The 72089-nt window shown below is 38.5% G+C and overlaps 1 long non-coding RNA gene across 1 annotated transcript; it reads left to right on the plus strand.

Moving 5' to 3' along the window:
* Window positions 1–12300: 12300 nt before the first annotated feature.
* Window positions 12301–46946, plus strand: LOC129620698 (uncharacterized). Its single transcript, XR_008698677.1, has 4 exons — window positions 12301–12422; window positions 12952–13005; window positions 16938–17084; window positions 46876–46946. It is a non-coding gene; the product is annotated as an uncharacterized LOC129620698 (long non-coding RNA).
* The last annotated feature ends 25143 nt before the right edge of the window (window positions 46947–72089 follow it).

Consider the following 72089-nt stretch of genomic DNA (forward strand, 5'->3'; position numbering starts at 1 on the left):
TACAACTGATTTTTGGTACAGGCACCTTACTTTCTGTCACCTCAGTAGTTCCAGTTGGAAATTCTTCATGTCATTAATGTATAGATAGAGCACTCCTTCTTTCTTTCTAATCTCTATTATTTAGTTTTTCTTTTTCTTTTTTTAAATCTCATTTCACTGGTAGGATCTCTGAATAGAGGTGGTCAGAACATTTGTTTCCTGTATAAAATATTAATAGTCTAATGAGGATTACCTTTAAAGGTTAAAGCCCTCCCCTTTTCTTCCTCATCATTGAATGTTATTATTATAAATTGATACTGAATTTTCTCAAATGTTTCTTTTGTATCCATTGAGTAATCATAGTGAATTTTATTTTTTATCAACTAATGTGTATTAAATTTATTTTTAAAAGAATCCTTGCATTCCTAGGATAAATCCCATTTGTGCATGGCATATTATTCTTCTAAAATAATACTGCACTTAATTATTAATAACTATTATCTTTTAAAAAATTTTGTTCATGAAGGATGTTAATTTCTTGTTTGCTTTTCCTAAAATAGTTTTATGATTTGATGCCAGGGTAATACTGGCAGTTCAGTTCAGTTCAGTTCACTCACTCAGTCTTGTCTGACTCTTTGTGACCCCATGGACTGCAGCATGCCAGGCTTCCTTGTCCATCACCAACTCCCGGAGTTTACTCAAACTCATGTCCATTGAGTCAGTGATTCCATCCAACTATCTCATCCTTTGTTGTCCCCTTCTCCTCCTAACTTCAATCTTTCCCAGCATCTGGGTCTTTTCCGATGAGTCTATTCTTCCCATCTGATGGCAAAAATATTGGAGTTTCAGCTTCAGTATTAGTCCTTCCAATGAATATTCAGAACTGATTTCCTTTAGGATTGACTGGGTTGATCTCCTTGCAGTCCAAGGGACTCTCAAGGGTCTTTTCCAACACCATAGTTCAAAATCTTCAGTGCTCAGCTTTCTTTATGGTCCAACTCTCACATCCATATATGACTACTGGAAAACCATAGCTTTGACTAGACGGGTCTCTGTGGCAAAGTAATGTCTCTGCTTTTTAATATGCTGTGTAGGTTGGTCATAGCTTTTCTTCCAAGGAGCAAGCTTCTTTTAATTTCATGGCTGCAGTCACCATCTGCAGTGATTTTGGGGCCCAAGAAAACAAAGTCTCCCACTGTTTCCATTGTTTCCCCATCTATTTGTCGTGAAGTGATGGGACTAGATGCCATGATATTAGTTTTCTGATAGTTGAGTTTTAAGCCAACATTTTCACTCTCCTCTTTCACTTTCATCAAGAGGCTCTTTAGTTCTTCTTCACTTTCTGCCATAAGGGTGGTGTCATCTGCCTTAAGGGTGGTGAGGTTATTGGTATTTCTCTTGGCAGTCTTGATTCCAGCTTGTACTTTACAAGCCAGGCATTTCTTTACTGACAGTTAGGAGATTTCATAAAAGAATTGGTGTAGGGATGGAAATTTTCTCTTTGTTAAATGTTTCAGAGAATTGACAAGAGAGTTATCCAGTACTGGAGCTTATTGATATAGATAGCTGCCAAGTTGCTGTGAAAGGTCAGGGAGAGTATCCAGGCATTATTAATGTGGCCAGGGATACAGAGGGCAATTTCATTTCTGTGACAAGGCAGGAAGCAGAGAAATTTAGCAACATCGACACATATCACCACCACAGGCAGTGCCTGTTTGACACGTGGGAAACTCAGAGTAGTTACTTTTTATGGGCAGGATTATGCAGCCTGTAGAGAGGCTTGGCTCAGTGTGTGTTGGGGGGTGGGGGGGTGGGGGTGGGGGAGGATCTCCCCCGGGGGAAATGCAACCCTGCAAATCTGTAAAGGAGATGTTACAAATTCCTAGGGAGTTGGGAATGAGATAGCCATCCACAATCTGATTTTGAAGGCCCTAATTGCACTGCATTCACTATGGGAATGAGAACCATGAAACTCCAGTACAGCTTCACCACAAGGTAGGGGGCACTGACATCTATGCTGAGTCCAGCCGTGGGACAAAACATTATGATGTTGTGTAGTCTAGTCTTGATCTGGGGGAAACTGACAAATCCCTGGATTGGTATAGGCTGTGGGAAAGACCTGAGACAGAGATGAAGCCCCCAAAGGCAGAAGACTATCCTTATTGGCTGTGAAGGGTCCGATAAATGTAATACAGAGACAAAATTGGCTTAACCTCTTTCTTGCTGAGAGCCCCACCTGAAAAGATAGATTGACAAGCAGTGGTGTGTTGGTCACTGACTAATAGCCTTAAAGCCTGAACCACAGTTCAGGCTAGTAACCACCTGACCATCCTTGATGTCCCGCTGTTCCAGCAGAGGCCTCAGGGTAGTCCTGTTCTATGTGGATATCTCCCGTACCTTGGAGATCGGATGCAGGTCAAGACTGCCCCCAGACGGGGATCAGTTTGGAGGCGATCTGAGGCCTTCTATTGAGCTCATTATTCACCGCTTTCTCAAAGATAAGCAAAAGGTAACAGCTTTGGTTAATACTGGAGTCAAATGTACTCTGGTACTTTGTCACTCTTGGAAGTATTTTGGCCCCTCTGCCATCAGTGGTTACAAAGGGCAAAAGATTGTGGTTGGGAAGATCCCTTTAATACTGTAGACTGGCTCCTGGTGGATGAGTGTGGAATACCGAGAATAAAGCAAGGTAGTGCCTCCCTTCCTCGTGGCTGGACCCAGCATGGCCACCACCTTAGTTACCTTGCTCATGGTCCTAGGAGGGCACCATGCTGTACTCCTTGGCAATCAGGAAGCTGATGCCCTAGGCCAGGTATGAGCCCAGCAACTGACTCTTAGCAGATAGGGCAGACTGACTTCATAAAAAGGGTGGCCACTATATCACCCAAGTGGACTGACATGTTGCCAAGGGTGCCAGATTGCCCTCGAAATATAGTGATTTGTTTAATACAGTAACAGCATCTTATAAATTCTAAACAAGGCAACTACCAAAGGAGTCTGGGGCCGTCCAGTGGAGTTTCCAACAGTAGTGGATGGATAAATGGATTTTATTGTCCTTCTCTCTCCAAGTGATGGTTTTTTTAAAGATATAATACTGGTGTACACTTAATAGATTGCATTATAGTGTAAACATAATGTTTGCACATGTACTGGGAAACCAAAAGATTCATGTGACTTTATTTATTTTGATATTTTCTTTATTGCAGCAATCTGGAACCAAATCTATGATATCTCCAGGGTATTCTTGCACTTCCTTCTGACATTAGTCTAATGTTATTATAAGAATTATAGTTCTCATATGCTTAGAGTTTGCATGCATTATTTTCTCTGTCCTCTTATTCTCTCTGTGTCATTATATTTAAAGTGAATTTCTCATAGGCAGCATATAGTTGGGTTGTGCATTACATACTATGCCAATCTTTGTATTTTGAGAATGTAGGACATTTATATTTAATATACTTATTGATAAGTTTTTATTTAAAAGTATCATGTTGCTAATTGTCTTCCTTTTGCTCCATCCATCTTTAAATTTCTTTTTCCGTTTTCCTGTCTTCCTTTGGAATAGGTAAGTATATTTTGCCATTCAGTGTTATTTCCACCTTTTAATTCTTAGCACTATCTCTGTATTTTCTCATGGTTGGTCTCAAGTTTATAGTATTATAATTTACATTATTTCAGTCCATTATATTTTATATCACAATTTCATCTAAAGAAAATTTCAAGCAGAATACTGTAATATTCCCTCTCATTCTCTCTTTCATTGTCATAACTCTACTTCTATGCATATGTGAGAGCCTCTAAATACATTATTGTTATTACTTTTGCTTTAAACAATAAATTGTCTTTGCGGAAAACTTTAAAATAAGAGAGAACTTTTCAGTTCTACCACATGCTTGGCATTCTGCTCTTCTTCATCCCATTGTGTGTGCAAATTCCACCTGTGATGTTTATCAATCACCCATAGAACCTCTTTCACATTTTTCATACGGTCAGTCTGTTGGTGATAAATTCTCTCAGTCTTTGTTTCTCTGAAAAATTATCACATTTATCTTTGTGAATATTTTCACTTAGTAAATTCAGTTTCATAGTATTACATGCTTTATCACTTTAAATTTTTCATAGTATTTATTCTAGTTTGCATTGCTTCTGATAAGAAATTTTTATTATTCTTATCTTTCTATATGAAGTTATCATTTCTCCTTATTGCCTAATGCTTTTTGAGTTCATTATATATTTTCTGTAATTTGATTTTGATGTACTTTGAAATGTGTTTATTTGTGTCTGCACATATCCTGCTTTGGGTTCTTTGAGCTTTGACATGTGAGGCTGTGTGTGTGTGTGTGTGTGTGTGTGTTGAAAAATGTTTTTTAATTTCTTTAGCTTTATTGGGATATTTTGCTGTTATTTGTTTGTTATTGCCACTATTATGTCTGGTTTTGCCCTTCATCTTTTTTTTTTTTGAAACTCAAATATACATATTTTAGACTATATTTTCCCACTTATCTTTTAGGCTCTGTAAATTTTCTTTGCTTATTTTCTTTACTGTGCCTCATTATAAATCAATTCTATTGCTATATCTTTAATATCAGTGGAACTTTCTTCAGGTATTCTCATCCAGTGAAATTTTAATCTCAAGTTGTTTACTTCCCATGGCTAGAAGTTCTGCCTGATTATTGTTTATATTTTCTATGTCTATCTTTACTATGTTCATATTTTGTTTTTAATACTCAAATGCAGTTAAAATAGCTGTTTTCACACTCTTGTTGGCTAATTCTCTCATCTCATTTCTGTGTTACCACCAATTTCTATGGTGATGCTCAGCTGTAAAGAATCTGCCTGCCAATGTAGGAGTTGTGGGTTTGAAAGGTCCCCTGGGGAAGGAAATGGCAACCCACTCTAGTATTCTTGCCTGAGAAATCTCATGGACAGAGGATCCTGGAGGGCTACAGTCCATGGGGGTCACAAGAGAGTTGGACACAACTTAGCGACTAAACAACAAAGAAAAATCTAGAGATGTAAAAGGCAAACAAAATGAAAACTTCTGCTGTAGATGTTTCAGGGAAAGAAATTCTAAAAAAAACCAAAAAAGTAGCTAAAGTCAAATTACAATGTTGAATGTGGCTATCAGCTTTATTCTACACTTTGATTTTTAACATTAATCAGTCAGGTTCCACATTAATAAAAGTTAACTACAGTCATTCCCAAATAAAAGGAAACTAACTTAAAAAGAGGCCTGACATATTTTTCCCAGTCATAGGTAACATTTTCCTTTCTTTTTGAAAATCTACTAATTTTGGGGCACTTGTTAGACATTTTTGGCATTATGTTGTTGAGAGACTGGATTTTGTTTTCTTTCTTTAAAGATCGCTGAGTTTTATTTTGGCACACAGCTGTGTTATTAGCAGATGAGTTTGATCTCTTCAATCCTGTTTTGAAAATCTGCTAGGGCCTGACTAGAAGAGCTTTTTACCTAGAGAGAGATCCTTTTAGTTTTTCTACTCTGGCTTGAAGGAACTAAAATATTTTCCCTTCTGATGTGAGTTCAGGGAATTGCTCAGCTAATGACTTTCTTCTCCTTCTTTGCTTGCCTTTTGAAGTTTTACTTTTCACATCTGTGATCACTTTGTGATGTGCCAAGTTTTCTAGACTAAACAAGATTCCTCAGAATGTTTCAGGTTAGAATGAGCTACAAGGGAGACAGCAGCCATTTTGTAGTGTGCACACATCTCCCAGTTTATCAATCAAGTATTCATCTGGGTTTGGCTGTGAGGGACATTTTCTGATGGAATTAAAGTCATAGTCATTTAACTTTGAACTAATCAAAGTAGTTATCCTGAGTGGGCTTGATTTTAGTCAGGCTCTCTCCTTAAAAGGGAGCTTAGGTGCTCCCTGAGGATGGAGACTAAGCCGTAGACACGGCTGCCCCTTTCCTCTGGGTCTCCCTCCCTCACCTGTGGAGCCAAGCTTCAACTTCAGCTCAGAGGATTCCAGTCTATCCATGATCTTCTCTTCTTAACTGGTTGCCTTGCTTCAGGGTTAACTTTATCAACCTTCTCAAATTTTATAAGCCAATTCCTTATAATAATTATGCATAGTTTATACATAATAAATAGATGTATAATTTCTTTCTACTGATTCTGCCTCTCTAGTTTCATCCTGACCTAAATAAGGTCTATGGTATAATATATATATCAATACTAAATGGGATGTCCTTGCAAATTTCTTGAGCTCATTTCATGTGTAGCTTCCTTTTTTCATGGAAGGCTGATACATGAATTTTACCTGTTTTATCATCCTTATCCTCTGACCTTGGTCTCCTGAACTCAGCAAGGCTACAGGAATCTGTTTGGACTCCTCCTTTCTGCTAATAAATGATTCCAGTCAAAACACCAGGACTGTTATAGGTTCACCTCATTTTCCCCCTGTTATGAAGCATGATGCCCTGCATAGGTTTTTCTTTAGTGTCTGAAAAACACCTCTAGTGATTTAAGGTTGGGAGACAAATTTATAAATGATTAGTCCAACATGACTGAGAAGAGAAATCCTTGGTCTAGACTTTCAAATTAAAAAAAAAAAAAAAAGAAAAAAACTGTGAGGATTCCCTGGCAGTCCCGTGATTAGGACCCAGCACTTTCACTGCCATGGCCCAGGTTCAATCCCTGGTTGGGGAACTAAGATCCTTCAAGCTTCAAGGCATAGCTAATTTTTTTTTTTTAAAGAACTTTATTTTTAGAGTACTTCTAGGTTTGCAGCAAAATTGAGAGAGATGTACAGAAATTCCCCATATAGTCATGATCCAACACATACATGGCCTTCTCCATCATGAACTTCCCCTACAAGAGTGGTATATTTATTTATGATATATATATATATCATATATATATATATATATATATATATATATATATATATATGAGTGAGTTGAGTGAAGTCGCTCAGTCGTGTCTGACTCTTTGCGACCCCATGGACTGTAGCCCACCAGGCTCCTCCATCCATGGCATTTTCTAGGCAAGAGTACTGGAGTAGGTTGCCATTTCCTTCTCCAGGGGATCTTCCTGACCCAGGGATCGAACCTGGGTCTCCCACATTGTGGGCAGATGCTTTAACATCTGAGCCATCAGGGAAGTTTATATATGTGTATATATATATACACACACACACACACACACATATATATATGTTTCTTTCAAGAACAAATCTTGACATTCCATAATCTGCCCAAATTCAAATGTGTTTTAGAGTTTTTTCTTGGTGTTGTATGTTCTGTGGGTTTAGATGATCTAGAGTTTTTAATACCTGAAGCTCTACTATTCTTAGACCTGACATTTACCATAATCTCCCTTACTGTAACCCAGTAATAGAGTGGAAATATATTTCAGACTGCACTTGAACTCACTAGTGAGGAAATGAATATCTCCTGATTGTGCCTTTTCAAGTCCATCTGACAAATTCTCTAATTGTATATATCACTTGGTATATAATGTACTCTGAAAAAATTTTGTTGGACTATTTGGACTATATGGAATTGTGGCTCCAGTATCTCTTTAACACAGAACTTGATAACATAATTAGTTTAAAGCAGCAGAGATAACTTCTTAAGACCTAGAAAAATGCTGGAATTCCACTTTCTCTTTTACTAATTATATAGCTTAAATACAAGCATATTAATTTCTAGTAGTCTGATTTTCTTCATCTGAAATAGGGGGTAGTTATAATTCTAACTTAAGGGGTTTCTATAAAATTAAATAAAATAATATCTGCTAATTTTTAACACTGTTGTTGACACACTGTAAGCACTTGATTTATTTTTCATGATTCTTGATATTATATATATTTAATTTGATAAATGTTTAAGTAAAACTAACATGTTAAAACTCTTTTCTCTCCTTTTGAAGACAGAGAGAAGGGGTCCCAAATTGTTTGGAGTTTAGATGAGATATTGTTAAGTCATTGAGATGAACTCCTTGTCAGATGCTAAAAAGGAATTCAGCAGATAGTTGAGCTCAAACTGAGTTATGCAATACAGATAACTTATCGATTCACATAACTTATACATCCAGAGGTAAGCAGCTCTCAAGTGCATGATCAACTCCATTTCTAAGGATTCTCTAAAACCCACTCAACTCATGTTGGTTTCATCTTAGGCTTACCTCATTCAAGGTAACTGAATGGCTGCAGGCAGTCCTAAGCTTTCAATTAACTAAAATAGAGACTTTCTTGCCACTCAAATATGAAACAAATATTTCCTCCTTTCCTCAGATGGTACCACCAGAGATCACATATCCTGATTGACTCAGTTCAGTTCAGTTCAGTCGCTCAGTCGTGTCTGACTCTGCAACCACATGGACTGCCACACCCCAGGCCTCCCTGTCCATCACCAACTCCTGGAGCTTACTCAAACTCATGACCATTGAGTCGGTGATGCCATCCAATCATCTTATCCTCTGTTATCCCCTTCTCCTCCCGCCCTCAATCTTTCCCAGCATCAGGGACTTTTCAAATGAGTCAACTCTTCGCATCAGGTGGCCAAAGTATTGGAGTTTCAGCTTCAGCATAAGTCTTTCCAGTGAATATTCAGGACTGATTTCCTTTAGGATTGACTGGTTGGATCTTTGACTAATTGGGAAACTTGCACTAATTTGATCTATCTATCTATCTACTTATTCATCTACCATCTATAAAATCTACCTCTTTTGCTAGGAATGCAATGTAGGGGGAAGTATAATAACCACTCTCAAAAGTTTTGGTCTCTTATATTTAATATGATGCATATGCACAACATACATTTATGTATTTTCAAATCATTCACTTGTTTTTAGTCACTAAAAGTTTACTACCATTTCATGCATCCTTAGATACTGGACTAGTTCCTTGGAATATAGAGATTTAAGACAATTTTCCTGCTCTTAAGGAGGACAAAATGCTGCCTCTTAAACCAATTTTTTTTTTTAATTGTAGATCATGAGTCATCAATTAAATTTTTAAAAAATGAATTTAAAATGTCAAGATCTTTATAAGTGGTAAATGTGTTATATATCTTATGTGTTTAAGTGTAATATATTCTATGAGTACTGGTTTATGGTATAAACTATGGTTCTTATGTTTCTTATTTTGACCATGTAAGGCATGTTCCAAAATATTCTAGAATGACTGTATTAGAATCTAGTCAAACAAATCTTTACACCTATCCCAAGCAATTCGAAAGCAGTTCAGAAGCATTTGCTATCACATCAATAACTCTTGTTCTCTAACCTTATGAAAGATTTGTTTTGTCAATATTGAGGTAAAATGGCTTTAAATAGTATTGTTAAACCTTAAGCTAAGCAATAGCCTTACCATCGAACTTTATGCTTTGTGGTTATTGCACTTTATGGATTTATTCTCCTGGCTGTTAGCCTAAAAAAGACCAGCTGGGAAAGGCTACATTAACTGAAGACCACAACATTTTGACCCATGCAGATGACCCAGCTTTATGGAATACGTGTTGGAAATTTCATGTATGTGGAACAATTTCATTGCAGGTCTCATACTTCTTACCACCTCTTTCTCTTTACCTCTTGAATTTATGGAGGCACATAAAGATATGGAATGACTTCTACCATTTTCTTTGAACTAAAAGCATTCTCTGGCATGAAATTCTTTTCAGAAAATATGGGAAGAAGTAATCAAAGCAAATAATTTGTTCTTTGTACATTTAAGAAAATGTAGTAGAATAGCCTTTATAGGAGGTTCAGGACTTTTCCACAAAGAATGCCTGTGTAACTATTGTTTACCTACTCATTCTTAATATAATTTCATTTTTAAAAAACTTGTTGATAGTCATCTGGAAAAACAATTCTTTAAAGGTCTTATTTATCTTATAGAACTCTCCTTAGCTTACTTACACTGGCTTAAAATGGGACTTTAAAATTGATCTATCTATCCGTCTACTTATTTATCATTTATCTATCTATGTAATCCATTCATTCATTCACTGTTTTAAGCACAGCTAAAGAAAGAAGAAAATCCTAAGATGTTAAAAGATAGTAATAGCACTCCTCTATGCTTAATTAAATATTTCACAAAATATTCTGAGTAGATACTTATATAAGCATTTTTTCCTTGGTAACATTGCATAATTATAAACTGATACAAAAGATAAATCTGCACAAGCATCTTTTCAGGAGAACTATTAGAAATCACCTGAAAACATTAAAAGATAGCTCATAGTGTGGATGTCTTATTGTTATATTTTGAAATCACTTATTAATAAACTAAATTAAGTTAACATTGGAAAAAGAACTTGGAAATTCATTACTTTATTTAAATAAATATTTCTAGGGTTTTGGGGAATAATTTTGGTCATTATCATTTGTTTTTGATATAAGTGTGTTTAGAGTGAGGTATGTAAATGTATCTATAAATATTGCTTTAGATTAGAAGGAATGTTCCTACTTGTCTTTGTAATATTAGGTTTTGGGAGATTGTGTTCCACTTATTGACATTATACATCAGGAGCCAAGTTAGACCCAATGGTATTTAAGGAAATAACCTTTCTGAGCCCTACCTAGACAAACAGTGGAATGTTTTAAATATGTTTAAGCTTTTGAAAACATGAAATGTGTTTCAGTTCATGTCTACATTTAGCCCAGAATCTGGGTCAGTGCAGCACGCTTGTGAGTACTTCTCTCACATGCGAGTGGAGCAGGATAGGGTATCTGAGTCCACTAATCCAGGGTGTTGAGCTAAACCCTTGCATTAATGTTTTAACCATCAGGACTGCCACGTCTTTCTAAAATGACCCTTTAGGTACTAATCTAAACTCCACCTTGCTTGATCACAAGATTTTTAGTCGTTTGCCAGTCTTTTCTCAGACTTTTTTCTCCTCCTCATGGATTTCTGGGTGATTCTGAATAATATTTATATGTTTCATAAATCCAACCTGGTTGTCATTTGTCCCAGTTTTTATGCCTAAAGGACATAACATCCCTGAAGTAATTCTAACTGACCATCTGTCTTCTTATGTCCTGGCCTTCCAGCCAAGATGTTGTAGGGACCACCTTATCTTCCATCAGTGGAGGTGCCTCTGAGCTTGCCTTTCCTACCCAAAATCTGTCTATCCTTCTCAATCTTCTTTGAAACCGAACAAATGTAAGGAAAATGAAACATATCCATTCATCTCTTGTTCCTAATTGTCAGCTCATTTTTTCATCAATAATAATAGTTAGCAGAGATACAGCATGATTCTTCATGAAGATATTTTACATTTTTATTTTGTAAATTGTTAGCATACAATAGTTAGAGTTATGAGATTTAGCAAATAAAAGTGCTTAAATAAAAATAATTCCTTTTTGACCAGAAATTCAAATTTAGCAAGGTGTCCTATATTTTATCTGGCAACTCTAACTAACACAGAGAGTCTTTCTGCTAATACAGGTTACTAAAAAACAAAACAAAGCTATTTTTCATAAGCAATAATAACCAAATTAAAAATAAACCTAGAAAAAAGTAAAAAAAGAATAAACCTAGCCTAAGGAATTTAAGCCTTTCCCTAAAGAAACAGAGAAATTGTTTGATCCTTAAAAATAATGGCAGATTCAAGTCAATGTATGGCAAAACCAATACAATATTTAAAGTAAAATAAATAAATAAATAACACTAAAAAAAAAAAAATAGCAGCTTCCCATCCTCATTTAGGTATCAGTAGTTCAAGGATATTGGAGTTAAGTTTCAAGGCATCCTGCAAACGCTGTTTTCTCTTTGCAACTCGTTGTTGTGATGCTTTGTGAGAACGTTTTCTTCATGGCAGTGCTCTGACTTTGGGGATATTTTCTTCAAGGTTGCTTAACAGGATGACTTCCTCGGATTCTCATTTCCAGAAGTCCAAAGGAGGAAAGGAGGATAATCCCCTCCCCATGTTCCAGTTTTTGCCATTGCCAATTCAATGACTAAGAATATATAAAGTGTTCAGAAAGTTACATTTGCAGTATCTTCAAATGGGAGGAGAATGCCCTGGGGAAAATCAGGTTTGCCCCTGTTTAAAACTGATTTCCGGTCTAATCTAAAAGAAGGAACTTCCCAAATACTGAAGCTTGTTGTGTGTCCATGCTCAGCCCTGTCCAGCTCTTTGTGACTCCATGCACTGTAGCCCACCAAACTCCTCTGGCCTTGGGATTCTCCCACTAAGAATACTGGAGTGGGTTGTCATTTTCTTCTCCAGGGGATTTTCCCCACCCAGGGATCGAACCCATGTCTCCTGCCTCTCCTGCATTGTCAGGCAGATGCTTTACCACTGAGCCACCTGGGCATTGCACTGGTGATGCTGGGGAAGGGGAGAAAGGTCACTTTCTGAGGTTCAGCTATAAAATGTTCTGCCATGATTGTACTTGGTGTATTCAGATTAATTCCCCATTGATACAACTGGGATTCTGCTCTGACACGGAAGGCAAAAATCTGCTGACTCAGTTAGCATAACCTATTTACTGTCAGATTTCTATCAGAGTTGAAATGCTTTAGCAATCAAATTAATTCAAATCTGCCTTAGTATCTCTTTACCCCAAGATTAAAAATACTCACGATATGGGGTTACAGAATGTTTTTGCATGTTTTCCTACAGGCAGCTTACCTAGTTTCAATTCTGTTAATACCACCTTTTGATCGGCTAACAACTGAAACATTAGTTCTATTATCTGTTGCCTCAAAAATTGGTACCAGAATCTGAACCTTTGACCCCATCCTAGCAAAGTAGTAATTAATGTCAGATTCATTTTGATAACACTATTAAAATCGTTTTCAACACTTGAGCAGCTAATTAGAGAGAGTAGATTCCTGTATTACTTTACCAAACTTTCTTCCAGGATGAATATTATCTTCCTGATTAAACACAATGAACTAGCTAACATTTTAGGAAAATAATAAAATAAAGCATATTCTGATATAGAGTGTGTTTATATAGGGAACATATCTAACAAAATGGCAATTCCTCCTCCTCAGTCATTGAGAGAATGAAATGGTACTTTGACCCAGCACATTCTTTACATGATGATGGTACTGCTTGTGTTTTGAGAAGTTATGAAGCTCAGCTAAGGTCTTTGTTGGGTCTTGCAGTCTTGTACAAGATTAATTTTCCCAATATATTTTGTGGGTATAGAAAGGATCAGAGGAGGCGTGTAGGTCATGCTAGTGTCTGATGAAATTCTCCTTTGACACCTGCTGCCCATCCCACAATTTTTTATGAGGAAATGTTGTTTCAGCTTGATGAGCCAGAAATATTTTGTCTGTTATTTACTCATGAATAAATAAATACCAGAAACTTCATTATTCCAGGTTTGGTAAATACTAAAGTAAGGATGAAAATTAAGACATATTTTGCTCTCAAAATTTTTTTTAAACATTTTCGTTAAAGTCTAAGATACATTTGACAAAGCTATTAAATAATTCAAATACAATACTTTAGACTGTCAACACTTGGTCAAAGTAATCTCTAGACTTAAATAAATCTCATGATTACTTCACACAGTATTATTGGATTTTCTGTCTTTTTTTTTTTTTTTTGGATTTTCTGTCTTTAAAATGGGATGTGGCATGCAGAATTTCTTTTTCCCTCTTATAACTGCAAACAATAAATCAATAACTGAATGAGAAAAATAGGTTGATTTCAGTTTGAAATTTTCAAATTATCATTTTGAATATTTTAAAAAGTATCAAGACATAAAATGAATAAGTATATTTTTGAATTTTAAATATTACTAAGGTGAAAGTTCGTAATTTTATGTTGGAAAAGGAATTGGTGATCATTGGCCTCTACTTAAAACTCCTATTGGTATATCCATATTTCCAAGGTGTGTTGACGTTTTTAGAGTGGATAGATGCTGACATATGCTCTGGTCATCCCATTCTGTCATTGACTATGTGACTAATAATTCTTCATATTCCTTATCTACCACTCCAAGCCTACCACTTTAAGAGAAAAGCCTCTACTGTGAGGCCGTTTCTCACCATTCAAACACACATCAATCTCTCATTTATTTTTAACCAGATTCTTCCTAGTCAGTGAAACACTTATTCATTTTTTTCTTCATTACTTAATTATATTCCTTGTTACACTTCATCATATATGTTCATTTCACCTGAAATTTACTAGACATAGTTATATGAATTGATCACTTACTACTTGCCTCAGTCAGTTCAGTTAATGCTCAGTCATGTCCAACTCTTTGTGACCCCATGGACCACAGCACACCAGCCTTCTCTGTCCATCACGAACTCTCGGAGCTTGCTCAAACTCATGTCCATCAAGTCAGTGATGCCATCCAACCATTTCATCCTCTGTTGTCCCCTTCTCCTCCTGCCTTCAATCTTTCCCAGCATAAGGGGCTTTTCCAATGAGTCAGTTCTTTGCATCAGGTAGCCAAAGGATTAGAGTTTCAGCTTCAATATCAGTTGTTTCAGTGAATATTCAGGACTGATCTTTAGGATGGACTGGTTGGATCTCCTTGTTGTCCAAGGGACTCTCAAGAGTCTTCTCCAACACCACAGTTCAAAAGCATCAGTTCTTCAACACTCAGCTTTCTGTATAGTCAAACCCTCACATCCATACATGACTACTGGAAAAACCATAGCTTTGACTAGACAGACCTTTTTTGGCCAAGTAATGTCTTTGCTTTTTAATATGCTGTCTAGGTTGGTCGTAACTTTCTTCCAAGGAGCAAGCTTCTTTTAATTTCATGGCTGCAGTCACCATCTGCAGTGATTTTGGAGCCCCCCAAATAAAGTCTTTCACTGTTTCCATTGTTTCCCCATCTATTTGCCATGAAGTGATGGGACCAGATGCTAACATCTTCATTTTCTGGATGTTGAGCTTTAATCCAACTTTTACACTCTCCTCTTTCACTTTCATCAAGAGGCTCTATGTGCCTAGAATGCATTAATTCATTTAATCTTAGTAAGAATCCAAGAAGATGAGAACTTCCATTTTCTCTCTTCCTTAGCAGGGGGATCTTAGCCTCAGAGATGATGAAATTTTTTCTAAAGGTAACAAGTTGTTCTACATTGAAACCAAACTCTTAATACTATATCATATGGCTTCATAGTAAAGGTCTAGTCAATACTCTAAAGTCAACAGTCAGTGTAGATTGAGATGAGGAGGGAAATGGTTCCAGAAGGCTTTTGATTTACCTAGGGGAAAGGGGCTTCAGAAACTAGAAAACTGCACCTTCTGAAACCCACTCACATAGGGCAGCCAAGATGGAAACTGCTGGCATACATTCAGGCACACACATGCATTAGGTAAGCAGTTAGGCTTGAGCAATAAGGGGTGGCCAAGCCTAAAAAGATTCAAGTTGATTTCTAAACCCCACTCCAGACACATCCCAGGGTGACCTGGGAGAGCTCACAGATACGCTATAGAATAACCAGAGAGACTTTCCCAGCTCTGACACATGCACCCTCGATGAACAGCTGTGTTCTCACGTGACCTTAGGCAGTCAGGAGCCTATTAACAGTTCATAAATATTCTATACATACATACATCTGATTATAACAGACTGAATCATGGGAAAAAGATGCCCAGTATAGCTTGCTGTTATGTAACTTGCAGCTGTCTTATCAAGACTGTCAGTCCACACTGGCCGTTGAATAAGTAAAAGCCTTGTCTTAAAACCTCCCAACCTCATCATTCTGGCACCAGGGCCTCCCTTGGCTTGGCCCACTTCTCCCTGGAGGTTTTCTTTCTGCTCTCTATTCAGTAAACTTGTTTTTCCATCGGTAAGACCTCAGATGCTTCTTTGTGCCCTTACCAAGAACTGAGGTCCATAAGGAACGGTCTACTTTGACTCTCCTTATCTGGTAATAACACACACACACACACACACACACACACAGGCACAGAAACCTGATGTTGGGTGCAGTAGGAGAAGAAGCACATTTAACCAACGCCTAATCTGTATACTGAGTGTAGACAGGAAAGCATCCAGATATTTCTGATAAGGCTTTCTGCTTCAGGCTCTAGGCAGTTAGGCTCCTTTCTCCTCTCTCTCTCCTGCAGAAGCTGAGTTTGCTATTCACCATTTCATTTCTCTCAAATTTAAAAGACTCTTCCTCCTTGGAAGGAAAGTTATGACCAACCTAGACAGCATATTAAAAAGCAGAGACATTACTTTGCCAACAAAGGTCCATCTAGTCAAAGCTATGGTTTTTCCAGGAGTCATGTATGGATGTGAGAGTTGGACTGTGAAGGAAGCTGAGTGCTGAAGAATTGATGCTTTTGAACTGTGGTGTAGGAGAAGATTCTTGAGAGTCTCTTGAACTGCAAGGAGATCCAACCAGTCAACCCTAAAGAAATCAGTCTTGAATATCAACTGGAAGTACTGATGCTGAAGCTGAAACTCATATACTTTGGCCACCTGATGTGAAGAACTGACTTATTTGAAAAGACCCTGATGCTGGGAAAGATTGAAGGATGGAGGAGAAGGGGACGACAGAGGATGAGATGGTTGGATGGCATCACTGACACGTTGGACATGAGTTTGGGTAAACTCTGGGAGTTGGTGATGGACAGGGAGGCCTGGTGTGCTGCAGTCCACAGGGTCACAAAGAGTTGGATATGACTGAGTGACTGAAGTGAACTAAATTTCATTTCTCTCAAGTTTGTTCTTGGATTTACTTATCATTAGCTTATTTATCCTCATATCTTCTAAAAGTGGTTTCTTTTTTTTAATGGACTTGAGGGCTTTTTTTTTTTTTTTTTTTAATGTGAGATCATATCGTGGTGAGGAATGTAAGAGGTCTTTTCCGCTTTTACTATCTCAGTACTTTCAGCTTAAAAAGAGTCACACTTGCTCTTTCTCACATATTCTAAGAGGAAATCATCCCCAGGAAATCTACACAGAACTCTTCCGTGGAGTTATAAATGCAGAGTTTGTGATGACTGCCCTGCGATAAAGGTGAGGTTACGACTAAACTTTTTATCCTGTTCTCAGACTTCATAGTGCCCTGGAGAGGATGAAGACAGGAAGCCTGAGAAACTGAGTGGCCACAAAACAGTAAGGACCCAGATCTACTCTGAAAACAGCCCTGTGGATTGCCCAGTTCTAAGTTTCCTACTAAGACCTCTGTGGCCATGGATAGTAAGTCAGCTCAATTGTCTCTCTGCAATATTTGAAAACTGAGGAGGATAGCCACCTTTCTAGAATAGTTAAGATTTTATTTCCATATTAACTCAATGAAGGAGTTTAGAAAGCATTCTTGCTTCCTGCTAGTGTCGTGGATTCATGATTCAAGATGCTATGGGTTACACATGGCTCCCTCCTGTGATGTGGCTGTAAGGAGACACTAGTTGCTGCCTGCAGAGCTTAAGCTCTGAGATGGCTCTTATGAAATCTAACCATGCATGCATGGTTAATGCATGCATGCTGATTTGCATTCATCTCTTTGCACCCCTATGGACTATGCCTGCCAGGCTCCTCTGTCCAAGGGATTTTTCAGGCAAGAATACTAGAGTGGGTTGCCATTTCCTCTTCCAGGGGATCTTCCTGACCCAGGGATGGAACCACATCCTCCTGTGTCTCCTGGATTAGCAGGCTGATTCTTTACCTCTGAGCCACCTGGGAAGCCCCACCCATGGTTAGTATCACTTAGCTATTTGGTACTTTTATGCTGCATTTGTTAGGAGTCTCCTGAGAAACATAACCAAGAGGATATATGTATATTTAGAAAGATCCATTGTATGAAATTGGCTTCCATAACTGTGGGATCTGGCAAGGTCAGAATCTATAGAGAAGACTGGAAGTCTGGAAAGTTATATATGAGTTGACATTGTAGTCTTGAGTTTGAAATCTACAGGCTGAAAACTCAAGTAAGATTCGAATGCTGTGGTCTTAAGGCAGAATTGTTTTTTACTTGGGAAACTTGTCTTTGTCTTAAGGCCTTCAACTGATTCAATGAACCCCCCTTCACCATTCTGGAAGGTAATTTTCTTTATTCAAATTCTACTGATAGGTCATGTGCAAAAAATATCTTTACAGTAATGTTTAAACAAGTGTTAGAACAAAAAACTGGGCATCATAGACTAACCAACTTGACAAATAAAATTAACCATCGTGTATACTTTGCATGCAGATTTATTTTTTTTTTCCTAATTGTCACAAATTTGTTGCATGTAGGTTTGAATAATATAGAAATTTAAGCATAAAAATAGGAAATATAAACTGTCTAATAAATGGGGTTAGGATATTTTTCCTGAATTTTTAAGGTTGCCTTTAATAAAAAATATAAGAAATAAAAACTTTCCCACTCCAACTTAGTAACAGATAAAGTAAAAAGGAAAGGATTCATGAATACTATACTGCTTAATTTGAATTAGATAAACTGGAAATAAAATATAAGCTGGAGATAGTGGTTCTCAACGTTCCTTTGTTTTGGAATAAATTTAATTCAATCAAAGTACTTTGGTCATGAAAACTTATGATTCATCAATATTTGTTGGACATGTACATGCCATGCAATTTTAAAAACTCTGGTGACTTAGCAAAGACAAAAACACATTTTAAATGAACTTCACACTTCAGTAGGGACTGCCTGATAATAAAGAAGTAAAGATGGCACATGTTAGACATTTATAGGGTGGTTTTAGAGAAGTTTATTATGTGAGATGTCTCTAGGGACACCTAATATCTCTCATATGTGGGCTGAGATCTGAATTAATAATGTGAATTTTGCAGTAAGTTCCCTACATCCAAATGGGTTCCATTTCAAGAGGGCATTTGTGAAGTCCAATTTGTTAAGTCCAGAAACATTACCCTACATACCCAACTAACACAATCAGCTGTATAGTAGTGTACTGTAATAGGTTTACGATACTTTTTGCACAAGAAATACATAAAAACAAACCAAAAATAAGGACAACATTTTCAATCTTACAGTACAGTACCTTGAAAGACACAGTAGCATAGTACAACAGCTGGCATACATGGGCACATTCTGTTTGCAAGTTTGCAACTTGGAGGTTCTTATGTAGGGGACTTACTGTATTGATATCTGGGAAAAGAGGAAGCACAAGATTTGAGATATTCAAGAAGCAGCTAGAGATGAGGATGGCTAAAGTTAGAAGGAAAGTGATAGAATACAGTGTCAGAGAGGAAGAGAGTGGGAATTAGGATATCCATGTGTCTGTGGGTCACGATAAGGATTTTGATGAAGAAGATTTCCACTAGGAGGCCAGGCAGTGGTATTTTAAACCAGTCAATTAACTAGGGTAGCAGGTGCAGAGAGAGTGAGAAACGGTTGGATTCTGCATAGATTCAGTTCAGTTTAGTCACTGAGTCATGTCCAACTCTTTGTGATCCACGGACTGCAGCCCGCCAGGCTTCCCTGTCCATCACCAACACTTGGAGTTTACTCAAACTCATGTCCATTGTGTCTGTGATGCCTTCCAACCATATCATCCTCTGTCATCCCCTTCTCCTCCTGCGTTCAATCTTTTCCAGCATCAGGGTCTTTTCCAATGAGTCAGTTCTTTGCATCAGGTGGCCACAGTATTGGAGCTTCAGCTTCAGCATCTTTCTTTCCAATGAATATTCAGGACTGATTTCCTTCAGGATTGACTGGCTTGATCTCCTTGCAGTGCAAGGGACTCTCAAGAGTCTTCTCCAACACTACATTATAAATATCTATCCAAATAGTTTGAATGGTGCAGTGTTAAAATTTGTATAAGGATAACACCCAAAGGGCAAAAAGTGAACATAGAGTCTCTGGCAAAATGCATTTTCTTTAGATAAATGTGTGAAACATCTGTTGGAGTTAAGAGGATATACAGGAGAGGGCTTGAGGTCTAGAGATGAGGTGAAATTGCATTGCTATGGCTCTTACCAGGCAGATGCAATAAGTGAATCAACTTCCTGCCTCATCCTCCTGCTTAAGCGAAGAAAGAGAGAGAGAGAGACATTAAGTGTGTGAGAGAGAGGGAGACAGGGGGCAGGAGACCTGGCTCATCTGGACATCTCAAACACCATGTCTGCTCACAGGGCAAAGCCTTCTCGACTTCTCCAGAGGCTTTGGTATTCACAGGTGGGGTTCACACCTTTTTTCAACATTTTTGCCTCTGTGGCTCCTTCACTACATTCACTTCCATAATTTTTCTCAGGAAAGGACAGGAACCACAAATAGCTAGTCTGATTTGCAAAAGGAATGAAAAAATCCAAGAGCAACTTACTTTCCACAGGAGTGTGCTGGGCAGAGATGGGATGACTCTCCAGTTTAAGTGAGGGCTGTGGCTTCGAGTCCAGCAGCCTGCAGTACTGGACCTGGGAGACGATAGGCAATGATACATGGGAACAGAACTTTGTGAGTTCCTTGCAGAGAGAGTGTTAAGTCCATTCCAGGGCTGATTTGTACACACAAATGATGGGAGATAAGGGTTATAATAAAAGTTTTTACAAATCAAATTCAAAATGCTAAGCCTACCACACACATCTTGGTGTAATTATTGAGGGAGATGAGAGTACAATTTAAATGTCCTGTCTGGACCATAACTTTTTAAAAGACATATGGTTGATCCCCATTATTCTCAGTACTTATAGTCTATACATTTGCTGAGAACATCAAATTGGGAAATACTGGACCATCTCTTCTAGATGCCTACCTCTGGCTAGAGTATTTTCATTAAAAAATCAATACATGATCTTTTAGTATGGGTGTGTATATTTAAAGACACTTTATCTATATATAAATGAATATATATATAAATATATATTAATATATACTTAATGAATCAACTATATATAGTTGGAGCACAGTACTGTATCTCAACTCTGCATAAATTTTTCTAATATATATATTTTTCTGTCAGGTTCATCACAGCTGACTTGCTCTGAGGAACTGTCATTGAGCAATATGATTGGGGGGCATTTTAAACAGCAAAATCACCCCCTGAAGCACAGAAATTAAAAACATGGTACTAAACAGACCATGAAAAGGACACTTGTTTGTTTATAATATGAAAACTGAAGCCAGAAGTCAGAGTCTCTGACTTACTTAGTGACAATCCTTGGGTCCATCCGTGATAGCTCAGTTGGTAAAGAATCCACCTGCAATGCAGGAGGCCCTGGTTTGATTCCTGGGTCAGGAAGATCCACTAAACAAGGAATAGGCTACCCACTCCAGTATTCTTGGGCTTCCCTCGTGGCTCAGCTGGTAAAGAATCTGCCTGCAATGCAGGAGACCTGGGATTGATCCTTGGGTTGGAAAGATCCCTTGGAGAAGGGAAAGGCTTCCCACTCCAGTATTCTTGGCCTTCCCTTGTGGTGCTCCACCTGCCCTCGATCTTTCACAACATCAGGGTCTTTTCAAATGAGTCATATCTTCACATCAGGTGGCCAAAGTATTGGAGTTTCAGCTTCAGCATCAGTCCTTACAGTGAATATTCAGGACGGATTTACTTTAGGATGGACTGGTTGGATCTCCTTGCATTCCAAGGGACTTTCAAGAGTCTTCTCCAACACCACAGTTAAAAAGCATCAGTTTTTTGGTGCTCAGCTTTCTTTATGGTCCAGCTCTCATATCCATACATGACTACTGGAAAAACCAGAGCTTTGACTAAAAAGACCTTTGTTGGCAAAGGAATGTCTCTGCTTTTTAATATGCTGTCTAGGTTGGGTCATAACTTTTCTTCCAAGGAGCAAGCTTCTTTTAATTTCATGGCTGCAGTCACCATCTGCAGTGATTTTGGAGCCCAAGAAAATAAAGTCTGTCACCGTTTCCACTGTTTCCCCATCTATTTGCCATGAAGTGATGGGACCAGATGCCATGGTTTTAGTTTTCTGAATGTATGTGGCTATTAATACCAATTAAACATTTCTAAAATGGGCACTTAAATTCAGGCTTAAATTGAAGAAAGTAGGGAAAACCTCTAGACCATTCAGGTATGACATAAATCAAATCCCTTATGATTATACAGTGGAAGTGACAAATAGATTTAAGGGACTAGATCAGTTAGATAGAGTTCCTGATGAACTACAGACTGAGGTTCATGACATTGTATAGGAGACAGGGATCAAGACAATCCCCATGAAAAAGAAATGCAAAAAAGCAAAACGGCTGTCTGGGGAGGCCTTACAAATAGCTCTGAAAAGAAGATAAGTGAAAAGCAAAGGAGAAAAGGAAAGATATAAGCATCTGAATGCAGAGTTCCACAGAATAGCAAGAAGAGATAAGAAAGCCTTCCTCAGCGATCAATGCAAAGAAATAGAGGAAAACAACAGAATGGGAAAGACTAGAGATCTCTTCAAGAAAATTAGAGATACCAAGGGAACATTTCATGCAAAGATGGGCTTGATAAAGGACAGAAATGGTATGGACCTAACAAAAGCAGAAGATATTAAGAAGAGGTAGCAATAATACACAGAAGAACTGTACAAAAAATGTCTTCATGACCAAGATAATCACAATGGTGTGATCACTGACCTAGAGCCAGACATCCTGGAATGTGAAGTCAAGTGGGCCTTAGAAAGCATCACTACAAACAAAGCTAGTGGAGGTGATGGAATTCCAGTGGAGCTATTTCAAATCCTGAAAAATGATGCTGTGAAAGTGTTGCACTCAATATGCCAGCAAATTTGGAAAACTCAGCAGTGGCCACAGGGCTGGAAAAGGTCAGTTTTCATTCCAATCCCAAAGAAAGGCAATGCCAATGAATGCTCAAACTACCGCACAATTGCACTCATCTCACAATAGTAAAGTAATGTTCAAAATTCTCCAAGCCAGGCTTCAGCAATACATGGACTGTGAACTTCCAGATGTTCAAGCTGGTTTTAGAAAAGGCAGAGAAACCAGAGATCAAATTGCCAACATCCACTGGATCATCGAAAAAGCAAGAGAGTTTCAGAAAAACATCTATTTCTGCTTTATTGACTATGCCAAAGCCTTTGACTGTGTGGATCACAATAAACTGTGAAAATTCTGAAAGATATGGGAATACCAGATCGCCTGACCTGCCTCTTGAGAAACCTATATGCAGGTCAGGAAGCAACAGTTAGAACTGGACATGGAACAACAGACTGGTTCCAAAAAGAAAAGGAGTACATCAAGGCTGTATATTGTCATCCTGCTTATTTAACTTCTATGCAGAGTACATCATGAGAAATGCTGGGCTGGAAGAAGCACAAGCTGGAATCAAGATTGCCGGGAGAAATATCAATAACCTCAGATATGCAGATGACACCACCCTTATGGCAGAAAGTGAAGAGGAACTGAAAATCTCTTGATGAAAGTGAAAGAGGAGAGGGAAAACGTTGGCTTAAAGCTCAACATTCAGAAAATGAAGATCATGGCATCTGGTCCCATCACTTCATGGGAAATAGATGGAGAAACAGTGGAAACAGTGTCAGACTTTATTTTGGGGGGCTCCCAAATCACTGCAGATGGTGATTGCAGCCATGAAATTAAAAGACGCTTACTCCTTGAAAGGAAATTATGACCAACCTAGATAACATATTCAAAAGCAGAGACATTACTTTGCCAACAAAGGTCTGTCTAGTCAAGGCTATGGTTTTTCCAGTGGTCATGTATGCATGTGAGAGTTGGACTGTCAAGAAAGCTAATACCAGAGAATTGATGCTTTTGAACTGTAGTGTTGGAGAAGACTCTTGAGAGTCCCATGGACTTCAAGGAGATCCAGCCAGTCCATTATAAAGGAGATCAGTCCTGGGTGTTCTTTGGAAGGAATGATGCTAAAGCTGAAACTCCAGTACTTTTTCCACCCCATGTGAAGAGTTGACTCATTGGAAAAGACTCTGATGCTGGGAGGGATTGGGGTCAGGAGGAGAAGGGGACGACAGAAGATGAGATGGCTGGATGGCATCACTGACTCGATGGATGTAAGTCTCAGTGAACTCCGGGAGTTGGTGATGGACAGGGAGGCCTGGCGTGCTGTGATTCATGGGGTTGCAAAGAGTCGGACACGGCTGAGCAACTGAACTGAACTGAAAATAATACCCACCTTACAAAGTTGCTGTTAGAACTGAAATATTGATTGTGTCACTATTATATCTGTCACAGTTTGGAACACTTAGTATATTTTCATAAATGTCATTTCTTTTAAATAAGCTTATTTCACACCCATTTACTTTGACCACCTGATGTGAAGAGCTGACTCATTGGAAAAGACCCTGATGCTCAGGAAAGGTGGAAGGCAGGAGGAGAAGGGGGCAACAGAAGATGATATGGTGGGATGGCATCACCAACTCAACGGACTTGAGTTTGAGCAAATTCCGGGAGATGGTGAAGGACAGGGAGGTCTAGCCTCCTGCAGTCCATGGGGTCACAAGGAGTCCAGTATGACTTAGTGACTGAACAATAATTGTAGCTTCAAGATTCCTCTTGATTGTTCTTTCCTTCCATTTCTAAGAGACTCCAAGTGAAGTAAAGGACACTGCCCTAAGATTGCAATATGATAATGGCCTTGTTCTTTCCTTATTATGCATTCTTTTTCACTATTTATCAAACGTGTTCTTTTGGAACATGAGTGAGTGAGCACTAGATGCTCAGTCATGTCCAACTCTTTGTGACCCTAATGACTGTAGCCCTTCAGGCTCCTTTGTCCATGGTATTCTATAGGAAAGTGAGTAGCTACTCTCTTTGCAAGGGTATCTTCTTGACCCAGGGGTCGAACCCTGGTCTCCCACATATTGGAAAATAAAATATAAATTAAAAAATAAGCAAATAAATACATTACTAATAAAGTCATATTTACTTTTTAGACTTTGGTAAAACTGGCTTTCTTGGAAGATGTATAAACTCTAGCATTTCTTTTCTAAGTAGTTATATATTACAAGTAAGAAGAGAACTTGTGATAGACAGTGTGCATTTAGGAGGGTAGAAGTTATGTGGGCTAAGAGAACACCAAAAATTAAGGATCAGTTCCGTTCAGTTCAGTTGCTCAGTCATGTCTGACTTTTTGCAACCCCATGGACTGAAGAATGCCAGGCCTCCCTGTCCATCACCAACTCCCAGAGCTTGCTCAAACTCATGTCCATTGAGTTGGTGATGCCATCTAACAAGCTCATCCTTTGTTGTCCCCTTCTCCAACTGCCTTCAATCTTGCCCAGCATCAGGGTCTTTTCAAATGAGTCAGTTCTTTACATCAGGTGGCCAAAATACTGGAGTTTCAGCTTCAACATCAGTCCTTCCAATGAATATTCAGGACTGATTTCCTTTAGGATTGACTCATTAGATCTCCTTGCAGTTCAAGGGACTCTCAAGAGTTTGCTCTAACACCACAGTTCAAAAGCATCTATTCTTCAGTACTCAGCCTTTTTTATGGTCTAACTCTCACATCCATATATGACTACTGGAAAAACCATAGCTTTGGCTAGACAGAACTTTGTCAGTAAATAATGTCTCTGCTTTTTAGTATGCTGTCTAGGTTGGTCATAACTTTTCTTCCAAGGAACAAATGTCTTTTAATTTCATGGCTGCAGTCATCTGCAGTGATTTTGGAGCCCCCGCAAAATAGTCTCTCACCATTTCCATTGTTTCCCCATCTATTTGCCATGAGGGACTGGATGCCATGGTCTTAGTTTTGTGAATGTTGAGTTTTAAGCCAATTTTTTCACTCTCCTCTTTCACCTTCAAGAAGCTCTTTAGTTCTTCTTCACATTCTAACATAAGGGTGGTGTCATCTGCATATCTGAGGTTATTGATATTTCTCCCAGCAATCTTGATTCCAGCTTGTGCTTCCTCCAGCCCAGCATTTGTCATGATGTACTCTGTAGATAAGTTAAATAAGCAGGGTGACAATATACAGTCTTGACATTCTCCTTTTCCTATTTGGAACCAGTCTGTTCCATGTCCAGTTCTAACTGTTGCTTCCTGACCTGCATACAGATTTCTCAAGAGGCAGATCAGGTGGTCTGGTATTCCCATCTCTTTCAGAATTTTCCACTTTTTGCTGTGATCCACACAGTCAAAGGCTTTGGCAGACTCAATAAAGTGTAAATAGATGTTTTTCTGGAACTCCCTTGCTTTTGCGATAATCCAACGGATGCTGGCAATTTGATCTCTGGTTCCTCTGCCTTTTCTAAAGCCAGCTTGAACATCTGGAAGTTCATGGTTCATGTATTGCTGAAGCCTGGCTTGGAGAATTTTGAGCATTACTTTACTAGAGTGTGAGACGAGTGTAATTGTGCGGTAGTTTGAGCATTCTTTGGCATTGCCTTTCTTTGGGATTGGAATGAAAACTGACCTTTTCCAGTCCTGTGGCCTCTGCTGAGTTTTCCAAATTTTCTGGCATATTGAGTTCAGCACTTTCACAGCATCATCTCTTAGGATTTGAAATAGCTCCACTGGAATTCCATCACCTCCACTAGCTTTGTTCGTGGTGATGCTTCCTAAGGCCCACTTGACTTCACATTCCAGGATGTCTGGCTCTAGGTGAGTGATCACACCATCATGATTATCTGGGTCATGAAGACCTTTTTTGTATAGTTCTGTGTATTTTTGCCACCTCTTCTTAATATCTTCTGCTTCTGTTAGGGCCATACCATTTCTGTCCTTTGTTGAGCCCATCTTTGCATGAAACATTCCTTGGTATCTCCAATTTTCTTGAAGAGATCTCTAGTCTTTCCCATTCTGTTGTTTTCCTCTATTTCATTGCATTGATCATGGAGGAAGGCTTTCTTATCTCCTCTTGCTATTCTTTGGAACTCCGCTTTCAAATGGGTATATCTTTCCTTTTCTCCTTTGCTTTTCACTTCTTTTCATAACTATTTGTAAGGCCTCCTCAGACAACCATTTCGCTTTGTTGCATTTCATTTTCTTTGTGATGGTCTCTATCCCTAGCTGCTGTACAACATTACAGGCCTCTACCCATAATTCATCAGGCACTCTGTCAGATTTCATCCCTTGAATCTATTTGCCAAAGCAAAAACAGCACCCATTTGTGGATGTGACTGGTGATAGAAGCAAAATATGATGCTGTAAAAAGCTGTAAAAAGCAGTATTGCATAGAAATCTGGAACATTAGGTCCATGAATCAAGGCAAATTGAAAGTGGTCAAACAGGAGATGGCAAGAGTGAACCGTCGGTATTTTAGGAATCCACGGACTAAAATGGCCTGGAATGTGTGAATTTAACTCAGGTGGCCATTATATCTACTACTGCATGCAAGAATCTATTAGAAGAAATAGTCAACAGAAGAGTCCAAAATGCAGTACTTGGATGCAATCTCAAAAATGACAGAATGATCTCTGTTCGTTTCCAAAGCAAACCATTCAATATCACAGTAATCCAAGTCTATGCCCTGACCAGTAATACTGAAATGCTGAAGCTGAATGGTTCTATGAAGACCTACAAGACCTTCTGGAACTAACACCCCAAAATGATGTATTTCTCATTATAGGGGACTGGAATGCAAAAGTAGGAAATCAAGAAACACCTGGAGTTACAGGCAAATTTGTCCTTGGAGTACAGAATGAAGCAGGGCAAAGGCTAATAGAGTTTTGCCAAGAGAAGGCACTGGTCATAGCAAACACCCTCTTCCAACAACACAAGAGAAGTCTCTACACATAGACATCGCCAGATGGTCAATACTGAATTAAGGATCAGAGCTCCTAAATAGATCCTTGCTTTTTCTTGTGAATGTACGCTCCGCTGTGCTGTGCTTAGTGTCTCTGTCATGTCTGACTCTTTGCAACTCCATGGACTGTAGCCCACCAGGCTCTTCTGTCATTAGGGGATTGTCTAGGCAAGAAAACAGGAGTGGGTGGCAATGCCCTCCTCTAGGCACAAGGATCGAACCCAGGTGTGTTGCACTGCAGGTGGATTATTTACCCTCTAAGATAAAAGGGAAGCCCAAGAATACTGGAGTAGGTAGCCTATCTCTTCTCCTGGGGATCTTCTTGACTGAGGAATTACACCAATGTCTTCTGAATTGCTGGCAGATGCTTGACCAGCTGAGCTACCAGGAAAGCCCCTGAGAACCTGTATGAAGAAGCATTTAGAGTTTATGGAGAATAGTGAACTTCTTGCTGTAGCCTCTGAAACCATGCATTTTTTCTACATTTAAAGTCTCAGTGTTGTGAGGTGACGACGACCATCGAATGACAATTTGAATAGTGCAGTCATAATGGCAATAATGGCATCATGAGTCTATTTTGAGCACTCGTTTATTGAACATTCTGATGAAAATGTGCATCATGTTACTGATTTCTCATTACTCTCTTGTGATGTGGAAACATTTTCTGTCTCTATTTTAGATAAAGAAGTCAACTTAGAAAAGTTATGGAAATAATCTATGTTCACAATGCTCATAAATAATGGGGCTATGATTGGAATCCAGGTCCATCTCTAGGCTTTGATTTATCTTCTTTAAACTTTCATTTATCTTCAATAACTATTTGAATTAGTAATGAATGCTATGAAACATTCTCATAAAATTGGTAAGTTTGTAAGATCAGGATTCCAAATCTTCTAAAATGAGTCTCAAACTCTCATTTTAAATTATTTTCTTGACAAATAAATCTACTTCAAATACGGGGTTCTTTTATCTGGGAAAATCAAAGTACAAAGGGACAACCCAAACCAAGCAGAGAATAATTGCTATTGCTAGAATGATCATCAACATAGAAATTTTGTTAGAAAGAGCGGCATAAAATTTAGAAGGTATAACTAGATTTGGATAGGAAAGGATGAAAATTTTTAAACTCAGAAAACATTTCATTTAAATAGAATAAAGCACTTTTTCTTGCTTCCAGGTTTCTATCCTGACCTACAAAGTATGGTTTATGTTGGAAAACATTTTCATCTGACTTATTTTGGTTTCAGGGATAGGTATAATATTAAAACTCATCTCTATCCTGAATGGTTTCTTTTCCAATCAACTTCAGCTTTCAGTGAGTAAAAAGTAACAGAATGTCTGTGTGAGAATGTAGAAAACAAGGAGATAAAGCTCTGAGATTTTTTTTTTTCCCCTCTATAAAGAGGCTTATACAATGATTGGAGCAGACATCAGGAAATTAGACCAAATGGTAGTGTTAAATCCATTAGCCAACCTACATTCTCCAGTGAAAAATGACATAACTTTTAACAGTTTGGTTGAAAAAATTAAATATGTGGCTAGGATCCTTAATTCCTTTGTGGGTTACTCCCCTAGTAAGTATTTGCTAAAGTTTCACCATATGTACGTTCCTTGGCTCACACTTCAGATCACATGTAAAATATATTTAACAGGCGTATTCTCAAAACAGCTTAAGCCATGAAAGGTCCTTTTCCATTTCTTCCATAGGTTTTTATTCCTAGTTATTTGTTTAGGGTTTATAAAAATATGGTTGTATGTGTGTGTGCATTTGTGTAAATGAATTTGAAGAGGTTTTTGGCTTATTTAGAAAGCATAAAACATTCAATGATCTGGTCTTTTATTCCTTGGATTGAGATCCTCTTTTAAAGTTAAAATAATATGGGTCACTGAAATCAAAGGAAAACGTGTAGAAGAGAAGTGTTTTGTGTTGTCAACCAAATGAATTTGGACTTTCAATTTTACTTCTAGTTAAGTGATGTTTTGCAAGTCAATATCACCAAATAAAAAGCCATACAAGGCCAAACATCAGATATCTTCCCCCACATACACAGCAGGAAGTAAACACTTCAGCAGATTTCTTGAAACTGATGGTCAGAACAAAATATTACTCTTGTATGTTAGGAAGGTGCTTATAACATAAATTGGGAAAACCCAGGCTTTCACTCCTTTGCTGGGTCTTGTTTCTAAGGAGAATTCTCCTTTCTCTAATATGAGCAGAAGAGGGAAGGCTAGAATAGGTGACCCCCAGAGGATGTGGCAACCCACTCCAGTGTTCTTGCCTGGAGAATCCCATGGACGGAGAAGCCTGGTAGGCTGCAGTCCATGGGGTCGCACAGAGTCGGACACGACTGAAGCGACTTGGCAGCAGCAGAGGTTGTGATACAAGGAATATTCCACAACACCGCCCCCCACCCCTGCCCCACCCCATCCAGATTCTTGCTCGCAGAGTCTGCCATGGTGTCATCACGAAAGAGATTCTTCAACCAACCCATTCTTTAATAGGGTTGGTTTGCTAGTCAGCTGAGAGCAAGTCCCTTCTAGAATATGACTTGAGGGGGGAAGGGACATTATCTAAAGGGCTCACCAAGGGAACAACTGAGATGGGAAGAAAAACACCAAGGATATTTTGGGCTTCCTGACAATCTGACTCATCTTGATTACAATAGTGAGTCATTCCAATGTGGCTTCTCAATGGAACCCATAACTGACACAGAGAGACCAAAGTTGCTCTTCTTTCATTTCCTAGGCAGAGAACACACATCTAGCTTTGAGGAAAAAAACAAAACAAAACAAACAAACAAACAAAAAATGGCAGGATAGATTCTTTGAAGCCATTCTGTTCAAAGATTTTGTAATTTCAACACCACGTCTCTAAGCCATGTCTATCAGCATTTGGAAGAGAGCCAGTGGACCAGCAGACTGGAATGAGCCAAGCCCAACTCATGAGTATATAATCACTCTGCTTTATTTGAGAAGAAAATGAGAATGTCATGTGATACAATTCACCTAAATTTAAACAATAGAAGTACATTTATTGGCTCTCGAAATTAGGAAGTCCAAGGAGGTGTGGCTGATTTTAGGCTTGTCTCAATCTAAATGTTCAAATAAGCTCATCAGATTTGATCTACTGGTTTCTCCCCTCCTTTTTCTTTGATCTAGCTCCTTTTGGTTGGTTGCAGAAATGGCCATCTGAAGCTGGAGTTTGTAGCATCCCTGTATCTGCAATTCCAGAGAACAAAGGGAGATTTTTCTGTGCTTCAGTGTTCATATGATTCTCCTCCAAGAGGACTTAATATTGACCTTTCTTGTTTGATCTTAATCTTGTTTAAAGCTTCTGTCCACACAGTGATGCTGTGCAGGTGCGGGAAAGGCCTCAGTTTACTTCCATGCTCAGAAAAACCATGTGCTGGGGAGACACGGCTGAAAATGATTTTTGGCAAATATTCAGGGCTTTACTTCAATCACAGTGAAAAAAAATGGCTACATGCTGATAACTGCCATTTTATTAGAGTTTCACCTGATATGCCAAGTTCTTACTGATAGACACATGCTCTCAGGAATGTCTTACCTGTTACTTTGAAAAAATTCCTTCTCTGTCAGTCTCTGGAGCTATTGCTATTAAAATAATAATGTTCACTGAAAATTAAGAGAACATTGAAAAAATACAGTAAGTTGTACAACTACTTTTTTTTTTTTCCTTCCTGCTGGTCGTAAAAGGGGATCTAAACTTTATAAATTCTTGAATGATTTGAACTAATTTACTGTTCTTCTTGACTTTCTCAATACTTTTGACAAACAAGAAATCACTGAGAGAGGGAAAGAGGTGGTGAAAACTGAATCCAGAAAAAAAATAAAAAGCTTGACTAAAGGTTTTGTCAGTACATCTGTGCTTTAAGAAAATGCAGATAAATCAGCAGCAAGCAGGTAAATCAGTAAAGCAACCATTGTGAAATATTTACCACCAGACTTTTAAAATTAAAGTTTCTGGAATGTATTTAATCATTTGATCATGAGTTAAAAAATAATGTTGAAGGTAGAGCAGAAAAATTTTAAATTTGGACTTAGAGTTTACTGAAAGGAGAAAAAGAAAAAAGAATACAAAAAATCTGAAATACAAACCTAGTGTAAGTCAATGAGGGAAAAGCAGGATTTAATCCACAAACAGAGGTACAAACATACAAATCTCCACACTTTTCCAGGAATAAGTCTATCACATAAAAGGAACATGCTGTCTGTGATATGTTTGCTCTAAATTACGGAGGCAGGGACTTTCCTGGTAGTCCAGTGGTTAAGAATCCACCTTGCAATGCAGCAGACAAGGGTTGATCCCTGGTCGGGGAACTAAAATTCCACGTATCCCGGAGCAACTAAACTCACATTGCAACTAGAGAGTCCGTGCATGGCAATGAAAAGATACTGAGTGCCACAACTAAAGCCTGATGCAGCCAAATAAAGAAATAAAAGCTAACAAAAGAGACAACAACCAAAACTTCTCCCTTTATCTCTATGAGGTGATCAGGTTTTTGTTCCTTTAAAAAAAGAAAAAATAAATAAAATAAAGTATGGAGGCAGTAATTTACTAGGCTTCCAATAAAGTGCACCCCCTGTGAATGGTGTTATTTTGCCATTCACCCTTCAGCTCCACAGAACACTGAATATGCATCAACAGTGCTTCCAAAGAGCTTATGTGTCACTGGAATTATGTTTTATTTATAATAATTGACTCTATTTGGCTTGTGTTTCAGTCTTTAAGAGACCACATTAGAGGGATCTTGATCCACACGAACACTATCACCCATGATGTGTCTAATTATGCTGTATTTTGCAATGGTGAGTCACTTTTAATCTGAAACGATGACCTTTTTCAATACATAATGATAGCTAATAGTACAACATTATATAAGGAGGCTATGAACCAATAGAACACAAACACCAGGTAAATTATTCACAGTTGTACATGAATATAATACATAGTGATTTCTTAAGCATATTTTCTCTATCCCTACAGAGGTGCCAAAGGGAAATTAGCTATGAAAGCATCAATCAAACAGTATTTATAAAGGACTTACTGGGTTCACAAGACTGTGATAGCTTCTTTTCACGAAACAAGAGAAGCATAAACTGTGCTAGCTTTAAGCAAGTTCAATTTTATCACACCATCATCAAATGCAATGTCCATTCACCAGAGTTACTGTGCATCATGGGCTGGAACAAAGGGAATTAAAGCTGGACCTTAAGGGACCTATCAGATTTACAGGATCATAACTATGTGTTTTATAGACGTAAAGGAAAAATATGCAAAGATAAAGTGGTAGAAGTGGGAATGCATTTTCAAGGAAGAGGTATGGGATGAGGATAGAGAGATGGAAATGCATAGTTGGGATACAGCAAACTTGTTTGGGTAAGAAAGGCATAGCTTATGGAAGATTTTCAAATTCACTCACTGAATTAGAAATTTAGATCTAATTAATAATGAGTGATATAAAAACATTTATCTTTCTGGGTAGGAGAATAATATTTGATCAATCATAATGGGAAGTGATATTTGTTAAATTGATACAAGGTAAAATGCATGTATCAGAAGGAAAAATAGAGGGTTTAAATATAGAAGGAAATTTAGAGATTATTGTGTGTACTATTGGGGAATTAAGTCACATGGAAGACAGATTGCAACTGAACACAGGTTGATACCTCTACTCTTCAGCAGTTTAACTTGGTACCATCACTGAACACAGGAACATTTTAAAATAAGCTTGTAATGAAGGATATTCCTATGGAAAATTATATTTATGATTACATTTAATACAAATATTAGAGATGTTATTTAAAGAAAAAATATCTTCCCATGAGTTTGTCTGAAATATTGGAGGAAAAGGAGGTGAAGCTATTTTTTTTTCAGGTTTGTCAGTGTGAAGCTGTCTGTGTTGATTTTACTCATATGGAATTTAGTCACATGCTAAATAAAGCCAAGAACTGAGATTTAAATCAGGCATTTGCATCAAAAATTTTGTTTTAGGCTCAAACCACTAATTTGTGGGATTTGCTATATTTTACTCTTTGCACCACTGACTACTGGGCTTTCTGGAGGCTTTCAATCTACGTCTCTTAAAAACTGTGATTTTTATTTTAGCTTTTCCACTCTTATTTATTTCCAACTTTTTTGGGGGTACTAGAATCCCCTCCTTTCAACATTGGAGATCACTTGTTTCAATACTTTGACTTTCCTGGTGATTAAATTCAAACTGTATGCCACAGGGGAACAGAGGCATAACCAGGAATTTAAAGAGCTTTACAATAATACTTGTGAGAGTAAAGATGATAATCAACTTCATGGTGAACCCACAGACAAATTACACATCCCTCCTTTCCTTTTTCTAATTCCAAGCACATTGCATTTAAACAACAACACAACAAAGCCCGGGTGAGATTTGCAAAGATATTAAAACTTCAGCATGTCTGTGCTCTTTGGGAAACTGCAGATAATTTAGTGTTGTTGTTGGTCAGTCTCTAAGTTGTGTCCTACTCTTTGTGACCCCATGGACTGCAGCACGCCAGGCTTCCAGGCCCTTCACTGTCTCCCTGAGTTTGCTCAAACTCATGTCCATTGAGTCAATGAAGCCATCCAACCATCTCATCCTCTGCTGCCCTCTTCTCCTTTTGCCTTCAATCTTTCCCAGCATCAGAGTCTTTTCCAATAAGTTAGTTGTTATAATGTGTCCCAAGTATTGGAGCTTGAAGTTCCACATCAGTCCTTCCAATGAATATTCAGGACTAATTTCCTTTAGGATAGACTAATTTGATCTCCTTGTAGTTCAAGGGACTCCCAAGAGTCTTTTCTAGAACCACAATTCAAAGGCATCAATCCTTTGTGCTCAGTCTTCTTTATGGGTCAACTCTCCTATCTGTACATGACTACTGGAAAAAGCATAGCTTTGACTCTATGGATATTTGTAGGCAAATTGATGTCTTTGCTTTTTTGATCTTTTTTAAAAATTGTTTTTAGTGTTATTTGGTTGCATTTGTACAGCCCAATAGAAACAGAAAGAAAACTCTTTTGAGTTGTTTTGGGGAGACTTTTGCAGTGATTATCCCAACTGGTTATTGCCTGAAATCTTCTCAATAAACTGGGAATAACATCAGGTAATTATGCAGTAATAAGTATTTACGACTGGAGAAGGGCACAGCAACCTACTGTAATATTCTTGCCTGGAGAATGCGATGGACAGAGGAGCCTTGAGGGCTGCAGACCATAGGGTTGCAAGCGGTGGGACACAACTGAAGCAACTTAGCACAACACAGCACAGCACACACAAGTGTTACTGGAAGAAATAGTCTCGAGCACTCCACCCTGATTTGCATACAATACCAAAATAAATTTTTAGTATAGATATTCTTTGGGGGTATTTGCTTCTTGAATAATTAGGAGTCACTATAGGTATCCAAATTAAATTCATAAACAGAATATTTTCTTGAAGATTTCCAGCACTAGCAATTGTTCGCATTGTGCTTTGGAACACTCCAACACAATGCTACTATAAACAACCTACGTAGAAAACAAACAAACAAACAAAAATTCTGGAAAATGTAATTTTTGCTACAACAGGGACCCAGTCCTATTCTTCTCTACTCCTTCTTCCTACTGTTGAACTCCGTCATCTAGTCAGGGTCATATTCTAGATGACCTCTGAACTGAGCCCAGGCTTTCAAGCCCTGGTATTTGCTGTTAGCATTTGTCCTACCAAGGAAATATCATTCCCATGTTAGCCTCTCTACTTACATCCATCTTTAAATTCTCAAAGTACCATCTTTCCTAGGATGATTTTTTAATGCTTCTGTTACAGTTTACCTAGCTTATTCTGAAATTATTTTGTTACCTGTCTTATGTTTGCTATAAAATTATTAATAATGATGGTGGGGGCAAATATTTTGTCTTACTTTTTTTTTTCTAATTTCTTGCATTGCTCATACCTGAAGAAATAGTCCTTGGAAATACAGGTGTTAAATAAGTATCTCCCAACCAGAGATCAACTTAACTGTAGATTGTTAACAAAAAATATGAGCAGTTCTGGAGTGCTGCCTACCCTGTCGCACATCTGTGTTCTTTTCTGTTTGTACTTTAGTCTAACAACCTAAAAATGAAGTACCTGCCAAATATAACTGTTACTTTGAAAAGATCAGCTCCCTCCCATTGTCTCTCACTCAGGTATGCTAGTGAAATGATAGATTTAGGGGTCAAACCAACCTGTTTCTCCATGCCTGCTTCACTGGTTGCTAACTGAAATTAATTAATCACCCTAAGACCAATTTTTCTCTTGATTAAAATGGGAATGGAAAGTATTCCAAGGCTGTTGAGGGATAGGTAAATACTTGAATTCTTCTCTGCCTTATACATTTTTTTTCAACCCTTCCCATTTCTTAATTTTAGGTATATTTTGCCTTGAAATCTGAGCAGATAACAGATTTCCACACTATCAAGCCTTTTCTACCATGTGTATCTAAGAACAGGGACATCTTTTATTTATTTTAAATTTTGGCCTGTAATTTTTTTTTTCAGTTGTTTTTAATTCAATAGTGTACAAAGATTACCTTTGCTCCACATCTTCACCAACATTCATTAGGGTTATGGTCTTTTTGATGGTAGCAATTCTGACAGCTTAAGGTAATATCTTATTGTGGTTTTTATTTGTGTTTTTTGGATAACTAGCAAATGAGTATCTTTTCATATGCCTGTTGGCCATCTGTATGTCTTTTTTGAAAACTGCCTCTTCAGGTCTTCTACCCATTTTTCAGTTGGGTGGTTGGATTTTTTGATATCGAGTGTCATGAAGTGCTTATATATGTTGCATGTTAACCCTTTATCAGCCAATTAATTTGCAGATATTTTCTGCCATTCAGTAATTTTTTTTTTTCATCTTGTCCATGGTTCCCTTCATGGTACTAGTGGTAAAGAACCCACCTGCCAGTACAGAAGACATAAGAGATGCAAGTTCCATCCCTAAGTCAGGAAGATCCCCTGGAGAAGGAAATGGCAACCCACTCCAGTATTCTTGCCTGGAGAATCCCGTGGACAGAAGAGGCTGGTGGGCTCCAGTCCACGGGGCCACAAAGAGCTGGACATGACTGAGCACAAACACGTGGTTCCCTCTTCTGTTAAAAAAAAGCTTTTAAGTTTAATTAGATTTCATTTGTTTGTTTGCTTTTGTTTCCTTTGCCCTAGGGACAGATGTGAAAAATATATTCCTAAGATTTATGTCAAGAAGTGTACTGTTTTTTTCTTCTAGGCGTTTCATGGTTTCCACTTTTAAACTTAGGTCTTTAATTCATTTTGAGTTTATTTTTGTATAGGATGTGAGAAAATGTTCTAATTTCATTTACATATAGCTGTGTAATCTCCTAAGACTAACCAGTAAGAAACAGAAGATTAAACACACCGGTTACCAGTGATGAAATTGAGTCAGTAAGGAAAACAACAACAAATTCCAACAGACAAAAGTCTAGGACCACATAGCTTCACAGGTGAATGCTACCAAAAATTTAGAGAAAAGTTAATGCCTATCCATCTCAAACTATTCCAAAATATTGCAGAAGAAGGGTGGCTTCCAAACTTGTTCAATGGGACCAGTATCACCTGACAGCAAAACCAGACAAAGATACGGCAAACAAGAAAATCATCGTCCGACATCACTGACGAGCACAGATGCAAAATGCCTCGAGAAAATATCAGCCAACCTAACCCAATTCATTATAAGAATCATGTATCATGATCAAGTAGGATTTATTCCAGGGATGCAAGAATAGGGACATCCTGTTAAGTTTATTAATTCTTATTCTCTCAACGCATTCCTCATCCCAGATCTAAAGACATTGGGGAAGTGCTGACTATGTTTGAAGGAAAGGCAGATTTAGAAAACAAGGAGTGGGGAATAGATGATATGTTGGAAATTTGCATTGATTCAAGATTAGTTGACTTTTGTTTAAATCTAATATTTTTCTTCTCAAATGATTACATATTTTCCTACTTAATAATGACCAGTGCGGAAAGGCTGAGATACCTTTGAAGTTCAATTGATAAATTATCCCCAGACCTTATAAAGCTAGCATCATTCAGCTGGCTTACTGTATATTCAAATTCAATTTGGGACAATAAGAAAATTGTAGCCATGTGTTGAATTTAGCTCAGTGTGTGTGTGTGTGTGTGTGTGAACATGTGAGCAAGTGTGTGCTTGTATGCACACATGGATTGCATATGCACGTGTGATTGTTAGTAGTGTGTGTGTATCTGATTATAAATATGGCCATTTGAAAAACTGAGCATAAATGATGAATGCTCAACAGGGGTTTCTATGACCCAGGAACCCATCTGACTTGAAGCTGTTAATTTTCCTCTGGTATGTTCCAATATACTGCCAGGGACATATAGGGTTTCTCCCTGGTGAGTTCTATTATGTTATTTATTTCTTATTCTACTGCATGATTGGAAGCAAAGACCACAGGATCTTTGAGAATAATTATTTCTTAGTCATATCAGAAAAGAGACTGTACATTTTCTGTATACAGAGGAGTTTCTCTTTCATCCCTGCAGCCTTCTTTCAAAGCCCTGAGAATTTCAGCAAGTGGTCTGTCCAGCTTGCCAGCTAGTAAGCACAGACATAATGATGTGTTTTTGTTACTATGTTCTTTTATGGTCTTTTTAGCACTCTCTCTCTATTTATATATATGCACACACAATGAAATTACTGTCTACCTTTCCTGGTAAAACTCACAGTTTGTCTTTCACTTTTCAGTTAAAAACACTTCTTTTCTTTCCCCTTCCCAAATTCATTCTTCTTGAAATTGAAAATTTACTTCTCTGCTAAACTGCTAGGCATGCCAAACCCCAAATAGCTCAGGGATCATAATTCAGAAGCCACTGGTTTCGTCTCTTGTATGAAAAGACTGTAGAAGTAACCCTGGGCCCTGGGATAAGTTTCTCAGAATAGTCAGGAAACCCAGCAGGAAGATACTGAACTTGCCTGGAAAAAAAAAAAAAAAAAAACCTCTCCAAAAAAATTGTCAGGATGACTGCTGCATATTTAAAATAGATGGTAACAGATACTGTGTCTTTTTCAGGTAGGCAAAACCTTTGGCAAGTAGATAAGTGATTTCTTGGGAAATAACACTTGTTTCCCATCTTTTCTTAGGATTTAAGAAGACTGGACTGGAAGTTAATAGACTCAAGTTCCAGTCCCTGATGGAAAGTTAACTAACTGTGACCTTGGGAAAATGGCACACTCCCTAGTCTGTTTCCTGATTTGTAATTTGAGGAGTCTGGAAAGAAGGATCTCTCTGGCCTCTTCCCGCTCTGAAACCCATGATTCCAGGCTAGAATTCCTTTCCTACACACCTTCTCTCCAACAAAACCGTCAGAAAGTGTTTGTGTTTCTCCTGCTTTGCTCGTGAGGCAGTGTGTCCTTCCTTCTATTATTTCCCCCATTATAAAGCAAAAAGGAATCCCCCTGTGCTCTATAAGAAGGCTTCATATTGAGAGCTGTGTATAACAGCCAGTTTTACGTTTTAATCCTCTAAAAATACCTGCTGGTATAAAACAAGTGTAGGTTGTTACAAAGTCGCTCACTGCGTTGTTGCATTGCCAGTGGGCTGCTCTCTATCCACACAATTTTCAATTCTTAGAAGAGATGAAGTTTAAATACAGCATGGCAGCCAGGGTCTGGAATTGGGATGGCATTTGGTGACCTCTTGAAGTGTTTTCCTATGGTGCTTGGAGTTGGAGTGAGAAGAAGCTGTGATGAATAACTTTATCCCCAATCCTATATGAATTGTCCCTGCTTTCAATTATTTCTCCTTGTGAGATAAAATTAGCTCATGCATTTTAAGGATTAATATGTACATATGGACACTCCTACAAGTAAATTTGTAAAAGGTAATTATAAAAATTGTAAAACATTGACTGGTGAAATATGAAACAATGAAAACCCAAGTGTGTTGGGGAGAGCAAAAGGAAAGGAAAGGAAAACCAGAACAAAAATGGTGATTAAAAGGCTTATAGGTAAGAAAAAACTCTGAGAACTTGGCAAATGATGGGACATGAGAAAAGAGGGAAGTGAAAGGCATCAGGCATTTTGAATCTGGATAATAGCAGGAGATGTCATTAGCTGAGATCAGTAAGATCTGTTAAAAGGAGGTTTCAGATCAGGACTTGGGGAGTCTGAGAACTTGTGAGGACGTCCACAGGGAGATATTCAGCAAACAACAAACATGAGGGGCTTGACGCCTCTGTCATCTGAAATACACTTGAATCCACAAGAATTTAAAAAAAAAATAGAAAATGTAGTTAATTCAGTATTACAATATTATAAATAATGCTTATTTTAAAAGAATATAGATCTTACTCTGTGTTTTATTTTCTTTTTTTTTTAATTTTATTTTATTTTTAAACTTTACATAATTGTATTATTTACTCTGTGTTTTCAATGAAGCTGCTGGGTGGCCATATTAGAATTCAAAGTAAAAACCTATAATTAGTGACTGATCTTTATTTTGTAAATTATTTTACTTTTTAGTATTTCAGTTGACTAGTAGCCTAATAAGGGCTTTCCTACTAAAGAACTATTTCCTAGTGTAAACAATTCAATTTACGCATCTATTTATTATATTACCTACTTAGCCAATGCTATGCTCAGGGTACTGTAAGATAGGAAGGAAAGATTATTTTGAGTTAGGTATGGGACAATTTAAATCTAGTTGGAGGAATCAGATATGCTGGGGAAAATGGCCTCATATATGCTGAAAACTTAAATATATATTTATTTTAAATAGTCATCCAGTGATCTTCAGCACATTGGATGCATTTATCTGGAGGCTGGGCCTGGATTTCAAACTCAGAAGGAAACCAAACTCATCACTCCTCTGCTTTCCTCTGATCCTTCTTTTGTAATTTTTCTTTCAACAAATATCTGTACAAACCTCCGTATCACCAAGCCAGAAACCTGGAAGTCTCGGGGGACTCCTTTACTGCCTACTTATCTTTGTCCTATTGGCCCTTGCCACCTCAGCTATCAGTCAGTTTGATTACATCCCTTTATTTTATGGTCTTCCCAGGTGGCGCTAGTGGTAAAGAATCTGCCTGCCAATGTAGGAGACCTAAGGGACTCGGATTCAGTCCCTGAGTCAGGGAGATCCTCTAGAGGACAGCATGGCAACCCACTCCAGCATTCTTGCCTGGAGAATCCCATGGACAGAGGAGACTGGCTGGCTACAGTCCTTGGGGTCTCATAGAGTTGGGCTCGGATGTGACTGAGCACAAATGCACTTTATATTTTTCAATAGCTACCTTTCTTTAATACAGTCCAAAATGAAAGCTCTCTTAGTTCTTATCTCCTGACTCACCACTCCCTTGATCTCTGTGTTAGGCTCCTTCCCACGTGAGGTCCTTGGAACTTTCAATAATACCTTTCTTCAAGTCTACTTGGTTTTGTTTGTTCTGAGACCAACCTTTCAATTTTACTTTAATAGACAAAAACTTAGTTTTTCTTTATGACCCCAGTTACGAGCCGCCTCCTCAGTAAAACCTCCTCTGATTCTCTCTGGCCCAAGTCTCCCATCTCCTGAGCTCCCAAATGCCCCATGCTTGCCCTTAACAGGGAGCTTATAGATTGGTTTTCTAAACTGCCCCCTTACTATACTCTGATCTCCTGTGGGTGAGTAGCATCTTATCTCATTATTGTGATTATTACAACATTCATGCGAACATAGTATATTATTCAGCATTTATTGTACAGTAGTCATTTATAGATAAGAATGAATTGAGAATATCCACATTCATTTCCCCCTATGAACACGTTTCTCTTTGTTGCTTTCCCTGCATCATTGTTTTCACATTGGGTATACCTTTTTCTCTCGGTAATTTTTCCTTTTTTATGTATTTTTCCCCCTTCCTGCTTTCACTCTTCAACCCCCTCCCCCGCCATCTCTCAATATTTATTTGCTGAGCAAACTCAGAAACTTCCCCTCTTCCCCATCCTTTTCCAGCAAGCTAACATTTTGAAAGTTTCAACTATGCATCAGAAATAGAGCCAGGCATTTTCACTGACTGTCTCTTAGGTGTCATACCAGCTCTATGAAGTAAGTTCTGTCCTTCGCTTCATTTTACAGATGAGGAAAGTGAAGCCCTTAGAGAAATTAAGTAATTTGTGCAAGGTCATGTAAGTACTGCTGGCTGCAAGATGGGCCAATACATCGAGAGATGAGGTTTTGGGGCAAGGTATAGTGTCTTTATTAGGAAAGCCAGCATCAGAGAAGATGGTGGACTAGACTCCCAAAGAACCACCCTACCCAAGGTAGAATTCAGGCTTCTTTCACACTAAAAGGGGAAGGGGTGGGACTGGTTGTTGCAAACTTTTTTGTGCAGGAATCCTTTGTTCTTGCAGCTGTCCATGTAGGTCTTATCACAATTTTCCTGTAAATACCCAGTAAGACAAATATCATTCTCTGTTCCATAATTTTTTTATCTCCATCTGAATGGAAAATTGTGATACCTTTAAAAGTTGTGGATACTCGCTCAGTCGTATCCAATTTTTTGTGACCCTGTGAACTGTAGACTGCCGGGCTCCTCTGTCCATGGAATTCTCTAGGCAAGAACACTGGAGTGGGTTGCCAATTCCCTTTAAAGGTCAGAGCCTTGAAAGTGGGCTGTCATATATATTTCAGGTTATAGGCAACGTTCTTTTACCAAAGGTGAGAGCCAGCAGGACTAAGCACAGGAAGCAGAGCACAGAGGTTAGAACTAAAGGGACAGATTCAATATGCAGTCAGGGTTGTTCTCTATTAAGTCACACAACAAAAGTGATAAGAAACCAAGTCAACCCGGGTCCAGAACGAGTCTTAACAACTGTGCTTTGTTACAGTATGTAGAATTACACCACTTAATTTTGCTTAGAATGATTTATTCTCTCTATCAAATTATAAGGGGATAATGCTGTGGGTTGGTCCCAAAAGGAAATGGAAAAATAATACAGAGAGGGAAAATGGGTGAAATTTGAGGAGATTCTGTAAAAGCAATTTGTATCTATCCTAGTTCTGATCTAGTTACCAAGGAAATCTAAATCAAGAGCTTCCGACTTAGGTGTTGTTCGCCATGTTAACCTACAGACAGTTGTATTTTGTGACTTGAAATTCTGCAATAAACATTTCTCATCCCAAGGCTTCTCACGTGCCCAGTGTCACCTCTCCTGTGGTTAGGTTTGCACACCAGCAACACAAGTAGCAGGCACACACAAAATATCACACACACGAGAACCGCATGTTACACAAAACAGATCCCCCTCTCACATTCCTGGAGCTTGCTGAGCAACTCACAGTGCATTGCGCTGTGTTGGGTTTCTTCGGCATTCAACTGAGTTACACCGAAGTGTGATACAGCATGTTATTCATAACCATTGATTAAAGACACCAGCCCGAGATCATCACTGCATCAGCCATGAGTGATTCAAGTTAAATCTACTCAAGATTTCATATTGGGTTTTTGCTGGCAAGCTGACATCCCAGATATGTAAGTGCCATGTTAAACATAAAATTCACATATCATTGTATGGAATTTGCAGGAAGAACTCCTGAACAGAAGGAACCTCATTTTGACATCAAAAATCAAATCAAGGCTAAGCTGCAAATACAGGTTTCAAGAATGAGTTTCTTAGAGTAAGAAAAAAGCTGAGTTATAGTATTTTGAGTCTTATTACACCACAATTGATAAAGTCTTTAAGCATAGGGATATTCCTCTCCACTTCTGAATCTTTGTGTATATCATTGCAAATAGAAAATGGAATACTTAAACTAGAGAAAAGTTTTCTTTTTTTAGAATTTATTTTTAATTGAAGGGCAATTGCTTTACAATATTGTGTTGTTTTCTGCCACACAACAATATGAAGAGCTATAAGTACACATACGTCTCCTCCCTCCAAAGCCTGTCGCCCATTCCCCACCCCTCCTGCCCTTCCAGGCTGTCACAGAGCACAGTGTCGAATTCCCTGTGTCATGCAGCAGCTTCCCATCAGCTATCTATTTTGCATATGGTAATATATATGTTTCAATACTACTTTCTCAACTCATTCCACCCTCTCCTTCCCTCACTGTGTTCAAAATGTTCTCTATGTCTGCATCTCCACTCCTGCCCTGCAAATAGTTTCATTAGTACCATTTTTTTCTAGATTCCATGCATGTTCATTAATATACAGTACTTGTTTTACTCTTTCTGACTTACTTCACTGTGTATAATAGTCTCTAGGTTCATCGACTTCACTAGAACTGACTCAAATGTGATCCTTTTTATGACTGAGTAATATTCCATTGTATATATGTACCACAGCTTCTTTATACATTCATCTGTTGATGGACATCTAGGCTTCTTCCATGTCCTGGCTGTTGTAAATAGTGCTGAAATAAACATTGGGGTATATGCGTCTTTTAGAATTATGATTTTCTCAGGGTATATGCCCAGTTGTGGAATTGCTGGGCTGTTTGGTAGTTTTAGGGGCTTCCCAGGTGGCACTAGTGGTAAAGAATCCTCCTGCCAATGCAAGAGACATAAGAGACTTGGTAAGCCACTCCAGTACTCTTGTCTGGAGAATCCCAGGACTAAGGAACCTGGCGAGCTATAGTCCATGGGGTTGCAAAGAGTCAGACATGACTGAAGTGATTTGGCATGCATGGCATGCATGGTAGTTTTAATCCTACCTTTTTAGGGAATAGAAGTTGTTTCTTCTATGTGTTTCAAATACCAGGCACATTATGCTCACTGTCAGTGGGAACACATGGAAACATAGTTAACCCTCTGTCCTTAAGTACACATCCTCTTAAGTAGAAAAATATTCACTTCTGTCCATTCTGGCTACAGCCTAAGAAGATAAGGTGACTCTGATGTTGTCTGTATCTCCAGTAATCCAAATGTCACAGCATAGAGGGTTGGGACCTGATCCCACTTTTCAGTCTTCCAGTTTCAACTCACAAATAAACAAGAAATCAGCAGATGAATGAAGCTTTATGAATTAAAAAACAAAGACGTTGGCGCCATGTTTTTCAATCTTCCTACCACGTGTGTGTTAGTCGCTCAACAGCGTCTGACTCTTTGGAACCGCATGGACTGTAGCCCACCAGGCTCCTCTGTTCATGTGATTCTCCAGGCAAGAATACTGAAGTGGGTTGCCATTTCCTTCTCCAGGAGATCTTCCTGACCCAGGGACTGAACCAAATTGCCATAAATATTTTACTATGGAAAATTGCAAACCTACAGAAGAAGAAAAAAGAATATAACAAATCCTAACATTTTCACCTACAACCAGCTTTACCCATTATCAACTCAGGAACATGCTTATTGCACCTTTATTTCTATCCACTTCCTTCAGCCCCATAGCATTCTTTTGAAATTTGTTACCCAGAATATTTCATCTGTAAATATTGCAATTTGTGTCACTAAAAGGTATAGTTCTGAGGCTGGAAGCAGTGTTAGTATTTCTATAGTTTTATTTTCTTTTAACATTTTTTTTGTTTTAATTTTAATTGGAGGCTAATTACTTCACAATTTTCAAATATTCCTTATTATCCCATAAAATGTTTGCAGTTTGTTCAAATCTTGAACAGTGAAACATATATAAAGACACTTTTTAATCTATAAATTGCTTCTTTACTTTATTTTGTTGAAGAAATTGGATCACTCATAATGTAGAATTCCCCACATCCTGGATTCTGTCAAGAATGAGTTGAACAATATTTTCAATATATTGTTTTTATTAAAAAAAAACACTTTAAAGTAAAAATTATTTCCTTTCATAAGATCCATCATTTCAAACAACAAAAATTAGGAAAGTGTTTACCTCAGACTAGGTTTATGTATTATTTCTCTCTATTGAAAGCATTTCCCTTTATGTTTGTGTCTACAACAAAAGAACATTAAGGACAAGAGATGATGTATCATGTTGTATGAGATCAGAACAATCCTGTTTCCACTGATTATTGCAGATGTGAAAGAATTTAGGGAGGAGTCTGTTCAGTTGTTTTTGACTATTGAGGAAAAAAAAAAAAGGAACTCAGTCTAGATATTTATTTTCTTATTTTGCTTTATGGAGTCCATGATTTCCTCAGCGATCAAGCTCCTCAGAGATGCTCCACTTCACAGTATCAAGCGTAGAGAGGTGGAGTGTATGTGGCACACAGAGCATAGGAAGAACTTGCCTCTGGCTCTTCACTGGCAAGACCGACCCTCCTCGGGGTATCCTCAGCTCTGCTGCTGACTTCCTAAGCAATGCAGTTCAGAGTAGATTAATGAACTCCGGGGCTTGAGTGCTGACTTTGAGCTACATTCCACACTCTGGCCAGTTACTACTTACTCTCTCTGAATTCCATTTCCTCATCTACATAATATGGGTTGTGTAGGACTGTGAAGAAGTCTGAGCGCTGAAGAATTGATGCTTTTGAACTGTGGTGTTGGAGAAGACTCGTGAGAGTCCCTTGGACTACAAGGAGATCCAACCAGTCCATTCTGAAGGAGATCAGCCCTGGGATTTCTTTGGAAGGAATGATGCTGAAGCTGAAACTCCAGTACTTTGGCCACCTCATGCAAAGAGTTGACTCATTGGAAAAGACTCTGATGCTGGGAGGGATTGGGGGCAGGAGGAGAAGGGGACAACAGAGGAAGAGATGGCTGGACAGCATCACTGACTCGATGGACGTGAGTCTGAGTGAACTCCGGGAGTTGGTGATGGACAGGGAGGCCTGGCGTGCTGTGATTCATGGGGTCGCAAAGAGTCGGACACGACTGAGCGACTGATCTGAGCTGATCTGAGTCAACTGTATTCTATCTCAAATGTAATCCTTAATGGAGAATTTTGTCTCCCACTGACACTGACATTAGGCTTGGCCTTGGGACTTGCTGTGCCCAAACTTGGGAAGGTGATTGTACCTCACTCAGAAGTAAAGGATTTGACCGGTTGAATATGGCAGAATTGAGCTGTGTCATTTCTAGGAGGCAGTGGTTTACCACATCTCTCGTTTCTCTTTTCCTGAGAACTGTAGCCTCCCAAATAGAGACTACAGAGTCACAATTGATTTGCAGGACATGCAGAACGAACAAGAAATCAATGTTGGTTGTGGAAAGTCACTGGGTTTAAGGATTCTTTGTTACTATAGCATAGCTATACATCCTGCCTGAAAAAGATGGTAAGGCATACTCTATTACCTTTACAGGGTTGTAGTGAAAAGTCAAATACAGACATGTAATTGGAAGCTTTTAGTCAATGTGAAACATCTAGCTTCTTCTCTGTACCTAATTTCTTGAACATGTATTTTATATCCTTAATCAGAGTATAAGCACCCCCAAAGTGAAAGTGAAAGTGAAGTCGCTCAGTCGTGTCTGATGCTTTGCCACGCCGTGGACTGTAGCCTACCAGGATCCTCCATTCATGGGATTTTCCAGGCAAGAGTACTGGAGTGGGTTGCCGTTTCCTTCTCCAGGGGATCCTCCTGACCCAGGAATTGAACACAGGTTTCACCCATTGTAGGCAGACGCTTTACCCTCTGAGCCACCAGGGAAGTACCCCAAGAAAACATCAAATTATGCAGCATTTTGATATTTAAAATTAAAAGCCTGAGCAATATTTATTTGGCCAGTGTTTAAAGTTAAAATTGTGTTAAGGGTGTGACTCTGACAAGTATAAGGTCTATGAAATTAGGCAAATCCCTTAACTTCTTTGGTCTTAGTAAATAAAATTGCTGCCCCGTCCTGCTTTTGGCAGCAAAGGCTACAACTATGTATTTGTTAACATCTTAGAACCATATTGGTTTCTTTTCAGTTATAGAGGTTTTGTTGCATTTTTTTTCATGTCTGAGGTTCTTTTAGTTTTTATATTAAAATATTTTATTTTTTTGTCACTGTTATTTTTTGCTTTCAAATATCCTCAACCAAAAGTAGCCAGAAAATTAAAACATTAAGAAATTGAAGGTGAAGAGCAAGTAAATTTTAAAAAAAATTGAAAATGTATATCACTGAGTATAAAGAAATATATAGTACTCTAAATTTTTGATGAGACAAGTATTAAAATACATAGAATCTTAAATACTTTCATAACACTAAGATAAATATCTTCTAGAAGCAGAGACTTCCTGTTCTTACCAACAAAGTCATGTCTATTTTACTTTCCCTGTTTGTGCTTCTGACATTTGAATAAATATCTTAACATGTGACCTCATACATCTGCTGCATCCCTCTATCCAACAAGAGATCATTATTCACAGCGGTAGGCCAAGTTGTTATTATAAGCTCAATATTATTATTGAGGTCACATTTGTTTCTTCAATCAGACTATAAATATCTCTAATTATATGTAGAATATTTTTGACCATCCAGACTGGACACATATGCAGTGCCAGTTTGATGTAAACTTTGATGAGGCAGTTTGATGCCTGCCTCTGGAAAGTTATCACATATCTTGAAGTCACAGAAGCACAATATGACAGACCATCCTTCTGATGTAAACTGTAGGCCCATTAAGGCAACGTGGTTCAGGATAATGTTGGTTGATGGGTATTTCAAGCTACGAAGCTTCCTTCCCTTTATGCTTTCTTTTTGTGTATTTTCCTACAAGATCCAATTTGAAGTTAGTCTTGGTCTGTGATTAAGAAAGATCGTGATGATGGTCTTGGTCATTATAATAATAGAGCAGATGGAACAGTGTGTTACAGGACTGCAAAAGTACCTGCATCCCAGAAGTAGCTGCAAATTCTGAATTTTGCAGAGAAAGTCCTTTCATTTAGGGAAAAACTTACTTAAAGGACATTTTGAATGTGAAAGGGTCAGCACTCCAATCATGCTCCAGGCCTTGTCCCTTAGCAACCATTTTCCTATTTGCTTGGTGCATGAATCTCCCAGACATAGGTTTTTGACATAGGTCATTGCTTCGGTGACACCTCCCTGCAGAGTCCTTTCTTGATCATTTATACAAAATGATAACTAATGCTGCTCCCTTAATCCCCTGAGCTCCCTACACTATTATTCTCAACAGTGGTTACTAACACCTGTTGTTATACACTTGTTATGTGTGTTTTATCTTTTTCCTTTCCTATATCAAATCCTCTGGGGCTGGATTTTCATCTGGTTTATGTATTGCTATATATCCAGACACCAGAAAAGTGTTGATGTTTAAATATTCATTGAACAAAGAGCTGAGTGAAAAGCAAGTTTCAGGCTGGGAAAAGTTGACCAAAAATGGGTAAACTGATTTCAAGAAAAATAGGGTCCACTGTTTTCTGTTTGTTTTTGTTTGTTGGCTTGTTTTTATTTTTTTGTGGTAGGTTGAGGAAGGGCAGAGTCTCTGAAAGTGATTTGAATGTAACTGATTGAGTGCCTTCCTGGAACAGCATTGACTTGGTTTCAACTGCCTTTGGGACTGGTGGCAGCAAGGAGGGTTTCCTACCTTGTAGTGCTGGCTTCCAAGACAGGTAAGGGACCATGCATCCTAGAAATATTTGGTTCATTGGTTACACTTACTGCCACTAAGATCACTTGATGTTTCAGTGGTTCTCTGGTAGCCAAGAAGCTCTTGAACTTGAAGTCTCCATACTCACTCAAGTTTATTTCCTTTGTGATATCATTGTTTCCTTTGTTAAGTCTTAGTAAAGTTTCTTGAGGACTTTCTGCCAAGGTGGAGTTGGATGGTCGTATGCATCTTGATCTTGAACGCCTGTGTTAGCTAACAGTACAGAGCAATGGAGTCCAAGAAATGAACTGTCACTGTTTCCACTGTTTCCCCATCTATTTGCCATGACTCATTTGAAAAGACCCTGATGCTGGGAAAGATTGAGGGCAGGAGGAGAAGGGTACGACAGAGGATGAGCTGGTTGGATGGCATCACCGACTCAATGGACATAGGTTTGGGTGGACTCCAGGAGTTGGTGATGGACAGAGAGGCCTGGTGTGCTGTGGTTCATGGGATTGCAAAGAGTCAGACACAACTGAACTGAACTGATGGGACCAGATGCCATGATCTTAGTTTCTTGAATGTTGAGTTTTAAGCCAGTTTTTCCACTCTCCTCTTTCACCTTCACCAAGAGGGTCTTTAGTTCCTCTTTACTTTCTGCCATTAGGTTGGGGTCATTTGCATATCTGAGGTTACTGATATTTCTCCTGGCAACCTTGTTTCCAGCTTGTGCTTCATCCAGCCCAGTGTTTCTCATGATATACTCTGCATATAAGTTAAATAAGATGGTGACAATATACAGCCTTGATGTACTCCTCTCCCGATTTGGAACCAGTCCGTTGTTCCACGTCTAGTTTTTACTGTTGCTTCTTGACCTGCATACAGATTTCTCAGGAGGCAGGTATGGTGGTCCAGTATTCCCATCTCTTGAAGTATTTTCCACAGTTTGTTGTGATCCACACAGTCAAAGGCTTTAGTATAGTTAATGAAGCAGAAGTAAATGCTTTTCTGGAATTCCCTTGCTTTTTATATGATCCAGTGATTTTATTACACATTCTATTACCATGAGTTCTTACACATTTCTCCAGGAAAGGCTACCCACTCCAGTATTCTGGCCTGGAGAATTCCATGAACTGTATAGTCCATGGGGTCTCAAAGAGTCTGGCATGACTAAGCAACTTTCACTTTCACTTTCTCCTCCAATTAAGTTCTCTTAGTCTGATACTCTTTAATAAGACTGATTGCAAGCAACAGGGAGTCAGGCCCAGATATCAGGAACCTTTTTAGTACATATAGTTGTAGACAACTATTGTTTTTCATGCGATTCCCTATAGCAAAATATAATATTTGTTGACTACTACTGGTCTGCTTACCAGCAAATGAAAGGAGAGCTTGTGGTCCCCTGCTATGGAGCAAATTAGACTAGTTAGAGCAGCAGTTACATGAAGAGCAGTGACAAGTGAGACAGGGGTCATCCCAGTGATGCAAAGAAAAGTCTATGTTCAGATAAGGGTGTGGAGCAGAAATCACGGCAATATATGCATTGGCTAGGATCCTTAAATTATTTACTGGAGAGCTCCAAACTCTTGATCCACAGAAATTAGGGGACTGGGCTATGGAGAAGGGGAAAGCTAAGGTACACTCAGGTTGTAAGTATAAATCAGCTATTGCTCTGTTTATTACTCTATGCCAGATGCTGCACTAAATACATTTCATGGCTTCTTTAATTTTCACTGTAACACTGTGGAATAAATACCCGATTCAATGCTGCCATCTCCATGTTAACTATGGCAGGCTTGATAAAAATCTGAAAATTTTTCTCTATTTAGGTGTTCGGTTATCATTTCCTTGAGCTGTCCAAAAGTGGACATGGTCTTTAGGAAGAAGGAAATATCCTTATCAGCTTTCTCAATAGCCAGAACAGTTACTTTCTCAGTGAGAAAGCATTGTTGCCTTGACACAAGAAAAATGCATCTGCTTTATTCATGTGGAATCTCATCTGTGCAGCTTATTTTTTCATATATGCCAAATGTCTCACTGATGTGAAAGTTGAGAGCAGATCAGTTTGGAGTTTCTAGTGGATTTTTAACAATTAAGGATATGTAAAGGGCAAAGCCAAAAAAAAAAGTTTTTACCAGTTAAATATACTTTCAGATTTTCACAATGGATGTTGTATACAATCCAAGAAAGCATTTAAAACAATGAATATTCAACTGCATTAGCTTGATTGGACAGAAAACCAATACAAATTAAATAGAACTGAGACATATGGGTCTAGAATTTGATCCCTGCTCCCATTTATTTCCATGATTTGGCCCATTTCCTTTACTTTCTCCTCAGCCATCCCTCAACTTTTACTTTTCCATTTTAGGATGTTTTGGTACAATCTGTATCGGTTGTTCTCCTTTGATCTTACACGCTTGATTTATTTTCCCTCAATTAAGCATGTTACCTTAGATCACTCCAGGCCACATGAATGATTGAGGAGACTACAAATAAAATTCTTCTTCATTCATTAGCCTATGCCCCTATTCAATCAGGAGAAAAGTAGGCTCCTCAATCTATCCCTCTCTTTATTCCATATATCTTTCTCTAGTTGAGATTCAAATATAAATGTTGAGGGTCTATGAAATCAGCTAGCTGAGTGGAGAAAAGGTCAATGAATTTACCAGAGTTGGTGCGTCAGCTTTGCAAAGATATTTCTTAGTTGCATTCTCTTTCCCCCAAACCCTAATAAGCCCTCTAACGGAGTAATATATTGAACAGTGCTTGCGTAGGGGTAGATTAAATGCCTTCTACATTTCTTTAAGCATTAACCTTCTAGACTTTAAGGTTCTATGATGCTTGGTGATTCCTTGCTGTACAGCAAAAGAAGATGGTTTTTCACTTACAAAAGAGTTCCATGAGGGAATCCGGCAATCAGTCTTTAATGCGGTGATAGGAGGTACTAGGTTCTTTCCATCCTGTTACTCCAGCATCCTTTAGGGTATTCAACTGCTCTGCATTTAGGTAGAAACCAGGGGGAGGTGTAGAGATGTTATACATTATTCCCATCCAAAGTCCACTATTAAGAATTAATCACAAGACACTTTAATTCAGTTATTACTGATAAACACAGCCCCTGGATAGGTAGCTGCTTCCTGTGGACAATTCTAAACTATATCTTAGTGTAGAAGAGGGAGCAAATTTTGTGTACAGTTTCTTTCTGTGCCACATGTGAATTATGATTTGGAGATATAAAATATCAAAATTGATTTTCATAGTGTATAAAGCAGTTAAGGGTCAATGAAAAATTAAAATCTAGTCAAATTTTAGTGACTTAAATTCATATTAAAGTCTTTCCTTAGGAAAAAAAAATAAAGGAAAACATCAAGGATTAATATATAATGCTTTCTATAAAGGGGGTTCCCTGATGGCTCAGATGGTAAATAATCTGCCTGAAATGCAGGAGCCCCAGGTTCGATCCCTGGGTCAGGAAGATCCCCTGGAGAAGGAAATGGCGACCCACTCCAGTATTCTTGCCTAGAGAATTCCATGGACAGAGGAGCCTGGCAGACTACAGTCCATGCGATCAAAAGAAGCTGGACACAACAGAGCAACTAACACTTTCACTTTTCACTTTCTATAAGATGGAGAAATAGATCTAAACCAGGGAAACATCCTCAAACTTTGTCATGGATTTTTAGGGTAAATTAGTTTTGACTATTTATATTCTTTGACAAGGGCTCCCCAGGTATCTCAGTTGTAAAGAATCTGCCTGCCAAAGTAAGAGCTGCGGGAGCCACAGTTTTGATCCCTGGGCCAGGAAGATCCCTTGGAGGACAAAATGGCAACCCACTACAGTATTCTTGCCAGGATAATCCCATGAACAGAGGAGCCTGGCACACTACAGCCCATGGGGTCACAAAGATTCAGCCATGACTGAGCACATATTCTTTGACATGTTCTTCTAAATGAAAAAGTAAATCTCATAACTTCAAGTTCAAATAAGAAACAGTTCAGAAATGAATTAGAGAAAGTTTATTGAAAAAATATTTCAAATTTTATGTAAATGACCAATGTGGAATATTTCATAGGCTGATAGAAAAAGACATCAGAGTAGAGCTCTCAGGAAGGGCCTTAGCAAAATACAAAGGAAGAAAAAGATCCATCAGTGTTTAAAGTGTCAGTGATAAAGATCTTAACAGCAGTGCACTCTGCAATTCGTAATCAATTTATTAACTGATCAAATTAATGAATGACATTTCATGTAGGCTTTCTAGAAGATCATTTACTTGCTTCCCTCAAGCTTATTAAAATTGCCTCTGTATTACTGAAGTGGGTTAAATATTAGATTTTTTTTTTAAGTTTTAGAAGAATCTTAATGATCTCTTAATACTTGACCCAAATGGGAAAAAAAATGCAGAAAAAATTTAAAAATTTCAGTTCGATAGATCAAGACAGTTGATAGCAAACATTGCAAACTTTATTCCCTATTCCATTTTAGTCTTTACTCTGATGCTCACCCTTTGTGACCTCATGGACTGTAGCCCACCTGGTTACTCTGTCCATGTGATTTCCCAGGCAAGAATACTGGAGTGGGTTGTCATTTCCTCCTCCAGGGGACCTTCCTGACCCAGGGATCAAACCCACATCTCCTGCATTGCCTTCCTTGGCAGGTGGATTCTTTATCACCAGCACCACCTTGGAAGCCTATTTTAGTCTTTAGAAAAATAAAAATTACCTCTAGGAATTACTGACCAACAAACATGTTCATGAATATAATTTGCAGATTATGTAAATAGATAGAGGCCAAAACTATAAATTTTGCCCATTTTGGTTCATAAATACATTTTGTCTTGCCAGTTATATCATTTGGTTCAAGTAGACCAAATGTTTTAGCAATAATCTTGCTAATTTTTAGCAAGACTATTATTTTAGCAAAAACATTCTTGTAGAGGCCCTTGAAACATTGTAATAGAAGCGTCCCTTCTGAGTTACAACAGGGTTTGTTTACAGACACCTCTAGCTGTCAGTCCCTGTGCTTTAGGGACTATTCTGGATTCCAAAGCCTGAGTTCATGACACAGAAAGTCCAGGCAACCACTGTGTACATTATACAAAGCCTGTTCTGAGCTGGGAGCACTCATGTCACTGGCGAGTGTGTGCCCCAGACAGAGTACAGCCCTGCGCCCCAATCCAATTATCCTTATCATTAGTGGGAATCCAGCTTGCTCTGACTTTTCATCACTCTTAGTCATCTAGGAGACCCACACAGGTTCCTTTGCCAAGAATGTCAAAGTTTTTATTTTCACGCTGATGGAAATCAAACACAGTCTCTCTTCGTTCCATCAAAAACACTGGTGAGCCCAATATCAGAACACTGGGGGTTAAGATACCTCATGTCTCTAATTTCCATGACCTGCATTTTAAAACTCCATTCCTGTGGCGGATTCATTTTGATATTTGGCAAATCTAATACAGTTATGTAAAGTTTAAAAATAAAATAAAATTAAAAAAAAATAAAATAAAATAAAACTCCATTCCATGTAGGGAATGTACATGCGGTCTGACTAGACAATAAGCAGGGTGATGCAACTTTGGTTGAGGGCAAAGAATCCTGGCTCTTTCTTGTATTGTCTATAAAACTAGCTGCAGGTTGATTTGGGTTCTCAAAATTGACACCATCAAGAATCCATGGTGTTTCTTTCCCTTCAGATTTGAGTGAACTTGTCTATCAGAATTTACTAAGAAGAAGTTTCAGAAGTTGAGGGTTGGGGAAATCATATTTATCATTTGCCATACTAGACACAGTACACATTCACAGCTGCTTTTATTTCCATGGCTATCCAGTGAAGTAGGTAGACTTATCATCATTTCATAGCTAATAAGTAGACCCAAGATTTTGCAATTCTGAGGCAGTATTTTTTTTCACATTACAAATCTGAAAATGAACTATTAAGTAATTTTATAATAATTCTATAGTTCATGATCAAAGATAGGGGTTATCATGAATTAGAATTTCTGTTCAGCATGTGATAATGAGTCTGCAGTGAACACGAGGCCTAAATGACTGTGCATATTATAAAGCAACCTTGGTAGTTCTAGAATCATTGATAAACCATTGAAGGGAAGGAGGGTGTTGACAAGGGTAAGGCTGGTCAAGGGTATGCCTGTTTAAAATGGAGGCATTTTAAGTTTCCAATGTGAAGAAGATCAATAACATAATCTGATTTGTGTTTTAGGGAAGATACTGGAAACCAGAAGACCAATACTTAGCCTTCTAAAATTCAGAGCAAGAGAAGAATAAAATTCTCAATGAATGACTTATCTGGGGGGACATTTACTCATTTAGTTAAGTATTTGAAGTACTAAAGTAGCTTTCAGTCGGAGCAGTTGGCTAACACTCCTTTAAAAAAATCTTTTATTTTTAGATAGTTATAGATTCATAAGTAGTTAAAAAAATCTATAGGAAATATTGTGAACCCTTCACCCAGCAGCTCCTAAGGTTCAGACATTGTAAAACTATTAGTAATACCCTTCTGGAAGAAAAATATGCTTATTCATGCTTTATACTGTATATTAAAATTTTTTGGCTTTATTTATTTATTTATTTTTGCCTGTGGTGCACTGCTTGTGGGAACTTAGTTCCCTGACCAGGGATAGAACCTGGGCCCTCTACAGTGAAAACGTGGAGTCTTAACCACAGGACCACCAGGGAATTCCCTGTATACCAAGTTGATCATAATTCCAAAGTGATTATAATTTTAAAATAAGCAACAGTATTGTAAAACTACTAAGGGAAAATAAGTATATAGTTACAGCCTCTTGAATAAACTGTTGAATGCGACAAAAAAAGTGAATGCCCTAAAGGAAAAAAGGATTATATGCTTTACATATACTTTTGTAAAGTTCTTTATGTTAAAACACAAACATTTAGCAATAGCCACATCTTGTAGCTGAAGGGGAAACAATAGCATATTTCAGAAAGGGTAGATAATGAATGCCCCAGCTTTTCTCAGTAGATAAAAAATGAAGAATGATTCGGAGTGATGCTTTGAGATTTTGAGATCATTAAAGGGTAAAGCAATCAGATCTACCTGCTTTGTTCACAGTATATTGCAGATTCCTCTTGCTCTGGATCTCAACTCTGGTTAATTTTCTGTATAATTAAATTTTGAGGAGTAGTTATGCATATCAGTCTGTGTCGCTTTCTTGCAGAGAATCAATGACCGATTTCTCAAAAATTTCAGTCAAACTTTACTTTTATTTTTTGCTTAGTATATATGGCCCTAACAATTTGACCTCTGTGTATTGCTCCTGAATCATCTGCTAACCTCTCTTGACTCCACACATACCAAAAATGTGATATTTCCAGTGCTTTCCAGTACCCTTGCCTGGAAAATCCCATGGACAGAGGAGCCTGGTAGGCTGCTGTCTACGGGGTTGCATAGCCTCGGACACGACTGAGCGACTTCACTTTCACTTTTCATTTTTCACGCATTGGAGAAGGAAATGGCGACCCACTCCAGTGTTCTTGCCTGGAGAATCCCAGGGATGGGGGAGCCTGGTGGGCTGCCGTCTATGGGGTAGCACAGAGTCGGACACGACTGAAGCGCCTTAGCAGCAAAGCGACTTCACTAATTTTCACTAATGTTCCAGCCTTTCTTTTAGGCAGGGGACTGAGCTTTTGTTCAGGTGCCTTTCATCTATTCCCTTCTCTCCTCCTAAGAAATATTAATACTTGGCCACCCTTCAGCTTAAGGAAATCTACTCTTAGAAACCTTTCTATAATCTCCTTTTCACCTTGATATCAAAGCTATACTCTTATTTTCTTTTCTCACTCATTGCCTCTTAATTAAAAAAAAATCACAAAATTCTCTTTCCTCAAATCTGTGAGGAAAAGTGTATATATATATATATATATATATATATATATATATATTTATATTTATTTCAGTATCCATGCTTAACATAATGGGTGTCACATTATTTTAAAGGAATGAAGGCATCTGTGAATATATCAAAAAATTTTCCTCCTAATTATCAGTTCAATAAATTCCTGTTTTGGTACAGGAAGTAGAGAAGTTCTAATTGATGTACTATGGATTATTTTTGAATGACTGCATCTGAGTCTATTATAGTCATTTTATTTTCAACTAGTATGGAGATTGTGATTTTATATGTATGGTCAGATTTAAGCTTCTGGAGGAAAAGACTGTTTGCCTGGTCTCTGTATTCCCAGGTAGCACCAACCATAGATTATCACGTATCGTTGACACTCTTCAATTGTGTATTTGTTTTGAACTCACAAAGGCAGAGATGTAAGTGTCAGTTTTTTTTTCCGCATCTGATCTTTCACCAAATTCTTCTCTTATCTCTTGCATATGGGGATTCAGGCTACAAACAAGAACATTTTCTTCTATTTCCTACAATGAAACTGAAATGGAAATTTAACTAAGATTGTGCTCTTGACATCTCTACTTAGGCTGTTCTTAATCAATGCAGTTGTTATTTCTAAGCCAGTTGTTGTAATTATATTTTTGTTGGCTTTCTTCATTATATTTCTTCTCCAGATGGTCCACAATTTAGGTTTTTTGGCTTCCTTCCTAATATCAAACTATAGGAATATTACACCATCTTCTTTTAAAGACAAAATCTCAATTGGGTTCTTATTTGCCAATGGCTAGAGCTTTGAAAGTCCTCCTCCTGGGGCCCTTCATATTTCAATGATTTCATTATGGAAGAGAGCTCCCTTGGGAGATCCTGTTTTTCATTTCAGTCTGAACAACGTTCTGGCAAAACTCTGATACCATGGATTAGATTTTGACGTCCTTACTTTTATCTAAATCATTATAAAAGCATTCTTCTCTGAATTGAAACTCATGAACTAACTGACTCATGACAACATTAACTGGAAAACAAGGCCATTTTTCACAAAACAAGCAAAAGTAGTCATCTGAAGTGAGAGGTTTTGAAGAGTTTGTAGCTCAAATACAAGGGCGTTTTGAGAGTGTATCTAAATTTTAAAGAATGTCAGGTCCTGTTCATTTCTTTAACACTAGGAAGGCCAGCACCAGTGTATAAATTCTCTGTGCTCAGTTTTCCTTTTATTTTAAAATATTACATAGAGTCTCATTTTTGTTTCCCACTGAAAATGAAATAAGCTAATTCAGGTAATGAAAAAATGCCTGATAAAAAATAAACACCTCAATAAATGTAACTATCATTATATTATTATTATTATTGCTAGAAATAGTAATAGTACCTACTGTTCTAGCATTAAATATTTGTCTAACACAAAATTATTGTGTTTATATGTAATTAGTAGGATTTGCCTTTTGTGATATCTTCCTGCCTGTCTTTAAAAAAAATGAATAGTAAGAACCAAATTGCATATAGTTTTTTACATGATCAGCTAATTTAGCTTAGTCTGTGGACCAAAAGTGCTTGAAGTGCTGTTTAATCCTAACATTTCAAACTTTAGCACTCTAACAGTAAGAGAATAATTGGGAAATAAATGAAAGTTTCTGTCAGGAGAAAGAAAGAAGGAATTGAGAAGGGAAAGTTAGAGAAGCTCAGTTGGCTTTTAGAAAGAAGGCTCAAGAAAAGTCTGAGAGAGGGATCCCTTGTCATTGTTAATGACATGCTGGCATCCATGATGTTACTTCAGAAGCAGCTGTCTTCATAGCTGGAGGCGACTTCCAGTCATTCAAAGAGATGATTCTGAACTGTCACACAGGTAGATGACAGTGTCACTTTGTGTAATAGAATCTACTATAGTCATCTATAGTAGGTGGTGATAATGCTGAACATGACGGGTCCATGTTATTACCACCTTATTTACCAGCATATCCCCTGCAGCTGTCATGATGCCCAACCACTTTATTGAGCTGGTTTTCAGTCAATACTTGTGGACTGAAAGAGCAAATGAATGAATGTAAAAAAGAAATAAACATCATGTAGTTGACATATTTATACCTTTCACAGTTAAAAATAATAAATATATAGATAGTTGCTCTGAAGTTTAACTAATCACCTAGGAACTTAAAAAAATTCTAATTCTCAAACTCTGTCCCAGAGCACTTAAATCAGAATCTCTAGAAGTGGGATCAAGGCTTCAACATTATTTTAAATAATGTTTTCAGGTATTTCCACCAGGCAACCCATGTTGATAATGACTGGTCTAGACCCAAACCAATGAACGAATGGATGAATCTGTGCTCAGTCACAACCAGCTCTTTTTGGCCCCATGGACTATAGTCTGCAAGACTTCTCTGTCCTTTGAATTTTTTAGGCAAGACTACTGGTGTGGGTTGCCATTTCCTCCTCTAGGGGATCTTCCCGACCCCAGAATCAAACTTGAGTCTCTTGTGTCTCCTGCATTAGCAGGCAGGTTCTTTACCAACTGCAACACCTGGAAAAACCAACAGAACATGGCAAATGGAATCCAAAACAAAGCCTGATGCAAAGGAATAAAAACTGCCTCATGAATCATCGCTATTGAAGATGAATTTGATTTCAAGTGACTTCACCAAATGTTTTTATGTCTGAATGACCAAATCCTCAACGTTCACATTTTAGGATAGTGATTACTCAAAGTCATGTGCTGAATGAAAAGAAAAAAAAAAGTGAGGACAGTCTAGAGACCTCTGAGACGACATTAAATGCACCACATTAAGGAGCCACATTGGGTTAACTAAGGGATGGTTAAAGGAGAGCTTTAAGAGGTGAATGACATAACCAGAATTATACTTAAATAGATGATCCTGTCAGTGATAGAAAAGAAGATTTGACAGGAACAACCAGTTAGGACACATATGTATGTGCCTAGAGAAGAAAGGTAATAATGACACAGAGGATAACAGCTTTGAGAAAAACTGAAATAAGGACCTTGCCAACTGATATTGGGAAGTGCTGAGTCACAGAGAGAGAGTACCCAGACTCCTTACACCCATAGCTTGGGCAAGTGTGTAGGTTCAAGGGTCTAACTCAGAAACAGATTATAGATGAAAGTGTAATGTCAGGAAGAAATTAATAAATGTAGTGTTGGACATGTTGGATTCAAGATGTTGGATGAAGAACACTGAAGTCTAGCAGATATTCAGATATACATGCTTGAAACCAAAGCTCATAGTCTGTCTAAAGAGAGTTATTTAGGAATCTTTAGCGAAGGTCTGTTTCAAAAATCATCTGAGTGACTTGAAAGAGTCTGCAGAACTCAGAAGAGCAAAGGGCTAAAGATAGAAATGGAAGGAAGCACAAGGGTGGGCAAGGGAGGAGGCATCTGCAAAGGCAGAGAGACAGCTGTGGGCAGGAGGCCAGAGGTACGCGGAGCATTTTAAAGGATTGAAGGTACTGACAGATGAAGCAGAGGATGGATTCAAGAATGCCAACAAATAGCTGCTGGATTTAACAGCTGGAAAGTTATTGCTGACTTTAGTGATCATAGTTTTGCTTGGGTTGTGGGGGCAGAAACCACCTTCAAGGTTGAAAGCGAGAAAATGATTACGTGAAGTAAAGTCACGTCTGCCCTTTCAAAGAGTTTGCATGAGAGAGTCAGAGGAGAGTGGAGGTGTGATGAGAAGGAGCTATGGAATCAAGACAAGATTGCTTAGTTATTCTTCATCTTTTTCTGTAGATTTAGGATGAGGCACAGGGGGATGCTTTAACAAAAGAAGGTATCAATCATAATTATATGAGAAACTAAAAATACAGAAAAGATGGTCGGTTCAACCATAATTATCTGAGAAACTAAAAATACAGAAAAGATGGTCGGTAGGTCTGAAAGGATAGTCATCAAAAGGGATCTGTGACAGTATTGCCATTACTACCCAGATCTTTCCTTTTAGGATGGTCTCCATCAATCTCATTTGTAGGCAAGGTCAACTTCACTCCTGAACATTACCTGTCCTCAGGCCCACATTACATCATATAAAGATAATGATGTTGACAACAAATAAAATTGATTGAATACACCCTGTGACCTAGGCACTGTGTTACGATTTATACACAATGAGTAACTGAGAAACAACCATTAAAGCCAACAGTATTTACCCAACTTATAGATGGAAAACTAAGGCTCAGAGTGCTATGAACAAATTTCCGAAGGCATAGGTGAGTGAATAGCTACTGGGATTTAAATCCAGCTCTATCTGGATCCAAATTCAGCACCGTTTCCACTGAATCCAGCTAACTTGACTCCTGTAATTGTTGTTGTTGTGTGTTGGTCGATCAGTCGTGTTTGACTCTTTGCAACCACATGGACTGTAGTCTGCCAGTCTCCTTTGTCCATGGAATTCTCTGGGCAAGAATCCTGGAATGCATAGTCATTCAGTTATCCAGGGGATTTTCCTGACCCAGGGATCGAACTGGGGTCTCCTGCATTGCAGGAGGCTTGTTTACCATCTGAGCCACCAGGGAAGCCCAACTTGACTCCTGTAATATTTGTGTTTAAATGTGTGTATCATCTTGATAAGAATCTGGCAGCGACCAGTCCTTTTCTTAGCTGTTCAAGGAGGTAAAGTTTGTATCCAGTCCCTCTGCTTTTATGTCCTGAGAGTAAAGAGTGAGCGATCTGTAATGCTAAGTGTCCCTCGAAGCACTAAAGCAGATTCAAATTCAATAAATCAGAGCTCCTCTGCCCCTTCCAAGTGCTCCTAGCAAAGCATCTGATGCATGCCTTTCCTAAGCTTTCCTTATTACTAGTTACTAAAGAGAAAGGCAGAAAGATTGGCTATTTGGAGTGGCTTTCTAATAAAGGACACTACAAGCCTTAAGACATAATAGAGCATTGTATTACTTTTATGGCCTTAGTTTATTTGAGTTTGGCTTGGCTGAATTTTAGCTAATATATTTTGCAAACAATCTGTATTTTAAGTAAGTACCTTTTAAATTTCACTGCCGCTTCTTTATAGAGGCATTTGGAAGAGGAAAGGAAGGACCGTGTATACATGAATCATGCCATTAGAGAGATTGTTCTCTGACACAGGCACATCATACATACTGCAATGAATGACCGTCCACTGAGGGCTACAGGCATGTTTTACCAAAGATGCCCATGGGGAGATTCATGGGGCCAAAGGCACTGTCTCTGGAAAATGAAACAATGTTTGGGAGATCCAAGCTAGATATAAATATTGACCGTTCTCTTTGAGTAGCAGATATAGCAACCCTCCTAACCTCAAGGCGTGACAGGGTGTGTGGGTGGACATACATGCCCTTATGTCTCTAATGACAACTTGACGGCATGCATTTCAGCTGCAACCTTTCTAATTCACTTTTGGAGCATGTTTATTGATTTTAAAAGAATGAAGACTGCCGAGTGAGATATTGCTCAGCTGTGGTTATGACAGTGTATAAAAAACAAAAGCATAACCCTCTATCACAACTTGGTACTTTAGGTGAAAGAATTCACCAAAAATTCTTGCTTGCTCTTGCACTTATCTGACATTTAGATTGTATGAACACTTTCTTTTATTTCTTTTTAATTTATTCATTTAACAAATATTTGGTGCCCATTCTGTGCTAGGTCTTGGATGTACAGTACTGAATCATGTTGACTGAGATCTTTTTTCTTGTGACTTTGGCTTTCTTCTTGGGAATAAACTTTAAGCAAATAACTGTAAGGGTGTTCAGTTCAGTTCAGTCACTCAGTCGTGTCCGAATCTTTGTGACCCATGAATTGCAGCATGCCAGGCCTCCCTGTCCATCACCAACTCCCGGAGTTTACTCAAACTCATATCCATCGAGTTGGTGATGCCATCCAGCCATCTCATCCTCTGTTGTCCCTTTCTCCTCATGCCCCCAATCCCTCCCAGCATCAGGGTCTTTTCCAATGAGTCAACTCTTCACATGAGGTGGCCAAAGTATCAGAGTTTCAGTTTCAACATCAGTCCTTCCAATGAACACCCAGGACTGATCTCCTTTAGAATGGACTGGTAGGATCTCCTTGCAGTCCAAGGGACTCTCAGGAGTATTCTCCAACACCACAGTTCAAAAGCATCAATTCTTCAGCACTCCGCTTTCTTCACAGACCAACTCTCACATCCATACATGACCACTGGAAAAACTATAGCCTTGACTAGATGGACCTTTTATGGCAAAGTAATGCCTCTGCTTTTTAATATGCTATCTAGGTTGGTCATAACTTTCCTTCCAAGGAGTAAGTGTATTTTAATTTCATGGCTGCAATCACCATCTGCAGTGATTTTGGGGCCCACAAAAAATAAAGTCTGACACTGTTTCCACTGTTTCCCCATCTATTTGCCATGAATTGATGGGACCAGATGCCATGATCTTAGTTTTCTGAATGTTGAGCTTTATGCCAATTTTTTCACTCTCCTCTTTCACCCTCATCAAGAGGCTTTTGAGTTCTTCTTCACTTTCTGCCATAAGGGTAGTGTCATCTGCATATCTGAGATTATTGATATTTGAGGTTATTGATATCTGAAGTTATTGATAATTATAAGGGTGTATATGACATTGAAAATTTTTATCAATATTGTGAAGCACAAGAGGTCAGGAGAAAATAAATGGGGATATAATTTTTATTAATAAAGACCTCCTTGAGGAAACTAGCATTTAGAATAACAACTGAAGTAGAGTTAACCAGGTCTACCGAACAGTTAGAATTCCCTGTGCCACATGGACACATAAGAGAATCACATTTTTAATGAATCAATGCTACTTATTTGAGACAGACACGAGTGGTAAAGAACTTGCCTGATAACACAGGAGGCATAAGAGATGCAGGTTCGATCCCTGGATCTGGAAGATCTCCTGGAGGAGGGCATAGCAACCTGCTCCAATATTCTTGCCTGGAGAATCCCATGGACAGAGGAGCCTGGTGGGCTACAGTCCATGAGGTCGCAAAGAGTCAGAGATGACAAGTGACTTAACACACACACACACACACACACATCTGGAAAGAAGTTGATGCAAGATGGAAATCAGTATGTATTGAAGATACTAATACATGTCAAAATTTTTCCATATTCTTCTCATTATAAGCCACTAATGTTGGTGTGGTTGTTCTCATTTTACATACAACAGCAACAACAATAAAAATAACAACAAAACCTGAGGTTTAGACTGAATAGATTAGCTAAGGTGGTATCTTCAGAACTGACTGAGGATATCAAAAATTATTATTTTTTTCTTTCTATCACCAGCATGATCCACAACATATTCTGGTAAGTCTTGTTCCGTAAGTGTTAGTTGTAGACATAGATATCCATCTAACCACACAGGCACAGAAAGACACAGTCACACACACGCACACACACACACACGTGTCTATCCATGAATACCTGGGTTTTATTGGTTAACTACATTGGGCATTTGAAGGTAAGCAAAGGCTTCCCTGGCAGCTCATATGGTAAAGAATCTGCCTGCAATGAAGTAAACCTGGATTCAATCCCTGGGTTGGGAAGATACTTTGGAGGAGGAAATGGCAACCCATTCCAGTATTGGTTCCTGGAAAATTCATGGGGGGAGGAGCCTGGTGGGCTATAGTCCATGAGGTCACAAAGAGTCAGATACAACTGAGTGACTTTCACTTTCTTTCTTTTCTAACGCTACCGCAGCTTGTAGTACAAATAGATATGTACTGAGAGTGCCCAAGAAGTGTGCTGTGTCTTTAGAGGGTCAATAAAAAGCACCTCACTTCCCAATGCAAATTCAAAATGAATAAAAAGTAGTTGTTAGAAAAATTTTTTTTAGATATTTTTTGTTTTGTTTTTGCCATTTTGTTAGAAAAATGGCAATCAAAATACCAGCTTTGATACCTAAAAAGCTGAATTGGAGAAACTGATGATACCTACCGGAGAAGGCAATGGCAACCCACTCCAGTACTCTTGCCTGGAAAATCCCATGGACGGAGGGGCCTGGTAGGCTGCAGTCCATGGGGTCGCTAGGATTCGGACACGACTGAACGACTTCACTTTGACTTTTCACTTTCATGCATTGGAGAAGGAAATGGCAACCCACTCCAGTGTTCTTGCCTGGAGAATCCCAGGGACGGAGAGCCTGGTGGGCTGCCATCTATGGGGTCGCACAGAGTCGGATACGACTGAAGCGACTTAGCAGATGATACCTAAAAAGCTGAATTGGAGAAACTGACTTTAGATCTGTAGCTCTGCTGGGCTCGCTAATTCCTAATCTCAGAATTAGATTTATCTAGCCAGTCTCTGACAAGGCTGGATAACTAATAGGTCACACCCTTGGGGCCTGGTCCATGTAGAGACCAACACTAGAAGAATTCTTCCTGCAAAGATGGATCCATGAAAATATGAAAGGCAAAGCAGTTAATTTTATAATCATCAGCTCCTTCTCCCGAATACTTCCACCAAGCAAGTAATTCTTTGCCAGGAGACTAAGGCCCCAGAGAAGCTTGGAGTATGTTCCTAATGGAAGTTCCTCCAGATGGAAATAGGAAGATGGAGGAAAAGAGTTTCTAAATTATATGAAATAGACAAAATATCACAGATTTTTAAAACTAGATTTTATTTTTCAGAGCAGTTTGAGGTTCATAGCAAAACTGAACAGAGTATAGAGAGTTACCGTGTCTACCCTCTAGAAGCTTATTTTTTTCTTTCACATCTCATGATAAAAATAAACTTTTGAACATTTCATTCAGTGCTACAAATTGCTCTATGTATTTGTTAATTTAAGATTTGCAGCAATCTTATAATAGAGATACATGCTTGTGTGTTCAGTCGTGTCTGACTCTTTGCTACCCAGTGGACTGTATCCAACCAGGTTCCTCTGTCCATGGGATTCTCCAGGCAAGAATACTGGAGTGGATTTGATAATTTCTATCATTAATATTTCATAGTTTAAGGAATCCATGACTCTAGGCAAACACCTGCCATACAGGTATCAACAGCCTGAAGCCTGATACACTGCCCCATGGATGGATCTTAGTGGGTATTACCCTTTTGTTGTTCTACCCCAGATTTTGTAGGATGTTATCCTCTGTTGAAGACTACAGTGTTTGTTAAATCATTTTAGGATATGCTCCAGAGGTCTGAGCACAATGAAAATTCTTGTTTCTCCAGTGGTCACATTGCCTGTCTCCTATGGTACTTTTTCAGTAATTTCCCATATTTTATTCTAATCCTTTTTAAAGGGGTGATGGCAACCTTGGCCAAAATGAGAAAAGAAAAGAAACACACACACACACACACATTGTTTTGTAGCACAGGTTACTACATTATTGCACATTCATTTTCTCTAGGAAATTTAATTAATTACTGAGTAAACATGCTTTCTATTGATTCTATGTTGATTGCTTTCTAATATGAATAATGGAAGTATACCATAATGTTATTTGAGCACAGCAGATTGGAGGTTCTATTGTGGAACAAATAGAATAAAAGATATTGGCATTTTGGTGGAAGGAGGGTGTCTGTCTCCATGTGAAAGAGGATGACTTTCTATACTCTCAAAAGTAAACAGGTTATGATGGGAAGGAAGAGTCATATTAGCAACAAGGTTTGGATTCCATAGAGGACTTTATCGGTCACTGAGCTTCCTGATGATGTCACAGTACCCCTTAAACATTACTATTTACAATAAATGGCTACTTAGAACCAGCTCTAAATGTTCTGTGTAACCCCTGGTTTTCAAATCAAAGGAAAGAGAGAGACATGTCTACTATGCTTCTCCCCACCTAGAATCTGTGCTCCTGTGTGTGTAGAAAGGTTTATAGCAAAACCACTGTAATGAGTATAAGGAAGAAAACTTGCTCTATGAAACTTAGCAGTAATCCAAAATTGGTGGATTCATTGTTGCAAAATTTTTTTGTCATTTTAACAAATTTATTTTTAATTAGAGGATAATTGCTTTGCAGGGTTGTGTTGGTTTCTACCATACAGCAATGTGAATCTGCCATAGGTGTACATATGGTTCCTTCCTCTTGAACCTCTTTCCCACCTCCACCCTACACATCCCTCGAGTCATCACAAAGCACTGGGCTGAGCCCCCCATGTTATACAGCAAATTCCCACTAGCTATTTTACACCTGGTAATGTATATCTATATGTCGAAAAAGCAAGAGAGTTCCAGAAAAACATCTATTTATGCTTTATTGACTATGCCAAAGCCTTTGACTGTGTAGATCAAAATAAACTGTGGAAAATTCTGAAAGAGATGGAAATACAAGACCACCTGACCTGCCTTTTGAGAAACCTGTATGCAGGTCAGGAAGCAAAAGTTAGAACTGGACATGGAACAACAGACTGGTTCCAAATAGGAAAAGGAGTATGTGAAGGCTGTATATTGTCACCCTGCTTATTTAACTTATATGCAGAGTACATTGGAGAAGGCAATTGGCACCCCACTCTAGTACTCTTGCCTGGAAAATTCCATGGATGTAGGAGCCTGGTAGGCTGCAGTCCATGTGGTCACTAAGAGTCAGACAGGACTGAGCGACTTCACTTTAACTTTTCACTTTCATGCATTGGAGAAGGAAATGGCAACCCACTCGAATATTCTTGCCTGGAGAATCCCAGGGATGGCAGAGCCTGGTGGGCTGCCATCTATGGGGTCTCACAGAGTCGGACACGACTGAAGTGACTTAGCAGCAGCAGAGTACATCATGAGAAATGCTAGGCTGGATGAAGCACAAGCTGGAATCAAGATTGCTGGGAGAAATATCAATCACCTCAGATATGCAGATGACACCACCCTTATGGCAGAAAGTGAAGAAGAACTAAAAAGCCTCTTGATGAAAGTGAAAGAGGAGAGTGAAAAAGTTGGCTTAAATCTCAACATTCAGAAAACTAAGATCATGGTATCTGGTCCCATCACTTCATGGCAAATAGATGAGGAAACTGTGGAAATGGTGGCTGACTTTATTTTTCTGGGCTCCAAAATCACTGCAGATGGTGATTTCAGCCATGAAATTAAAAGACACTTACTCCTTGGAAGGAAAGCTATGACCAACCTAGACAGCATATTAAAAAGCAGAGACATTACTTTGCCAACAAAGGTCCATCTAGTCAAGGCTATGGGTTTTCCATTGGTCATGTATGGATGCGAGAGTTGGACTATAAAGAAAGCTGAGCACTGAAGAGTTGATGCTTTTGAACTGTGGCGTTGGAGAAGACTCTTGAGAGTCCCTTGGACTGCAAGGAGATCCCCCAGTCCATCCTAAAGGAGATCAGTCCTGTGTGTTCATTGGAGGACTGATGTTGAAGCTGAAACTCCAATACTTTGGCCACCTGATGCGGAGAGCTGACTCATTTGAAAAGACTCTGATGCTGGGAACGATTGAGGGAAGAAGAAGACGGGAATGACAGAGGATGAGATGGCTGGATGGCATCACCAACTCTATGGACATGGGTTTGAGTGGACTCTGGGAGTTGGTGATGGACAGAGAGGCCTGGCATGCTGCGGTTCATGGGGTCGCAAAGAATCGGACATGACTGAGCGACTGAACTGAACTGAAGTGAATGTTTATGTGTCCATGTTACTCTCTCAGTTCTTCCCACCTTTTCCTTCCCCTGCTGTGTCTACAAGCCTGTACTCTGTATTCCTGTATTCTGTATTCCTTCCCTGCAAACAAGTTCATCAAGTACCATCTTTATATATTCCATATAATATACAGATTAATATGATATCTGTTTTTATTTTTCTGACTTATTTTGTATAACAGACTCTAGGTTCATCTACATCAGTTCAGCTGACTCAGATTTGTTCCTTTTTACAGCTGAGTAATATTCAATTGTGTATATGTACCAGACGCCTTTATTGATTCATCATGAATGGACATCTAGGTTGCTTCCATGTCTTGGCTATTGTAAATTTTGCTGTAATGAACACTGGAGTACATGTGTCCTTTGGGAGTATAGTTTTCTCAGGGTATACGCCCAGTAGTCAGAGTGCTGGGTATTATGGTAGTTTTTTTTTTAAGGAATCTCCATACTATTTTCCATACTGGCTGCATCATTTTACATTCTTTAGGGCATATTTGATGCACTGTGCATAGAACACTGTATTCAACTTTTATATAACTGTGTCCACTAATCTTATTCTTGAGACCAAACATAGAAATAGAAGAAAAAAAAAGTAAATAACAGCCGGGGCCGGACGGTGACCTCCCACTGGTATGACAATTACGGTCTTGCCCAGTTACAACAACTACAGGATTTAATGCGATCGCGACGGTTTGTGGGCTTACTTATTTTAGGAATATCAGCTTTAATAGCAGCAATTAGTTCTGTTACTGTGGCAGCAATATCATTGACTCAACAAGTGCATACTGCCCAATATGTTGATACCATGTCTAAAAATGTTTCTTTAACTCTAGCAACTCAGGAAGCTATAGATAGGAAATTAGAGATGAGAGTAGACACCTTAGAAGAGGCAATTATGCATATTGGGACTGAGTTACAGGCTTTAAAGGTGAAGATGGCTTTGACATGCCACACTGATTACAGGTGGATATGTGTGACATCTTTGAAGGTAAATGAGACAGATTATGAATGGGAAAAAATCAAAAATCATATCTCAGGTGTTTGGAACAGCTCTGACATTGGCCTGGACTTAGGGAAACTTCATAATCAAATACAGACCTTGGAACACTCTTGACTGGATTTTACTGCCGCTGGAGCAGCTAATGACTTTTTTCATACCTTCTCTAACTTTATTTCTGGAAAAAATATTCTGTCTAATATCCCTAGTTATGCTGGTGCTCTAATCCTGCTTCTCATAATCATTCTTCCTTGTATTGTCAGGATTCTTCGGCAGAGCATTCGGAAGCTCGTGACTGAGCTGCATCTGGCTGTTTTAAGAAATAAAAAAGGGGGAGATGTTGGGGGCTAGAGTGAGGCAGTCCACCCATGGCAAAGGTCATGAGCAAGGAGGCTTGACATATGCAAAGGCGGGATCAAGCCTCAGGAGTCCCCCTGGAAATCCTCGAGCATCTACCCCCATAACCAGAGCCTGCCTACTTTACTACTTTGTGCTCTCATCTACACCTCTGACTTTACAGGGGGCTGTCCCCCACCACCTCTTTCGGAGAAGGAGTTAACTTAGAACTCCAGTTAATAATTCCTGGGTGTGACAGGAGTGTTTCAACCTACAAACTCCTCTGAAGGTTCTCTAGCCTGCCTGACAGCCTTGTCCGGCCACATGTGATTGCTCACAGCCTCCCAACTGTGAGAGGCATGAGATGCTTTAAACCTTCTAAAAACAGGTTCCTTAGAAAAGTTAGAAAACCATTAGTATAAGTATAGTGGGCTGATTAGAAATTGTATTGATGAAGGGTTTTTCATTTGTTGAGCCAATGTTTGTTGCTAAGTCTCCACATCCCCTGCCCTTACACACATTAATGAATATATAGAAGAAATAAGTATTAACCTTTGATATAAATCACATTAGACCTTAGGCTAAGTAAATTCTTTCCTTAACTAAAACCCACTATACCCTCACCCTATAGGAATGTAACTTTATTTGGGTGGCGTCTGTTTTGAGAATAATCACCCCTGGAGAAATAAGTGTCCTGGTTGGCTGACCGCTGTCACAAGGAGAGGGTCATAAATTGTCAGCAGGCCCCCTGGCCAGAAGATGATGTAACATCCCTAAGACCTCTGTATACATTTGTATGAAGCACCTGACTTTGATAAAAGTCAGGACAGATGACCCCGCGTGACTTTTGCATAACATCTCAGTGTATAAAAGTAGACCATGGAAAATAAAGAATTGGGATCAGTTCCTTGAAATACTGGTCTCCCCATGTCGCTCTCTCTCTCAAACTCTGGCTGAGTCTCCATCTGGAGTGTGGAACCCGCCATGCTTACTAATTATGCCTGGGCTTCTAAGATCTGACCTGGAAGGCCTCAGTGTCTTCTCTCCTTTGGGAGAATGGAAGGACGCCTGCAGCCTACATAAGTGGTGCAAACTTCTTGTCTTGAAGTTTTATTGGTCTCCTGTGTAAACCAAGCTACTCAGCCTCTTTTCTCCACTGAATTTTCCTACTGAGCTATCCTCATTCTATTACTCTTTATATCTCTAATTAATATCTAATTGAAGCTATTGTATCCTGATCCTCGCCGACGCCATCCCCGCTTCGAAGCCCCTGGATCAGCTGGGGCCGGACCCCGGCAAATAACTCTTACAGAATCATACTTGAGTATTTAGTCATAAATAGAAAAAAATGTGTGAATTCATTTCCCACGAGAATAGATTGACAGATTTATTTTATTTTTTATTAAAATTAAAATGTCAAGAAAAGTCTCAAATGTTCATGCTGGCACTTTATTAAAAACTGTTCAATAGATCGGTTTCCAAAGAATCATTGTTAAAACTTCATAGTGTGTATGAAGTGGAGGGGAGATTTAAGAACTAACTTCTCTTCAGCTAATGCGCTTTATACCAAAGTCCAGGTGCATATAGATGTATTTCTCTATACATTTTCCACAATCATGATATTTTTCTAGGTTTAATATTAAATTCAACCCATGGTTTAGTGGGAATGACTAATAAACTCTAAGTTGTACAATTTTAAAAGTCACTACTTATTTGAAATGGAAACCAAATAAGTTTCCTTTTCTAAAGATTTTCTTGCTTTATAAATGTAACAGTAACCCATCAATATGTATGTAAAATAATATCACTGAAACTACACAGAAGAAGCCAACACATTTCATATCAATTATAATAATTAAATAAAATGATTAATAATTAATTATCTAATATATGCATACTCACTTTGATACGATCTTTCTTTAATATGCTTTCATTTGCTCTTTTCCCAACTGTTTGTTTTTGTTAATTTTGCTGTTTTTTGGTAGTGCATGAAACATCTTTCTATTACTTTAGTATCTCTAAGATAGACCAGAGTTCCTCGCTTCACTTTTCCTGGGGATTTAGAAGCTCATTAATTTTTCTGCACCATGTAATTTTATAATGCATTTGGTGAGTGTGAACTTTTGACAGTTCAAAAGCCAAAGTGTCCTTTCCTTTATTTAGAGACTGCTTCCCTACCTAGTGGTAATGAATCCACTTACCAGTGCAGGAGATGCAAGAGATGCAGGTTCAATCCCTGGGTAAGAAATATCTCCTGGAGCAGGAAATGGCAACCCACTCCAGTATTCTTCCCTGGGAAGTCCCATGGAT

The sequence above is a fragment of the Bubalus kerabau genome, chromosome 10, assembly GCF_029407905.1.
Source record: "Bubalus kerabau isolate K-KA32 ecotype Philippines breed swamp buffalo chromosome 10, PCC_UOA_SB_1v2, whole genome shotgun sequence".
NCBI classification, from domain to species: Eukaryota; Metazoa; Chordata; class Mammalia; order Artiodactyla; family Bovidae; genus Bubalus; species Bubalus kerabau.